Source organism: Choristoneura fumiferana, chromosome Z (genome assembly GCF_025370935.1).
Source record: "Choristoneura fumiferana chromosome Z, NRCan_CFum_1, whole genome shotgun sequence".
NCBI lineage: Eukaryota > Metazoa > Arthropoda > Insecta > Lepidoptera > Tortricidae > Choristoneura > Choristoneura fumiferana.
Window position 1 is genome coordinate 38,540,487 of NC_133472.1, and position 59,067 is coordinate 38,599,553.

Here is a 59,067-nt window from a genome sequence, read left to right on the forward strand (position 1 = left end):
CGCCGCCTGCAGGCACCTGCACTTCTCGGGAACTGTCAAGCCAATTTTAAACTAAAGTCGTCACTTGTTTTGCGTAGACAGCACGTCGGTAAATATCCAAACGTGTATTCATTTTTTCCTTTACATTCTTACTTTCTTACATAGGGGGGCGAGGGGGTCAAAACTGGCAAAATCGTCTTACGTAAAAATGAATGGCCCCTTAGCTTTAACCTACAATGTTTATTTGTATCTTGCAAGTCAAATATGGACAAATTCCATTAGTCAGAATGACTTAATTAGCACCTACGCCTGAGGGGTTGGAAAATTATTTCCCAAAATCGTTTTTTCTAGTAGCAAAATTTTCTATTTACTGAAGCTTATTTTCAAAGTGGCGTTTGTTCCAAATCAGAATCGGCACAGAAACATAGGCTTAAATGTTAAGTTTTGCATCGGCACAAAAGTAGGAGCTCCGCGTGAGCGGAGCTCCGTCGACACTGTGTCTGTGTCTACTGATTGGGAAAAACGCTAATGTAAAATAAACTTCTGTAAAAATATTATGAAAAAAGCATTTGGGCGATTAAACGCGAATGGAAATTTAGCTACTAGGAAAAAATAACTATTTTGGGGAAATGATCTAACCAGTCCGCCTGAGATTGGATGTAAAATGCAAGTGCTTACACCAAACAAATAGTAGTTAGCAGAAAATCTTTTATTGCAAATGATTAACAAAACTTATTTACAATCGTCCTCACATCTGCTCTTAGCGTCGTGCGAACATCTCGTTGGATAACCTCGTGACGTCACTGTCAGAAGCGGGAAACCCTAGCGATAATATGAGCTCTTAAATTCAAGTCGACAAGGTGTCGAGGCGCAGCAGCAGAGGTTCTTAACCTTTTTGGCTATTTTTACAGAAAAAGAAGGAAAAGCGTACCTACGTAAAACGTTACCCATATAGGTGTGTATAGTGTAGTTAAAGTGATTTGAAAGGACGATACAATATGAACTCCACTGTCCCTATTATGTTACATTACTTTGTTTCTCAATTTAACCACTTAAGTGCCAATTTGTAGATAGAGTTACCTTAGTTACTTCTGTACAAATAATTGGGTGAGATGCTAATCACTTTCAATTACAAGTGTTATCACATGTAGCTTCGCAAGCACACATGTAAGGATAAATAAACACACAAATTCTCGGTAAGCATAATGTTTATCACGGACGGCCGCAGCCGACGCGGGCGGCGAGTCAGTCGCGAACAAAGCGAGACGTCGGGACATCGTGTGTGAATCATTATTTACAATATAAAACCCTTGTGATGTGGTCTAAATCGGATGCTGAGGCCGATGGGCCGAGCAACGGAGGTGGTCGCTATGAGCGATATGATGCCACCGGAAGGCTTGACCCGCCCCTTGCAGCCTGTGTGGGCAACATTACCCAGTCGTCGAGGGGCACCGACACAAGTTCTACAAGATCACGCAGAATGTGGAAAACACGGAGATGGTCAAAGGTTAGTTCCATCTTCGTTAGTATTTTGTTAAAGCGTTAGTGCACGTTAAAGCTTCACTTAGTTGGTGGAATTAACATACGTGTTTCAATACATTGCTGGTTCGCGCGGCTATGAATTTATATGTGTTCCATCATCGACTGCGATGTACCACAAAACGCGCGATATTCCCTTTACCATCTATATGAGGATGAAGATCGTGGTCCCGGCGCGATAAATACCTATTGACAATGCATTTGGACTGCGTACGCCTTAGTTCCTTACTTCTAGGTGCGCTTGAATTAAAGCGGAGGATATATTTCGACCAAAGCACTTTAAAGTAACGTTACAATCACTTTACAAAGGGTGAGACGTGAATTTAGACTATGATTGGTTGGGTTTTTAACGTTTTGAAGCCCATCCTTATGGACATTATTGTCAAAAATGGATTTACATTATTATCTACGAGTCATTATCGACTGTCGCCTCTCACTGCTATTCCAAGGTGACGGGAAGGGTATAGAACTCTAGATTCACTAACTTCTAATAAAGCGGATTTAATGAATGCTTTTTTAGCTAGAAATTGTGTGCCCCTCAGATATTGTTCTTTGTTGCTTAGCGAATGAAATGTATATGTACTTATGTTGTACTTGTTTATTAAATACTATTCTGTTAAAATGAAGTGTATATCGAGTTGATTTCATGCACATCGTGTGTGCGAACGTCTTAAGGATAAGCGGGTGATGTTGTCATTTATTGTGTTTTATTTGCTTAACGGTTTATTGGCGTGACTGTCATTGCTAGAGCCAGCGTTTTAACTTAATCCTTCATTACTTCTTAACTAGAGTTCACGTATTTGGCGTTTTAATCTCACCTAATTGCGTTCTTAATCGTTGTCGAAATAAGCAACTTCTATATGGCCTACTATGAAGTGCAAAATTTAAACTTCGTATCTTGCCGTCCTGACGCTAATATTATTTAATACGAGAGTGAGATGATACGATACGAAGATTGATTTCCGAATTTTCTAGTAGCCCCTCTGACATGGCTAGTAACTATTTTTTTTAACTATTACAGGATTTATGATAAAAACTACTTTCCACTTCCGCTAGAACAGCTAGCACGCAAGCTGTTCCCTTTTAAGCTCAGTGTATCTTTCTCTTATTGTTTTATCTAGTCTAGAGAAGACTTAGCGACAAAATTAATCACCATCAGGCTCACAAACTTATACGTGTATCTTTTTAATTGGTATACATATTTACTTGTCATGGCGTCGATGCCGTATTATTTGTTTACAATGCACGTACCATCTTCTGGTCTTTGTGTACTCGCTTAAACGACTATCTATCACGCTATACAGTGTGTATACAATTGACATCCTTATCATTACTAATATTATAAATGCGAAAGTAACTTTGTCTGTCTTTCAGTTACCTCTTCACGGTTATCACCCTTAACCGACTTATATGAAACTTGGTTAAACATAATTTGAGACCCTGGAAACAAACATAGGAAAGTTTAAATCCCGGAAAATTGCATATTATCCGCGGGATCGATATTAAACGAACTCTACGCAGACGGAATCTAGGACAATATAGGTATAGTCATTCACGATGACGCGTGCCGTGGTTCTTATTACAATGTTATTAATTTCTAATTTTGTCAAAATCACGCGTCTTCGTGGATGGCACTAGGTATACCTAAGAAAACGCGTATGATACACTAGCTATATATAGCTAGTAATCAATATAGGAACTGTCTAAGTGCTCAATGCTTACAGTTATAAACATAGGTAGACCGTATTGCCAATTTCGTAAATGCACAGATATTTTTGACCCACTGAGAGCCTATGATTGCGATAGCGACTGTACCTACCTATTCGTTTTCTAAACCATCGTGCAATGTACCCCTGTTTCTAAACACACTAAAAGTAATTTTGAAAGAAAGAAAATATTTTGGCAAATAATCAAAGTAATAGATAATAAACTGAGTTACGGTCAAGGAAACTGAATCACTTACCAGGGTGGAACTCGTTGAGTTTCTTGCCGGATTCTTCTCAACAGAGGTTTTTCCGAACCGGTGGTAGATTTTTTTGACATTCATAAGTGCTTGTTTTAGCTTAAATTGAATAAAGATATTTTGACTTTGTGCTACTAATGTCATGTTGACACCCCAAATAATCTGCCAAAGAAATAATAGCGAAATTGGATACCCATGAAAGATTCCACCCTGGTACGTGATTCAATTTCCTTGACAGTAGGTACGGATTAACAGCGCTGATTTTCAGCTGCAGCCACTTCAAATGACACTTGAATTCTTCCGTCGTCTCATTTCGGATAAGTTTGTATAGTTAGAGCTAGTCAGGCTAGAGCGAATAAGCTATTACTAAACTAATGAACTTGCTGGATACAAGTCAAAGCAGCTTAATCACGTACCAGGGTAAAACTTTTCCTACTAAACTAATGGCATATTCCCATTCCATTACTCCTCAAGGAAACCATGGCGAAATTGATTATGAGACAGTCCAACCCTGGTTACGCGAGTCAGAGTCCTCGCGTATCTTCGGAATGTTTCATTTACTTCGTTTGTTCTCGGGTTTTGGACGTTTAATATGTATTTAAGTATATATTTATCTATGTATATAAGTATATTTATCCGTTTTGCCTATTATGTATAGTAAAAGCTTTGCTTAGTACGGTGGTGACATTTTTTCCATGTTCTTTTTATTATTTATGTATTATTAGGTACTATCAGATTAGGAAAGGCAAATCGGTGGTTAATTTTTGATCAAAAAAAGAAAACTTTCCAATTTTTTTCCAAGATTTTATTTACGTACATGTTTACAAAATAAAAAATAAATTAATTAATCAACTTTAAATGACGCGCCAAATTGCATTTAGATATTTTTTATGAGCGACTCGATGTTTGATTGTTTTGCGCCCGCACAAAACTACAAATTGTTATCTAAATTGAGTCAAAACGCTTGAGTCGCGAGCTGATAACCTATGTATAACATTGTGTTACAATAAATTAATATCACCGATACGATTCCATAAATATAAATCCTCATTTTTCTTTACTGAAAGTATTTGTGTACCTAGTAACTAGATTTGTAGGACCTAACCTTATTTACCTATGTATTTCTTTATCAGTTAGGTACAACCCCCACATTTGTAAAAAACAGCACAACTTAGACCTTACAACAATAACATGAGAATGTCTACATTTCCATGGAATGTCCCAAAAAACTATACCGTGGATTTCATTAAGAGAAATCTCTTCGTTCCATTCTCCATACAAATGTAATCCAGGTCTCACGATCACGGCAGTGGCCCGTTGTACAACGATTCCCACCGGGTTGCCTAAATTTTTGATGTGACTTCCCTAATGACAAATATGGCAAAGCTTAGGTATTTCATTAACTAACACTAGCGTTATAGGTATCCGAAAACATAATCTACAGTTAAAGTGAGAAAAGTTTTTCCACGTCAAAGCCTTTATGCCATTGACTTAACATTGATTTTTACTTGGGCTTTTTTCACTACATCTATAACTAATTCTTCTCACACTATCCAGGTTGTTTAATCAATATATCATTCCGCGCCATTGAACCACAGTGTAATTTTTGAGTATAGTCATGGTTTATTAAATAACTAATGGTAATGTCTGGTTCGTAGGTAAGTAATAGTATTTTATGCAACTGTATCGTAATATGGGTCCTTAAAACACGAGTGTGGGTTCATAATAGGGTGACATGAGTGTTTTAAGGCCTAATTACGTACAGTTTCATACAATATTTTATCTATATCCATTATATTAAATCCTCTATCATGTGTTCCGCGAACCATTGAGAATGACCTGCATTAACTCTAACTAGGTAGGTAGGTAGTATGTCTGCCCCACGAGCTGCGCCCGCTGCGCGACCTGCTGCTGCTGCACGTGGTCGTGCCCCCCCCCCCCCGTGCTGTAATGATGTATGTAATGACCATTACGATGCATAGAATAGTGTTCATAGAATCCAATGTCGTAATGCTGGTCATTACCTATGGTTTTTGAACGCATAATTGAGGATTTACTATATGGGTGTAGATAAAAACAATTAAATAGCACATTATTTTATAATTTAAGAGTTCGAGTGGCTCTTGTCCTGTTTGTTTTACCGCCAATAATAACATCGTGCGTTTTTGATAACATTACATCATGCACATGAATTATTAATTACTTACTTGTGTTATGAATTAAATATGAATTAGAATCTTAAAATTCTGCAGCCTACACTTTTGGGTCATATTCAAGTATTCAACCCCCTCATTTTCGCGGTCACATTTTTTTATTTATGAATTTGATGACAGTTCAGTTTTGCAGGTGGTAGGACCTTGTGCAAGGTCCGCCCGGATTGATATCACCATCTTGCTCGCTAATCCTGCGGTGAAGCAGCAGTGCTTGCACTGTTGTGTTTCGGCGTGGAGAGTAAGACAGCCGGTGAAGTAACTGGCACTTGAGGTATCCCATCTTAGGCCTCTAGGTTGGCAACGCATCTGCAATACCCCTGGTGTCGCAGACGTTTATGGGCGGTGGTGATCTCTTACCATCAGGAGACTTACTAGCTCGTTTGCCATCCAGTCGAATAAAATAAAGTAAAGTTCCGATTGTTTTTTAGACGTCCTGTACTTACTTCTACTGATAACCGTAACAGAATCTTCTTCTTTTATTACACTTTTAAGTTTATTCGAAGAAGCAATGTAAAGCAAAATGCTTGATGCTTGTAGCGTGACAGGCGACGTCAGTTGTGTTCTGGGATGGCATACATTGATAGCAGTATTTAATTTGTACGAAAAAAGGAAAATTCAAAGACTCCATTATTTTAAAAGTCGCTGAACTAATGTTGTCCAGTTTGAAGAGGACGATCTATGTTTGAATTTTTTGCTCGTATTACAGAATACACCCGGTATAGCACATAAATAAGTGGGTGCCATGGCGGGTGTTTATTTTTTAACCAACTTAAAAAAGGAGAAGGTTCTCAATTCGATTATATGTTTTTTTTTGTATATTTGTTACGCAAAAACTCCGCCAATTGTGAGCCAAATTTCAAAATCCTTTTTTAGTTCTTAACGACATATTTTCGAGGTGGTCCCATTGACACCAAGTCAGGATCTGATGATGGAATCTTAGAGAAATCGAGGGCAACCCTCAAATTTTTACAGCACACCTATAGCGATTTTGGCATTTGTAATATCAAGTATTTACATTCAGAAAGTATCATTTGGTGAACTGGACTCTGATAAAGAAGACCGTAGGGTACCGGTACTCTGTTATAGAATGATATAACTATGCTGTGTTTGAGCTTAATGGAATCGTTGTGAGATGCATTTTGGCAACAAATCACTAAAAACTATGAAAATGTTTTTTTACTAGTTTGAAGTCCATGCCTCAGCATGAGCCAGGAGGAGTGATTGAAGCCCAATATATATATAGTAGGTATGTATGAGGTAGACGACTATAGTTCCACTCCTGCTGGCTAGTGCTGAGGCACCGACTTCAAACTAGTAGAAAATTATTTTCACAGTTTTTGAAGTCGATTCCATTTTTTTTTTTTTTTGCGTTACAACATTCATGACAACTAATACCTATGTAATGACTGTACCTAAAGTCGAAGGAACTCAATCACGTACCAGGGTGGAACCTTTCCGTGATTTGTTCGTAAACACCTTCATATCTCACTCTTCAATATGACTAACGAAATATTTATGTGATACCTACCACTGGTAGGTCCTTCTTTCTTCAGAAACAAACAAGCAATTTTTTAAATACACCTATAGTATCTTGTGATATTACTTACAATACAAGCGAAGCATTAACGCGGTACAAATATATACTTAAGCACCTTTAAGCACTCTCCGCCGCCTACTTTAAATAAAGATCCACACAAAATACCAGTAAGGAAAACACAAGCGTGACATGGCGTAAGAGGAAAATCAATAAAATATAACCAGGTATGAATAGTGTAGCGATTCCATTGAAATTTGAATTATTTCCTGAACATAATAATCATGGCACGAGCTAATTAAAATGCGAAGATTATTAACAACATTTAACATAGATATTGGGGACAATGTTTTCTTGGGTGGTGGCCTCACACCGGAACACTTAGCGGCTAGGTCTTGACATAGTGGACTGGAGTGGAGTGGATGATTTGGTATGTATAATCACCAGCACCAATATCGAACCACAGAATAAGTAATAGTGCAAGTAATCGAACACAATAAAGCGTGCATAATAGGGATGGTAATCGATGGCGAAATAATCGATTAATTGATAATAGATTATTAATCGATTATTTTAACTGTATCGATTTCAATTAATCGATAAAGGGCGCTCATGGTATCGATTAGTCGATTAATCGAATCGATATCGAACATTCCTACGGTGTTGCCAGTTGTACCACTTTTCCGCGTTTTACACCGCCTTTTATAAGGAAGTACGGCACACTCTAAGTGCCGTAAAATACCGACCCGTTATTACGTGTACTCGCCCACACAAACTGGTGTCAAACTGACAAGAGTTTCTATGGACGTGTACACGAAATATCATGTCGGTATTTTACGGCCGGGAAATAGTGTCACCCATTTTATTTCACTAAAAAAATATATCGTAAAATATCGATTAACCGGTGTAAAATTATCGATTAGATCGATTATTATTTTTTTTCGGTTAATCGATTAACTTCTCGATAATTTTACGTGGATTAATCGATATCGAACATCCCTAGTGCATAAACGTCAGATACGACTTTATTTCTAGGGCCGGTAGGAGTTTCCATGTCCAGATATCATTACACGCTCCGCTGCGACACCCTTAAATTGATAGTGTTATGATTCAAAACTATCTTTTTGTATTTTTAATGTAGATTTTTTGGATATGGTAACAACGAGGCTTGAATCATGAACTTTTACAATTTTTTTATAAAATCTCCAATTACAATTGCTTGCATGTTTTGAACCACAAACATAGGTATTACCTACTTGAGCGCCTATAAATAGTTTTCTTTATCAATCTATCTAACATTGGCCATAAATGTCACAGCTCATTACAGCCACCCGGCACCCGACCAGCAGCGCCTTGCCTCGAGCGATTAGTATTCGTCACATGGATTTGTATAGGATGTGCTCACGAAATACATCAACTCCGGCGTAGCGTCACCGAATCGCCTCACTTGCAAGGTAGCAACGCGCGTACGGTGAGTGGACCACTCGGTGACAGCCCGCTGCTTGCCGCCATAGTGACTATACTAGGAAATTCGTGGACCATGCGAGGTCCACTCGTTGTCAATGCGGCGTCCACCCGTGGGCCATCTGTCGACAATGAGTGGACGCCGAAATCGAGGTGGTGCTGGTCGGTTGCCGGGTGGCTCTAATGAGATGTGACCTTTAGTTCTGTGATACTCGCAACGTTTTCTATCACCTTCTAAATGTATGTTTCCCCATGTTTCAGGCCATGTTCTGGGCCTAGAATTGATATCGCCCGCCAAAGCCAACAGACTGCGCTGTAGCGTCGCCGTGTTCGTGTGTTGGGCATTCCTAGTCGCCTTCGGGCTCGGCTTCTACCTCTTCCAAATCGTTATTCAACCAAGTCTAGAAGACATAGGTAAATAAACATCTTCAAAAACTAACCCTTACTTTATCATTACTGTATCACTAACTATGCACCCAAATATTTCAATCAAAAATGCTTATTCAAACTTCACCTCCGGCCTATACATAACGTCTAAAAATAACCCAACCAACTTAGAATAGTTGAAGAACCCACAACATTATCATTTCAAAATTCTATATCTCAAAAATGCCTGAACCGATTTTTTATCAAACAGCTAAGAACCAAAGCAAGGAAACTCGCTTTCACGTCAAAAAACCGTATTAAAATCTGTCCACTCCTGAGTTCAACGATGCTAAGATGGACAACATTGGTGTCAAACTTACAACATCCCTCTTTATGCGTCAGTGATTGATGAGAGGGGTTGGACTGTAGTTCCTCTCTCTCGGGTCTAATGCGGATTGTAAACTTTACATACAACCATTGAACTGCTCTGCGGTGTATAATATGCACTCCTCACGATGTTTTCCTGGGCCGAAAAGCTTGTGATACATTTCAAAAGTAATTTCACATTACCATAACTTGCCAGCACATAATTAATGTTTGTTTCTTTGGCTAGGTCTAAACGAGACGTGGTATTTCCACCGTGACGATTGGCAAGCGATGCCCATGTACGGCCAGGACTTTCTAAAGCTCCCTTTAAAGTACGTCGTCATCGGACACACGGGCTGGCAAGCTTGCGAGGAAAAATACTCCTGCATCGACAAAATGATGGAAACTCAGAGGGATAACCTAGGAAGAGGCTTTAAAGATATCGTTCCCAATTTCCTTGTCGGTGGCGACGGGTTGCTCTTCGAAGGCAGAGGGGCCAATGTCCAAGCAGCGATGGTCCGGTCCTGGAACGTCAAAAGCATAACCATAATGTTCATAGGAGACTTCAGAACTGACGAGCCGAACACGCTTCAGTTCGAGCACGTCAATATACTTCTGGAGCAACTGGTGAAGAAGGGAGTCCTCGAGCCAGATTTCGTTCTGTACGGCCAATGTCAACTGGCCCATAATACTATACCGCCTGGCCCCAAAATCATGGATCGGTTGAACGAGTTGTTACATTGGGATCCCAAAGATAAAAACAAATGTTTACACTGAGGCACCAACATTTATTTTCTGGTACTTATTTGATCTCCTTTTATGCCATGGCAATCGGAGCCTGCCAAGATTCACTCGATAAGTGTGCTTGTAAATATAACTTCTTTTGCATTAATTGACCTGAAATGTAAATATGGAAAATGTACTCTCACGTATAATCTGAAAGTAACCTGGGTAAATCCTATCAAATAATATTAAAATCTAAACCGGCTGTATGACGCAGTATTGAAAATATCAAGATATGAACCTCCCTTTGAAGTCTGTTAAATAAAAGGTTAGACATTCCTTTGCAAGCAAAATAAGCTGAGTGAATCAATGGAATATGTTTAATTAATGTTAATGATGTAAATATTAAATGGTGCTTCTCGTTCATAGATGCTAACATAGGGTAAAACCTCCAGTGAATGAACACTTAAGAAACTTTTCTACTTTGAAAAATCACTACTCTGTACTTATTAATAATTGTAATGGTTTTATGTAATTTAATCAATCGTTATTTAATAAACAAGAATTTAATTTCTGCGATTTTTTATTACGTGTATAGTTTTTGAGTTATGGAAGAATTTATAAAAAAGTACCCAAAAACCTAGTAAATGAACGAAAAAGTTAATGAATGAACAGAGTAAAACCCAGTGAATGAACATTATTTAGATAGTTTTAATCAACATTTAGAAAAGCATTTTTAACATAAAACGAAGTCTTCTTCTTCAGTTATTATTATATAAAATCTTGAGGTAGGTACAGCACCTTCAGTATTCCAATTATGTTTCTGTATTACAAAAATACATATATAATTCTATTAAAGTAGGTACAAATTAAGCACCTCAATATATTGATTAATTTACTTTTTTGAAAAACTCGTAGCTCAAAATAGATAATTTTTCCGAGTGAACTTTATAGACGTTATATCAAGGTTCAATTTTGTTGACATATTGATTTTAGATAAGTACGAGATTTTTTCAGTGACGATAATCCGAGCTTTATAATAAAACTTAATAAATAACAAACATTAAACTCTATTGATACTCGTATTCTAATCAGTCTGTAATCAGTCTCTAATTAGTTAAAAGTATCATCATTTGGGACAAAAAAATCTTAACAACCCATTTTTTAATTATAGATTGTGGCTAATAACAATAAGCAACTTACTACAAGCAAAATCTACATAATTTTTTAATCATTTTTAATTTATATAAAAATAAAAATCGATCAAAATAAATCAATAAAACAAAAAAAATATATAATTATATAGTATGACAAATAAAAGGTACACACTAACTGAACAATTGTTTTAACTGTTCCTATTTCCTTTCCTCGCAATCCCCATTTTCTCCTCGACGTGTCTATCCACCCTCGCTGTACCGGCCCGGGTGACTATATGAACGTCTTGGTAAAATGGCTTGTTTATGCTCTTGTTGTACAATCTAATATTATTAACAAGTCCAATTTAGGAAGTAAAACTATCGTGCATTTCGATCACGTCCATCGTTACCTACGTTGTTCATACATAGGGTTAATAGGTATCTAGTAAATGAACAAAGCCAAATTTCTATAGTCCATTTACTAGATTTTTCATTCCTATGAATGAACACGTAGTGTCCCAATACTAGTTCAAAGAAACAGAATCGTTTTCTATGCAGAATCTGAAAACATAACCTTAATACGATTACGTTAACATTTAATTTTAGGAAAAAAACTATATTGAGCCGACACCAGTAAATGAACAGACTGTTCATTTACTGGTTTTAGAACATTTGATAAGCCAGTAATAGAACACCTAAAAATATCAACTTAACCGCAAAATAAGCCACTAAAGAGTACAATTATAGAAGATTTAACTCTTAATCTAACCAATAGCTAAACTTTATAGTGGTATACATGAAATAAGCAGTTCAAATGTTACTCCAAACATGCACTGTTCTTATTTGGGATCTAATTTTTCCATACAAAACTTCAAAAGCAGAAATACGTGAACTTCAAACGCCTGCCATGTTGAAATTGGTCGAAAATAAATTTACCGATTGTTGCCATTGCATAGGAAATCGAGTTGCCGGTAAGAAAAAAAATACGACAGTTGGTGGAAATGGCTATATTGCTTATTTTATGCAAAAAACTTGATTTTGTTCATTCACTGGGGGGGGTTCATTCACTGGAGGGTTTACCCTACTTAACATCTTGAAAGTATTTACCCGACTGCCCAAAGAAGGGGTTATGTTTATCGAGCGTATGTATGTATGTATGTATATATGTATGAATGTATGTATGTATGTATGTATGTAGGTATGTATGTATGTATGTATACATGTATGTATGTGGGTATGTATGTCCATTTCTTTGGTCCTCACTGCAGCCTAAACGGTTAGACGGATTTTAACATATTAATGAGGTATCATTGGATTCGTAATAACTGTCGGAGAGACATAGGCTATATAATATTTCAATATGGCGTCTGCAAAAAAAATATGGCGGAGGAATGAAAAAAATATATTTTGTATTGTAACAATATGGGTATCAAATGAAAGCTAATAATTAGCCCATTCTAAATAAATATTACTATATAATAATACTAATACTTTTAATCTACCGTTTGCACATAAATATCAAAAAAGTGTAAAATAAAACATTAAATTTAAAAAATCAAAAAACCCGAATTAAACCCTATTTATGTTTTTACTGTGTTTTTGTTGTGATGTAGTGTGTTTTTCTTGTCAATAAATGTTGTGAGTTTGAGTTTGTAAATCGTGACGCTCAAAAACTCTTAGTAATGAGTCCCGACTGTTGAACTTTCTAGACCACTTGACTTATTTTCTTCCTTTTAGTTTTGGTAGTCGGGTTTTTAGTTTTTTTAATTGCTAGTATTATTGCATGTTTTGTTGTAAGTTATTTTTAAGTTAACTATAGGGTATTTGACAATATAACTAATTCCAAGAAAGAGCTCTAATAAATCTTCTAATTTGAAGATACATTAAATTTTCAATAAACAGTAATTTTATGCTTTTAGCAGGTTTTTAATACATAAATAGTTAGTCAATTGTTGGCTGACAAAGTGTCACCACAGTTCATTGTTACCAAGCTTAAAATCGATGGGGCAATATTGTTTTGTTTGACAGATTATTAAACTACTGCCATATGTTAAGTACCTACTAACCTACCTACAGTATATTTGTATGTAAAAGTGTCCGTAAAGTGTTAAATAAGCGGTGCTATAGTAGCAAGGGGTTATAAAACGAAGTTTTAATAACATAAACACAGTAAAGTCATTCAATAATGATTTTAAAAGATCACAAAAATTAAGTCACCGTCCCTGGTTACTTTAAAATAATATTAATTAGATTATTTCAATGAACTATTAAAAATTACTTAAAAACCAAAGTCGTCGCGGCGAGGCGGGTGGTCGCGGGTGAGCTAAGTAAATTGTTTATAGTTAATTGATAATATGGACCTCACAAAAAAAAATTTAGACACTTGCTCCTCTAGCACCAATCTGGAAGGATTTATAATTGTTATTTACCACTTATGCAACGATTTCTCTGTAAGAGAACAATCATCCTTCCTTCTACAATCCATACTTTATAATCTGTATGTATAATGTCAAATAGCCTTTTATAATCAATCACCCACAATGCACCAATGACAAGAGTTGGCAGAGAGTGCTTTTACCTCAAAAAATATGACAGGATGGCCACATTAGAGTGAGGAAACCTTTAGTTGTCTGTGTTTCGTATTGATGTGTGTGTTTTGTTTTGATATGACTTTGTAAAAAATGAATGTAGTACGAACGCTCGAGATACGTGTAGGTATATCTCTACTCATTCGTATGTGAGAACTAAAATAGACAAAAAAGGTAGTTTTAATAAGATCAATACCGTCATGAGTGCTTTGTAATAGGGAATATATACGTAAAAAACTGCAAAATTAAAATATTACGAATGACATAAAAATCATCAATTTTATAAGAAAGATACAAACGAATAAGGATTGCATTTCATATCTTCTAGAAAATGAAATTATGTAGCTACCTCTATGGACTTTCCAGTGTCATTGTGTCACGTCACATGGGCGACACTCTTTCCCGGCCCTGATAATACCGGGATGGAAATACCTGTTTTTCGTGTACACGCCCATAGAAACTCCTGTCAGTTTCAAGCAAGACATACCGGATGGATCTCGCTGTCTGTTTTTAAATAATTTAATTTATCCATGTCATTGTCTTTGCATTTTATATAACTATACCTCTATATAACTAAAGCTCAAATTAATTGAATAGTTGACACCATTAACCGACAATTCTGATAAATAATGAAATCACTGAATTTAAGTGTATTTTTTTATTTTCAATATTATTTTTACTGTAAAATTAGATTTTAATTGCTTCAAAATTAATAACTAGTTAGTCAAATAAATTAAATTAAAATTGGCAAATAAGTAACATATAGCCATGCAAAATCATTGAAGGAATTAGGAATAGATCGTAACAAATATATATATAATAACAAATAAATAAATATGTATGTGATGTCAAAAATGCCCTAGGTACATTTGAACTTGATAACTAGTTCAAATCATATCATAAATTAAATAAAGCCATCATATCATATCATATCATAAATTAAATAAAGCTGTATTTTTTCTACTCTAACCCTTTTTTTTTTCAAATTCGCTCAGTTTTTACTAAGCCATTGAAAATAACAAAGGTCTATAGTTCATAAATACAAACATATTTAACTCATTATCATAGTTACATACATATATTAATGATAGGTATGTGTACATTACATATCTACATTCAAAACTATCCCGGAAAATTAAAATCCCTCAATTTTGAAGCAGCATCTGTTCTGTTAACTTTTTGTCTAAATTATCTTCATTAAATATGAACGATTTAAGTATCTATAAATCTCATAAAACTTTCGGCCATATCGGCAGTAGGTACTGTTTAAAAAAATAGACCATTAAGTAGGTACTATCTCTTTAGCACTAGAATATAAAGCACTGGATCTTTAAAGTATATTTATAGGTGTTAGGTAGGTACCTGTAACATACTTTTCATCACACTTGCTCGTAAACAGTGTCGTAACATGCAGGCTACCTTGGTTGCAACCCCCCAAATAAAACCCTCGACCTTAATGTGCTTGTCATGAAACCCGTAGTCGGTAAATGAGTCATTGCCCGTACTAATTTTCATGTCATGAAGCCCAAGGTTGGTAAATGAGTTTGTTACTGCATGGTGTGCTGCTGCTCCGTGCGCGCGCTGCATACGCACGCCATGCACATGCTGCGGCGGGGAGCTGGCGCTGCCAAGAGCGTAGTCAGCGGTATCGGCAATTTGTGATAAAATATAAGTTTTTCTTTTACAAATATACAATTTTACTCGCAAATGTGATGAAAAACATTGTATGTCGCACGGGCGGTACTAGAATTACGAACATCGACTCATTAAAACCCTCAGTCTTCGACTTCGTTTCTAATAGACTCTCGTTCGTAATTTCTTATTTACCGCCCTTAAGACACAATGTACTATAAAACTCCTCCTTTTTTGAAAAGTAGGTACTATTTATGTAGGTACACTACACATTAGTGTTTCTATTGCATTATTTTGCAAATAAACCACACTGCGCTGTTATCTTGTTTTTTACAATTAATTAGATACTGCAATATATCGGCATTTCGCCTTTGTATATTAATAGATTGATTTAGATTAGATTGATAAGTCTTAATGTGTCTTAACTTGTACAATTTGATCTCCTAGTTGTTGTTTTTTATCTAAATACGTGAATCATTGCATGTTTAATGGGTGGATTAACTATTTCTTGTTGTTTTTCTGTCCCGTCAGCGAGGGGACAAAAGTCAGTACAGTTTAGTAGAAGAAATGTTGTGTCACATTATACTAACTTGCTTATTATAGATGACCAATTATGGCAGGAGCTTAAAATTACCACAAAATGCATGTTTTGCACATTTTTAAACTTACGGTCTAAAGAGTGACTCAGGAGACCGCAACTATAGCAATGAGCGGCAAGAAAAAGTAGATCGACCCCGATGCACCTGTTCCTTTTCTTAAAGGAAGAGTGGAACTAATTGACACATTTAATTAAAAAAGCGGCCTTGTGCGAACACTCGCACGCCGTAGTTTTCGTATAGTAAAAGGACAAATATGTATAGTAATTATGATTGGTGTTTTAGTCTTATTGTATTTTTTATTTCAACTCCAAATTTGTTAGTTTTACGGGTAGCCCGTGAAATTCGTGTCTAGATTGCTGTCCAGTGGTGGTGTAGGGTTTATAGCACGCAGCACGGATTGCTGAGGACCTGGGTTCGATTCCCAGCGCTGGTCTCTTTTTCTGGTTTTTCTGTGCATCCATGTCTTAGTTTGTATTTTCGACATATGTATAGCACGAAAAAAAACATACTTACCCGTTTAATTACATATAGATAGATACTACAGACAGATACTTGACAAAGTTTGTTTTTTTTTCCCAAGACCTACTCACGCTTGGTAGGGTTTTATTATTTGTTGATGGGCAGTATATTTATTTATCTCTATTATCATTCCGAATTCGAAGTTTGTGTGCTCACCTAGATAGATACATAGAGCGAAAACAAAAATGACACATTTGTTGTTGCAGCGGCAATAGAAATACATACACATTATGCCATCGCATGATGGAAACCCGATAGTAAAAATTAAAACTTCTTGCTTTACAATAAAGTTACAGGAGTCAAAAGTGTCGTGAATGAGACGCTTCGAGAAAAGGATGGTACGGGAAACCTTTTCTTATAATATAACACGTCACTCGAATAGACCATTTATGAAATAATTAAAAATTGTGCTGATATTCAAAACAAGTAAACTAGAAACTTAAAGTTCTAGTTCTAATTAATCTTGACAACTAGTCGCGAACTAAAATCGTATATTTTTGTAGTTACTTTACAGACATGATATAAACAACTTGTTTATATGAAGTCCGTGAGTTACCTACACGCAATTTTAACAAGCGAAGTATTGTTGAGTGATTTGAGTTAAAATATAACAATTCTCTGTATCTCTTATACAACTGACAAACAACAATTGTATGAGATAGATTGTTACTTGTTACACTTTTGCTTTTATTTTATATGAAATGCGTGATGTTTCGTTTGAATTCTTCAGTCAAAGCCGACCGACGCGTTCTAACTAAATAGTGTAATTAATTGTAAGAATAATGTTTTCTGAAACAATTGAATCTGGCAAACTATTAAGAGGAAAATGTCATGAAATAATGCATAATGATTTTGAGCATTTTATTTACTTTACTTTGCGTGAGTACCTATTGGGAACGTGCCCGCTCTAGTTGACCGACTTACTGTACTTAGATGATGGATTTTAAAAATCGGTCAAATGCGAGTGCGAGCGATTTGCGCATGAAGTGTTCCCCACCTCCGTACAATTTTTTAAAAACAAATAGTTCAGTAATAATTTTTTGTAAAAAATCTAAACAAGCTTTTTTGTTAGCGGTACTTTTTGCCCCTGGTTACCAAAGTAGGTAGTCGTCAAGACGAATCAAATGAGACCAAAATCGATGCGGTCGTGTCGTTTTATTACAGAGTATGGCCAACATCTAACTTCATCATCAGATCAGCTCTACGTCATAATAATATTGCATTGTCATCGGATTTATACATGCATGCAAAATTTCAGCTCAATCGGTTGAAGATATCCACTTCAAATTTAAGTTGAAATATTTAATATTTATTAACAAACATAATTAGTTACATTACATTACAAGTTAATAAAAACATATCACCAAAATGTAAGCACTATGTATAAAATTTTAAATTCTCATCCTCTTTGGCTGTCGCCCTGTTGGAGGCTGAATAGCGCTTTAGACTCTTGCCATGCGCCGAAAAAAAAAGTTGCTGAACGCGGGAATTCGGCCGAACGGCGCGTACTTATTATCATTATTATGAATTAGTGAATAAATCTTAACCTGATTTTCAATTTTGACCTTGTAAATAAATAGTGTTACTTAAGTGTATGAATTATAACGGACATTTTTAGTGTATAAAACATTAAATACAGCGGCTGTGAGTGCTTTATTGAAGTTGGCTTTTGTGAAGTGTGTGTATTGTGTGTCGGAGGTTTGTGGATCATAAATTGTTATTTAGTCTTAATGCTGCACGAAAAATAAACCACGGTCCTAAGACCTAAGACCGTCTCTTAAGACAATTATTATAATTATCGAAGGTTTTATAAAATAGCACTAAGAAAATCACAACATAGGGTCACGGGCGTTGCCCGTTGACGGCCGTCATCTTGGCAGCCTAGCAATCAAAAACCGCTGAATGAAACACGTTTCTTGTATGACGACTCCCTTTAATTTGTAATTTTATTTTATTTTTAGTATTTGTTGTTGTCGCGGCTACTGTAATACATAATCTGTGAAAATTTCAAGTCCCTAGCTATTGCGGCTCAAGAGATAGAGCCCTGTGACAGACGGACAGACAGACAGACAGCGGAGTCTCAGTAATAGGGTTCCGTTGGCACCCTTTGGGTACGAAACCCTAAAAAAGCTCTAACCTCAAATCAATATGTGTACGAAACGGAACCATGAAGCACATTTTGAGATACGAGCTTTTTTAAGAGTACTAACGAATTAATGATTATGTATATTTATATAATAAATTCACGGCTCTGGTGCAATACATACATAATATTATAATATTACGTAAGTTCTAATCATGGGTGTCTATTAGTGGGGTTCGAGCCCAAGACCTATATGTGCAGGATTCGCTAAAAATATCTCACTGTAGGTACATGATATGGCTATTTAAGGGTCATAATTAAATGTAGATGACATAAGTTACAAATACTTAAAGATATTTTTTAAGTATTTTATGTTTAATTTCCTTGATTCTAACCTGTCAAACTAATGGTAGACCTTTGGTTAAGTGTGTACTAAGCTAAAATCCGAAATAAACATACTAAATATACGGGGGTTATTGCGTTTTATGTCTGACTGTCCGTCAATAAAATTTTCGCTACGTTTTAATACCGTGCATAAGCACAAGCGACTAAGCGTGAAGCAAGACTAGAGCGAAAGCGCATAGGGGGAAAGATGCTGGCCCTATAGGTCTAAAGAGCCCCTCGATTTCCTTGGGATCCAATCATCAGATCCTGATTTGGTGCTTACGGGACCTAATTGACGGCATTCCTGGACGAACGAAAATAAATTTTTCAAATCGGTTCATAAATGACAAAGTTCTGAAGTTAAAAACATAAAAAAGTACAACCGAATTGATAACCTCCTTTTTTGAAGTCGGTTAAAAATGTGAAATGCCCAGGAACGGTCAATGTGTTGCTGATGTCAATTGTCAAATGTCAATTGCTGGAAAGAAAAATAGATTTAGTCATTCGCAGAACTGCTAGCGACGCCGAGACAGTATAAGAAGGAGACGGCGGGACGATTTGGACATGCACGAGTACGCAATCTTTATATATTTATTTATCCCCTCGCGTTTTTAATCCTCGTAACATATCTTTCCCTCTTATTAAGAGTTCTGTAGTAGTGATGTAACGAATGTAATTTTTTGAACATTCGCGAATGCGAATATTCAGTTTTTCGTTTTGGCGCCAAATTGTCTATGACATGTCGTTCGAACGAAGTGCGTTCCGTTTGTACTTTGATCCGAGAATTACCCAGATTATACGAACGCATCGCAAAGTTAATAAATAAATAATACCAAATGATTCAAGTGAAGACTGATAATGAGATTACGAGATTAAGTTATTTTTTTGTATAAAAAACACAAGAAAAGAATGTATTTTGACTTTATTAACCTATCTATTATCTAATAAATCTATTTTTTTCTGATATTCATATTCGCAAAACATTCGCAGAAAGTTTGCGAATGCGAATACGAATATGCAAAAATATGCGAATATTCGCGAATGCGAATATTCGTTACATCACTATTCTGTAGCAAGCACTTGGCTTAAAGAACTGCTTTAGAAAAAAAAATTGTTCGCAAATCAAGAGTCAAATCGGCAATACTTTTAAAAAAGCTCAAAATTTATTATTTTTCTGAGTGAATTTTACCTATGTTTATTATTTTAAGGGTCTATTTTGTTGACGTATTAATTTGAGATGTACGAGATATTTTCAAAGTAGTGTCGAAATGTACAGTCACTAGCACCAATATCTGACACAACAAATCGTGCATAAATATCTATACGACTCTATTTCTAGGGCCGGTAGGACGTATTAGATATTTTTGCACACTGCTGTGGCAGATATTAATGCTGGTGACTGTACTACCCAATCTACGTGAAGACGTCAAATGATAGTTACATTGTAATGTTTGTTCAATCAGTCGCATGATGCTCTTTATCCTAATCATCATTCCATTGAAAATCCTACTCCTACTAATATTATAAATGTGAAAGTTTGTGAGTGAGTGAGTGAGTATGTTTGTTACTTTTTCACGCTGAAAGGGCTGGACGGATTTGGATGAAATTTGGCGAAAAGTTAGTTTATAACCTGGATTAAAACATAGGATACTTACTTTTTATCCCGATATTCCCACGGGATAGGGATAAAATCTCGAAATAACAACCGCTGGGCTTAGAGTCATGAAATTTAGTATGTAGGTAGTTGGACGTCTGGAATAACACATAGGCGACTTTTTGACCCGATATTCCCACGGGATACCTAGGTATAAAATCTTGAAATAACAACCGCGCTTAGAGCCATGAAATTTAGTATGTAGGTAGCTGGACGTCTGGAATAACACATAGGCTACTTTTTATCCCGATATTCCCACGGGATAAAAAATAGCATGCAACTACCAGACCGAATAGTTTACGCGTGCGAAGCCGCGGGTAAAAGCTAGTATGTACATAATCGGTAAGAAAGCAGCTTAAAATAAAGTTACAATCTATACTAAATATTACAACACTTAAATAGTACATTGTGTCTTAAGGGCGGTAAATAGGGAATTACGAACGAGAGTCTATTAGAAGCCCGAAGTCGAAGACTGAGGGCTTTAATGAGTCGATGTTCGTAATTCTAGTACCACCCGTGCGACATACAATGTTTTTCATCACATTTGCGAGTAAAATTTTATATTTCTAAAAGAAAAAATATAATTGTTCCAAATATTGGCGATACCTTAGGCTGCGCTCTTGGCAGCGCCGCCCTCTACCTCCCCCTCCTGCAGCATGCGCCGCAACGTGCGTGTGCATGTGGTCCTGCAGCAGCGCGCGTAGAAGCATCAGTACGCACACTGACTCATTTACCGACCTTGGGCTTCATGACAAGAAAATTAGTACGCGCAATGACTCATTTACCGACCACGGGTTTCATGACAAGCATATTAAGGTCGAGGGTTTTAGTTGGGGGGTTGCAACCAAGGTAGCCTGCATGTTACGTACGACACTGTTTACGAGCAAGTGTGATGAAAACTAATTTGCTCAAAATCAAAAAAATCAAAAATCAAAATCATTTATTCAGTAAATAGGCCGCAATGGGCACTTTTACACGTCATTTTTTAAAACTACCAGCGCTTTCGGAAAGACCATCATTGCCAAGAAGAATGCGCCGCAAGAAACTTGGCAGAAAGTCATTTTTTCAACATAAAATAATTACAAATAAAATACTTAAAAACTACAGTATACAATGAAATAAAAGAAAATACAAAATAATAATAATAATAATACAGGGATGTATGGGGTCCCTTAGTTACAAAACTAAACTCTAACTATAATCTACGTTCAGTGGAAGTGTAGACTGCTTCCACCGTCATAAATTAAAAAAAAAAAAATTATAATAATAATAATTTAATTCTGAAATTTACATTTCAGGTCAAGTAACCATTAAACTTTTGGATTCCGAAGGCAAGCTCACGTCTGCCGCCCCCAAAGTTAGCTCACACGCACTCATGTCATGGTCTGAAAGCAGAGCGGTACCGAGTGCATGGTATTGCTTCCGTTCCCATAAGCTCTATGGGATCGTCTTGGGAGCTTCGACGTCGCGGGCCTGTGACTAGAAATTAAACTAAAAATATACACGTTTAAAATCCATAAGCTTAACAATATACAGCCTTAAATATAGCAAGGGGATGTATAAAGTCCCTGAGTTAATAATAAAATTACTATATAGCAAGGGGATGTAGAAAGTCCCTGAGTTAACAATAAATAAAATTCCTAATCTAAATAATTCAGAGATGTATATAGTCTCTGAATGTCAAAGTAAACTAATTTAATTAACCAAATTATACAATCTTCAGAGGTGTAAAAAGCCTCCAATGTCAAAAACTTAAAATAATTATTAAAATAAAGAAATGGAGATGTATAAGGTCTCCAAATGTCAAACCAATAAATATTTTTAAATTAAATTCTGCAACGTGGACAACGGCAACAGAACCAGAAACTAGACACGAAATGCGCCGGGACACTGCCAAGTCACACTTCACAACACTTATTTATACACCGACATAAAAACACACACATACACAAACACGAATACATCACATCACACATCAACATCCTAATTTTCATCGGCTTTCAGTTTAGGCCATGTCGCATCATCACATAAGTACTCCTCAACTTTATAGTAAGCTTTCTTCAGAAGTGCACTCTTTATGTATTCTTTAAAAGAGTTGTGTGGCAATTTCCATGCTTCTACAGGAACTTTATTGTAAAATCTCACACAGTTTCCCACAAAAGATTTGCTTACTTTCCGTAAACGGAATTTTGGAACGGCAAGCTTGTGCTTATTACGAGTATTGATATCATGTACGTCTGACACTTTTTAAAGGACTCGATATTCTTGTGTGTATACAATATCACATCATGTATATACTGTGAAGCTACTGTGAGGATGTTTATCTCCTTGAAGCGTTCTCTTAGTGAATCTCGGGAGCCAAGGTTGTAGATAGACCGGACTGCCCTCTTCTGTAGAATGAAGATAGTTTCTATGTCGGCTGCCTTGCCCCAAATCAGCATACCATAGGACATTATGCTGTGAAAATAACTGAAATAAACTAGCCGGGCAGTTTCAACGTTGGTAAATTGTCTGATTCTTCGTACAGCATAGGCGGCAGAGCTCAATCTACCAGCAAGACCAGAAATATGCGGGCTCCATTGTAAATTACGATCCAACGTAAGACCAAGAAAAACAGTCTCATGCACAAGTTTCAGATTCTCTCCGTTTAAGGAAATAGTTGTTTCAAACTGTCTCACATTAGGCAACGAAAATTTTATACACTTAGTTTTAGCTGCATTTAGTAATAAATTGTTAGCGGTGAACCAGTTTAGCGCCTCTGCTAAAGTCTCATTGATGTGGGTTGGATCTTCTTGTTGCCTGTTTACTTTGAATATCAAAGAAGTATCATCTGCAAACAATACTATGTTACATTTCTGTTCTAGCAAGTGGGGCAGGTCATTTATATATACTAGAAAGAGAAATGGACCCAAAATGGAGCCTTGTGGAACTCCAAGCTTCACCGCTGAGCCAGCTGACTGCGTTCTATTTATGTCCACTTTTTGAATTCTTTGGCTGAGATAAGACTTAACCAGGTTAAGTGCTTTAGCTGAAAGTCCATAGTGTTGAAGTTTGCGGATAAGCGTCTCATGCTCCACGCAATCGAAGGCCTTGGAGAGGTCGCAAAATATTCCTATTGCATCTTGCGAATTTTCCCATGCATCATAAATGTACTTCATGAGACTTGCGGCTGCATCTGTTGTCGAACGGCCTTTTGTGAAACCGAATTGCTGACTGTGTAGTAGGTTGTTTACATTGAAGTGACGAAGCAGCTGGTTAAGCATGATCTTTTCAAACACTTTACTCAGCACAGGCAGCACAGATATCGGACGAAAGTTGCCAGGATCAGATGAGCTCCCAGCTTTAAACAATGGAATCACTTTGCTATATTTCATTAAGTCCGGAAACACACCATCATCAATGCACTTATTAAATATGACGGCTAGGTACGGTGCCACAATATGGATGACAGATTGCATAACTCGAACAGAAATACCCCAAAGATCCTCCGTATTCTTCAGTTTTAAAGATTTAAAAGTCTTTATAATTTCTTCAGAGTTAGTATGTTGAAAATCAAAATTCAGACGTTTATCCTTCGCAATTTCATTTAGATAAGAACTAGCCAGCACAGTGGAAGACTTTAGATCGCGAGTCGTATTTACAGCAATATCTGAGAAAAAATTTTCAAAAGCACCCGCCACTTCTAAATCTGAAGTCAATATTCTATCATCCACTTTTAATTGGAATTGACAATTACGGGGCTTAGATTTACCTGTTTCTGAATTTATTACATTCCATACAGCTTTTACTTTATTTTCAGCGGATTTAACTTTATTACTAAGATAATCAGCCTTGGCAGCAATACATACTTTTTTAAATAATTTGGAATATTTTCTAACGTAGTCTATAAAGGAGGGGTCTTGACTGTGACTTTTCATTTCATAAAGTTCGTAAAGCCTATGTACGTACGTACTCTTATGTATTCCCACCGTGGCCCAGTCACTAAACTTTGCCTTGTTACCGTTTCTCATTTTAGTTCTTAATGTGAAAACTTTTTCGAACTCTCGATTAATTACTGTAGACAGGTTCTTATATAGGACGTTAGGATCACTTCCCTCCATGTAAGGCTCAGGAACGCTGTTGATAATATTTTCCTTGAATTTTTCTACACGGGCTTCTGTAACGGGTCTGTAGGTTATTACTCGATCATTTGTCTGTTTAAGTATTGTAAAACAGGCTTTTTGGCCGCTGTGATCGGAATTAAAACAGTTTATTATTTCCTTGTCCATAGCATCACACTTGCAGAAAATATTATCTAAACATGTAGCTGTGTTAGCCGTCACTCTCGTTGGTTCCTCAAAAAGATGAAACAAGTTAAATGATTTAAATAAATTCAAAAGTCTTCCAGAATATCTATTTGCCGAGTCTAGTAAATTCACATTAAAATCTCCACATACGATGACAGATTTACTACTAGCAAAAACTTGTTTCAAAGCATCTTCCATCACGGGTTCGAACTGACAAAAGTCTGAGGACGGCGGCCTATATACACATAATATGATGTGATTCTCTAATTCAACACACGAAATTTCAATAACTCGTTCAATGGACAGCTGAACTACATTTTTTAGTTCTTTGCTCTTGTAATCGTCCTTAACAATAATCATAGAGCCTCCATGTATAGCCGATTTTCTAGTAAAGGAGCTGGCGATTCTATAATTACAAATATTCAATAATAGTTCATGTTGTTTTAACCAGTGCTCAGTAATACACATTACTCCTACATTTAACGCATCTAGGAATAAACCGATTTCAGTTATTTTGCTGGAGAAGCCTTGTATATTTTGATGAATCAAAATAAAACTACGTTGCTCCTCCGCTGTCTCACGCGTTAGTTTAAAGACTGGCGGCCCGCGGGCGGCGCGCGCGCGGCGTGTCCGGCCCCGCTGCCGTCGTCCGCTACGTACCTAGGTTCGATATTAAATGCTAATAACTTTGCTGTGGCTACTTTACACTTTTTCGACAAAAACAATTTCAATTCATTTAATTTTTTTTTTTTTACAAATTTATTAGTGTCAAAGAATTGATATACATATATATAGAATTGATTATTGATATGATTCAAATACTCGAAACAAAAGATCGAAAGATTTTCTTTCTCATTTGAATATTCAAGAAAACTTGTGGTTGTACATACTGTCCCACGGCGAGATTACCTAATTACAGAAAATTTTCCGCACCAAAAGCGCGCATTGACAAACCGTGTCGTCTCTACCTAAAAAAATACGCCTTGTGCGTGCATGGCCCAGGACACCTTATATTGGATACTGATTATCTATACAGTATATACCTATAAGTAATAGTTATTATGAAGTATTTATATTACACTGGCTTTTGCCCGCAACTCGGAAGAATTTGTCTATCTTCATGCCACATGTCATCTAGATTGGTTCAGCGATTTAAGCGTGGAGATGACACAAAGGCAGAGTTCCTTTCGCATATTTTTTAAGAATAGTATTTTTCTGTGTATCGAATATGTGCATTGTGTTCTCTTTCTCAGTGGCTATATACATATTTATGTATATAGCCACTATAGCAAATCTGTTTTAAAAAAATATATATACCTCGTTGAGTTTCTTGCCGGATTCTTCTCAGCAGAGGCTTTTCCGAACCGGTGGTAGATTTTTTTTTTGACATTCATAAGTGCTTGTTATAGCCTAAATTGAATAAAGATATTTTGACTTTGACTTTGACTTATGTGTTTATAAGTATATTCACATAAACTGTGAGAAAACATTGAGAGGAGGGGACCGTGCACCCGGGGTTTTTTCAGCCATTGAGAATCTGGTACTGTCTGAGCCTCCATTTTCCGATGCCGCCAACAATCCATTTTCCCGACTGTATGCAACCCTTCTCAAACCATCATCTTCTCGGCCTGTATACGTCCCAATGCTGGGCACTGGCCTCCTCTAAGAATAAGGCGGCTAGGGCAGTAGTTTTCATGTACTTTACACCCCAATTAGTCCATACGCGAAATAAGCAATTGCTAAATGCATCATGTCTTGGGGGGCACCATAAACAGCATAAAAAAAAAATTGCTTGCACTTAGGTAAGGCTGGTTACAGCTGCTTGGGGGGTTGGTGCCATAGGCGTGGATTGCTAAGGGCGTCAATTAGTCTTAATCCGGCACTGCTTTACACACACACCAATTAATTGCTTCGCATGTACAGTCCTTGCTTGCTTGGTGGAACCTTTGAATACTTATATAATCAATTTCAGTATAGTTCCCTTGGCAAAAATATAGGATGCCAACATGACATTAGTAGCAAAAGGGTTCCACCTGTTACATGATTAGGATTCGACTGTTCGTGCAGGTATCCGCACGATGTCATCCTTCACCGTAGAACTCCTGTTAAATTTCAAATGTAATTTCACGCGTGAATTCTGAAAGAATCAGAGCGCGCAGGATTTTAATCTAAATCCTCTGGGTTAAGAAGCCAAGCCATAGTTCAGAACACTGGGCTACCAGCACGGCTTCCCTTCAACTTTTCTTTAATCCAAATTTTTATGTTATATCCTAACAAGCACTGGTTTAATTTCAGCCTACCCCCTCCCGAAGTACATATGGAACATTGCTAAGAATTCGACGCGAGCCGAGCGGCTCTCGTGCGCAGCTTCGGTAGTTGCGCTGCTGCTGTGCACGGCGCTCATAGTGTACTTTACCGTGCTGGCGAAGAAAAGCGACGTCAACGCTGTTGATCGAGGTAAGGGAAGTTACCTGGGTATCTTAGCCTTACATGTGCATTGGCACAAAGCACAACAAAAACATAACCGATTAAGCCTCCTTCGGGCAGTCGGGTAAAAAGTAAGCACTTTTATTCTGGAAGGAAATACAAACGTTATTTGTTTTATTAGATCTGTGATCCTAGTTTAAGATCAGTTTCCAAGAGCTTAAGTGTGTCAGCCTTTAAGTCAACTCGCGTTAGTGCTTTGTGGACGCCGGGCACAAGAATTAGTTATTTGTGCAACAAGAGAGCAAAGTCGTTTTTTGGTGCGAGTGTTGATTTTGAATCCCGAGTAAGCGAAGGATTCTACAATTTAATCTAGAGCGATAGCGAGTTGCCAATTGTATTTTGAACGGCAGCACGCGTTTGTACACTTAGGGGCTGTTTCACCATCCATTGATTAGGTTAAGTGTGATACCGTATCTATTTGTGTTGTTCGAATAGACGGCATCACTAATCAATGGATGGTGAAACAGCCCCTTTGTCACTAAAACGTTTTAATACTTTGTAGCATGCAGTTAACTAAACAACAATGCAGTCAACAGTCTGAAAGAATAAAGAGTCAGTGAAAGTCATACGTAAGCATTAAAATATTCGCCCGATTTTACTGTATCTACAGAAAATCAGAGTACCTAAACTTGAGATGCTGATAATCTGAGCATTCACTTGTAGCAGAGCATCGAGCATTCGCCGCTTTTGACACCTTCGAACTAGGGTTGTAACGGAACTTCGCCTCCGCCTCCGTTACTGCGGAAGTTCTGCAAGAAATCGTATCTTCGCCTCCGCAATTTTTTTTGCGGAGTTATAGCGGAGCTTTATTTCTCGTTTGACGATGATCAAGAACCAACGAGTGTGCGGTGCGCGGTGGGAACGCGATCGGGGTAGGGGCGAGCATATTATATGTCAAATAACACACGACAGGAATCAAACTGTCTAGTTGCTTGGACGTACGAAGTTGTAATGTAATTGTTTGATTGAACCGCGATTATTTTAAGTTATTTTGTACAAAGTAATTGTTTATTTAAGTGACATGCACGAGAGATTTGGCAGTTTTTTTTAGATTTTTTTTGAGATTTTTGTGTCCAATAAAACATGAACTGCTATTTTTTCCTCATCCACTTTCACCTTCGCATCCGCTTCCGTTAACCTCCGCATCCGCAGAGGCGAAACGCGTCGCCTTCGCATCCGCCTCCGCCTCCGCTAAGAAGGCCTCCGTTACAATCCTACTTCGAACTGAACAACGAACGGAGCCAAGCATAGAGCCAAACATCGCTACGAGCACATGCTCATTCTAGGGAAAGCTGCTGCTCGGCAAAAAGCTCGATGCAAATATACCGTCGTTTTGCTACATTTTTTTAACGTAACATTCGCTATGATGCTCATTTCAAGAGAATGCTCAAGTTTATCAGCGCCTTTACGTTGCCTGGCAACACTCTGCGAATGTACTTGCTTAGGCTTATATTCCGCTACAGCACAACTATGTTTGTATAATAATGTGTACCTATCACTGCTGCAAATTATCAGTTAAGTATCAGTACCGTGGGTTATCAGTGTACTTTGGATTTTCTCAGAAATAGGCGCAGCCTTTACCTCTGCCGACAGTTCTGAATTGCAATGCAATTTATGCAATATTAAAGATAGTCCTGTACTTATAGGTACGAGTAGAGTCATTCACGATGACGCGTGCCGTGGTTCTTATTACAATGTCATTAATGGCTTATTTTGATAAAATCACGCGTCTTCGTGGATGGCACTAGGTATACATACACGTTATCTTACAATAAGACGGTGACGTCTTTCCCGTTGCGGGGCGAGTTCACAATAGAGCTCTCTCGTCAGGTAGATGAAGCATAGATGTTACGCCTGGCGACCGAAGTCCGAGATCGAGATTTAGAAGTTAAGTAGTTAAGTATCTAGTAGTACTTCGATGATGCGATATAGAACCAGCCTACCTACGTGGTGGCTAGGCCTTCATTTCTTTATTTAAGCGTTTATTCTTCATTCTGCTTGTTGGCATGGCACCCGTCCAAGTTATAGAATCATGTAGGTAGGTTCTATTTAGCTAAAAACAAACATTACATTGATTTCATTTGATTTACACATAAATTATATTGTTAACTTAACTACATTATCTAGGTACAATGTTTAGGTAGCTTTTAGATGTTTTAGGTAGGTAGTATAGTTTTAATAGTGATATAAAAATTAAAGATAAAAAATATAAACTATAACGATTTTTGACATTCCGAGTATCTAATCTAATCATCCATGTATCTAAAGCAAAGCTAGCCAAACCCAGGTCCGCGGGCCAAAATTATCCCGCCAAGGCATTTGAATCAATTTTGGTCAAAATTGGATTGGCCAAAATTGCCCACCTAAAAGATCTATTGGCCCGCCTTTCTAAATCGAATTGTCTAAAGATACATTAAGCTAAGCTAACCATCTTTTCTAGCACCACACCCGTGGAACATAACGCGCGAGATGTGGCGTGCGCGCCCCTCGCCCAACAACGCAACCGTCGAGCGGTTCTCACCCGTCAAGCTAGTCATCATCCAACACTCAGTCAGCCCAGAGTGCCACCGGTTCACCATATGCGCAGCGGAGATACGCAACCTGCAGTCTTACTTCTTAGACTCGCCTGGACTTGGCTATGATTTGCCGTGAGTTCCTAAGTATCGTGATTAAGGTACAGTCGCCAATAAATATATCGTAGCGGCCAAGGTGTCCAAATATTTCTGAGCAAGACGAAATTTCAATAAATTCTGCACACTGTAAATACCTTTCAGGAATAATAGACGAAAAAAAAAACATGCTAAACAATTAATAGGAAAGAATGTCACTAGCACTCGATGATTCCATTTTCGTAAGTTTACATTCGCACTCTCAAAAAATGTCCACGAAAAATTCGCAAGGTTCCCGCCAATTTGTTTTTTTTTATTTCCTTACTTTTTTTGGCAGAATTAGTATATATAGCAGATATTTTTACCCGCGATCTGTCAAATTTCGGATGGGCGCTAGGTTGGCCAACCAAACACACAAAGTTTTTTTTTAAATATACGGCTACTACTATTTTTGGTAGGATTGGTTGCAACAATTTTTTGTACGCCATCTGTCCAATTTCATAAGACCGTCAGATTGACCAACCTAACACTAGATTTTTTTACACAATGCAGGCTAATTTTATAGCAAAAATACTCGTGTTACCTCTTTGGTCAATGTCATTAATGGCTATGGCAATATAAAAAAAATCTAAAACAATTCAATAAAGGATTTTGATACATTTTTTCTGCTCTAGAGCAGAAAAGTCCCGCTTTGTGCTGGGTATTTAGTGCGGTTATGATTAAAGCATAGTTGGAAGAAAATGGTATTTGCAGTGTGCAGGATTTATTGAAATTTAGTCTTGCTCAGTAATATTTGGACACCTTGGCCGCTCCGATATACCTATCTGATGGCGACTGTACCATGTTTTTCGTGGCGGCATGACTAAGAAATTATTATTCGTAGCGGCATGGCATGGTCACCTATAGTTAAAAGTACGTAAGATTTGTTCGTCATAATTTGTTAAATATTATAACTTCTTATAATAGCGACTGCCACTTCATTATTCGTTGTTTATGACCGCGCGCAGCGAGTTTCGTGGTACAGTCTATCTGATATTTCGGAGCGGCCAAGGTGGTCAAAAATATCGGCACATGCACTCTATTATTAAGGTATTAGAGTTTATGTTTCGATATATTTGATCACCTTGGCCGCTCCGAAATATCTGATGGTGACTGTACCTACGAGGCGCGCATTAATTGTCAAATACGCAGGGTGGGCGAGCGGGCGCAGCATATACATTGCCATTACATTCTGAAGTGCGCTTCGTGCATGTCGTTTGCTTGTTCGCGTATTTTTTTTCTATTTAACTACTTTTTGGATCGCCGCCCCGCTGGCATTCCAGCGCTTCTCTGCGGGTTGTCAACATAGCAAAACGTCCACATGAGGATACTGGGACCATTCGCGATGTCAACGTTTTGCTATATCGGTCATCTGATATTAGGGTGATCTGCTACCAGGACAATTTGAGATGTCGACGTTTTGCTACATCGCCGTTTTGCTAATCGGCCATCTGATATCATGGTGTTCTGCTACAAGACAAGGACGATTTGAGGATATCGACGTTTTGCTATGTTGACAACCCGCTAGAGAAGCATTCCAGCGACCTAACACCAATACCTACCTACCTCATCACCTCTTGAAAGTTAGTGACACTCAAAATGATGTTTTCAGTTACAACTTCGCGATCGGCAACGATGGACGCGTGTACCGCATCCGCGGCTGGAACAGGGAAGGAGCCCACACGGCTCCCTACAACCGGTGTTCTGTCGGAATCGGATTCATCGGTGAGCCAGTGCACCCCTGCCCCTTTTTTTCAATACAAATATGTAATCCACAGGGGCCGTTTCACTACCCATTGATTTATTTTATTTGACGGATAATAAATGTGATGCCGACTCCGTCTTCGTCGTCTTAGAACAAAATAAACAGAGACGGCATCACATTTATCCATCAAATAAATTTAATCAATGGATGGTGAACCAGGGGGTAGGTAATAAAGCCGTAAAGGTTCGATCGCTCATACAGTCAGAGTCACCGTCGCCCATACAAAAACTACGGAGTCTGATTTTTGAATTTTGTAATGTACCATCAGCCAAATAAGTGGTCTACCACCCTAAAGTTGATAATCGTTTGCATGTCATAAAACAATAATGCCAATAGACGTCTCGGTCAACTTGAAAGTTCGACTTTAGCGACATATTCATTTGATAGGAACTTGTTTAAAAATTGATATACCACTTATTTGGGTGATGTTACCATCCCACTCGCACTAACCGTTTTTAATAGGAAAATGAGAGAGAATGTACGATACTAATTTCGGAGTACAGATTTCTTTCCACTTGATTTGCTGATACCTGTATGTAGAAAAATGGAGATAAAAAGTAGCCTGTGTTGTTTCAGACACACAACTTCCGTATTTATAAGACTTGGTTACACACTCATTCTGGCTTCAGTTCGGTTCAGCATTCTAGTTTTCTGTCTGTCATTTACATTTTGACAAAAGCACGCGTCTTCGTGGATGGTACAGTCAAGGGCAAAGATATTGACACGACCAAAGTTACAAAAATATGTATACACGACTTTATGCACTTAACATTAAGGCCGTGCATGTTTTGCAACTTGGGCCGTGTCGATATCTTTGCCCTTGACTGTTCTAGGTATACACGGTAATTTTCTCGTGATTCTGACCAGAATGATGAACTGAACTGATACTAGAATGAGCATAGCATGTAACCAATGTCTATTATTATATTACATGGCAAGATAACTTCATTACTTTGAAAAAACCTGGTATCTCAAATAGATGATGCATTTTATATACCTCTTTGGGTATGACTGACGAGTCTGACGTTTCACATGTAATTTTGATTTCCATTCCATTGAAAAACATGATTTGATTCGAATCTAAACAATGTTTTTATGTATACAGTGTGGAAAAATAAGTCTGACCCTGGAGGAAAACTACCTTTAATCCTTAAGTTAGCTTATTTTACTTAAGAGCGACATTCCTTTATTTTTAAAAAGAAACAAAACGGCATTTAAGGATTTTCTAAAAGTCGCTCGCTTCGCCCGGGACTCGAACCTACTAAAATTTTTAAAAAAACACTATGTTATTATCCTAATCGATAGGATTATTATTCAGGATAAAATTTCTCTAACAAACAACTCTCGTCTGTCGTACAAAATATCCATGAAGAATACCTATTTAGTACAAAAGTTCTTTAATAAACATTATCCAGTACTTACTGTTCATTTCGAACAATTTATCAGATAAATAGTTAAATAAGTGTAACAAATTGATAAGAAAATAAAGTTAATGTTAGATTTTACGATCATTTTTATTTTTAAGACCAAATCACACCAAATGTTTGTTAGTGTTTTATCCTGTATAATAATCCTATCGATTAGTATAATAAAATAGTGCGTGTTTGTTTTTTTAATTTTAGTTGGTTCAAGTCCCGAGCGAGGCAAGCTAGTTTTAGAAAATCTTTGAATGTCGTTTTGTTTCTTATTAAAAATAAAGGAATGTCACCTTTAAGTAAAATAAGCCAACTTAAGGATTTAAGGTAAGTAGTTTCCCTCCAGGGCCCGACTTATTTTTCCACATTGTATATTACAGGATGATCTTTCAGAGTGAACTTAATGAACATTGTTTTAAAGCATTCACTGACACCGACGCAAATATGCGTTATCGGAACTTCGCCCAGTGCCGCTGTCCTAAATTTTTCATACATTTTGAACGCACACGTGCGTCGGGAGCACCAGTGGAAGTCAGGTGGCAGTGAATGCATTAAGAGACAATTTTGTTGACGTATTGATTTAGGATACGAGATTTTTTCAAAGTACCTGACGATATTATTTCGTGATTATGGAAAGTCGTCGTAGCTTTGTCTTGTGCTCACTTACTCATAGAACCGTACTTAACATATTCCAGGCGACTACCGCGAAGATTTGACCGTGCATAGTCGAGTGACCGACCTGCAGTTGAAGAGGCTCAATCTGATCATTCAAGAAGGCGTGGACCGGGGCTACTTGCGTCCAGACTACTCCATATTAGGCGCGAGAGACGTCATCAGCACCTACAGCCCCGGAGACAACCTCTACAAGGCCATACAGGCCTTAGACCATTACGACACTACAAACTACAGAGGCCTTACTTGTGAACAAATACAAGAAATGTCAGAAAAAGAAGATCCTTAAACTATAAAGCTACTATTTGTTTTTATTTTGTATTTTTATCAGGAACCAAATAGTAAAGTTCTTGTCGACTTCCATTTGTTATTTAGAGTTTCAATTATTTGACAGAATCCAATGGTAGTCACTCAATGGTAAGTAACTGCATTTAGGGATGTTGAAATTTGGCACATATGTAATAAAGACTGCCCACGATAAAACCCGGGCATGCCTGATCTGGTGTATCTTTGTAATGAATGCTAATTTTCAAGCAGCACTTTTTTTAAGTATGTCAAAGACAATATTTTACTTTTAATCTTCTAATTTCGACGTCATAGTAACACATTGTTATTTAAGTCACTTATTCTGTATATTTCTATCTTCAATATAGTATTTCAGTATAATTATTACAGTTTCATTTGATACAACTACATTTAAGATTCTATCGAACTTAAACATGGTGCCGAAACCGTACATTACGAACCAATAGTGTATTCAGTTATCAATATGTCTGAAGCCGAGCGTAAAAGATGGATCGCGGCTAGAGGCCAGTGCAAAGCTTCTATAACACGTCTTGAGAATTATTTGAATACTGACAAAATATTCACAATTGAAGACCTAGGCGCACGTAAACACAATTTAAAGGAAACGTACGCAAAATACCAAGAAATTTCAGTAAGCTTACAGCTTCTAAGCGACGAAAACGACTGCGACGAAGGAGAAATTGAAGAGAGATACCTTCAATTAATTGCCCTGATCGAGTTAAAGAAAAAATCTCTTGCTCAAGACCCCGGAGTCAGCATTCCAGTTACTCATCAAGCACATCTTCCGCTGCTGGATGTACCTGTTTTCGATGGCAAATGTATTTCTAGCTACAAGCCTTTCTACGAAATGTTTACCGCTGTGGTCCATAACAATCTAGGGTTAAGTAACATTCAAAGACTGTGTTACTTGAAAAAATTCTTAAAAGGAGAACCGTTGCAACTTATTGATAGTTTGCCAATAATTGGTGAGTCATACGCATCTGCTATCGATTTACTTCAAAAAAGATATAATAACCCACCATTATTAGTCAATAGTCATGTCACAAGTTTACTGGATTTGCCAGCAATACAACGAGGCACCGCCTCGGAATTAAGAAATTTTGTAGCCAGTGTAAGACAGCACATTACATCGCTTAAAAATTACAAACAACCTGTTGATGAGTGGAACTCATTGCTGACGTGCATTCTGTTACGAAAAGTAGACTCATTTACAGCAAGGTTGTTCCATTCTGACCGGGTTGCTACAGCCTTCGTAACCAATGATGAATTGTTAAGCTTTCTAGAGAAACGTGCTGCTGCTCTAGAAGCTAGTCCAATGAATAACAAGTTTGAAAATGGTGTTAAATTCGCTACAAACGTAAGTTTTTCATACAATGATTACAGTAAAAATGAATGTTCAATGTGTTCAAAGGAGCATAAATTATACAAATGTCCTCAATTTATTGCTTTAAGCGCAGAAAAAAGGAATATGTATATAACTAATAACAATATGTGTAAAGTATGTTTAAACTCTCATGCGCTGCCGTGTAGGTACGAATTTAAGTGTTTCATTTGCGGTTCCAGCGCTCATAATACAATGATACACGTGGGGGAATAAGCCCGACCTGACTGGATCTACAGCACCTGGACCAAAGGAAGGTGAACGTGAAAGCCAGGTAAAAAATCATCACACTATGCAAACTACAGGTGAGTGCATATTACTACCTACCGCAAAAGTAGTAGTAACCGATGCAAACAATAGAAAAAATTGTCGTGCGGGCGCTCTTGGACTGCGGAAGTCAAACGTCTTTTTGTACTAAATCTTTGGCGAGTCGATTAGGGTTGCCGCAATTCGACTTACCTAAAAATATAGGCACATTAGGCAATAATTGCAAAAATAGTACAAAAAAAGGAATTAATGTGACTTTACAATCTCTGATTCAAAATGATTTTAAATTAACAACTACTTGTTCTATAATAGACACAATTACATCCAAATTGACTATACGGGTCATGTCCTATATGTTACGTTTTATAAATAGAAGCAAAGGAAATGTAATTGAAAAGGGAGAAATTTCTTTAAAAGAATTTAAGACAGCATTTAATGCTATAGTAAAGGGTATCCAGTTCCATTATTTTTCAGAAGACTTAAAATTAATTAAAAAAAACAATACTTTGAAATCTTGCTTAAAATCTCTTCATCCATTTATTGATTCCATTGGTATCCTTCGTGTGGGTGGCAGATTAAGCAACGCTGATATAACTTTTTCTAAGAAATTTCCAATTATTTTACCAAAGCATTGCATATAACTACACTTGTCATTAAACAAGAACATTTGGCTTTAATGCATGCTGGTTTAAAAATGGTCTTAAGTAACTTACAGCAAAAAATATTATATTATAAATGCTGTCAGAGAGATCAAAACTGTGATACACAAATGTGTTGTTTGTTGTAGGCATAAGGCTGAAACCTCAAAACAACTTATGGGTTCTTTGCCTAGTGATCGTGTTAATCCTGCGCGTCCATTTGAAAGGACTGGCATTGACTATTGTGGTCCTTTCGATATCAAGCAATCTTCTAAACGGAATAGCGTTGTTACTAAGGGATATGTTTGCAATATTTGTTTGCTTTATTACTAAAGCTATCCATATAGAGGTTGTATCAGATTTGTCTACTGAATCATTTATAGCTGCATTCAAAAGATTCATATCTCGTAGAGGAATACCATCTCATATTTATTGCGATAATGCGTCAACGTTTAAAGGTGCTAATAATCAATTCAAAGAACTTTATAAATTACATAAATAGCAAAGATTTTCAAAATCTCGTCCACAACTTTATGATTCAAAGACAAATAAATTTTCATTTTATACCAGCATACAGTCCCAACCATGGTGGCCTCTGGGAAGCAGCTGTCAAATCAGCTAAATTTCATCTAAAAAGAATGACGACAGCAAAATTTTGACTTATGAGCAATTCAATAGCATAATGATTGAAATAGAAGGTATTTTAAATTCACGCCCATTGCTTTCAATTTCTAATCAAGATATTACGAACTTTTCGTGTCTAACTCCAGGACATTTTCTTATAGGCTGTCCTTTGACTTCAATTCCCAATCTGATTTGACTGAAATCCAGCTAATAGACTACGTCTTTGGAGATATTGTGAGCAAACTAGGCAACATTTCTGGAAAGCGTGGTCTAGAGACTATCTTTCATCGCTTAATCAACGTACCAAATGGCAAAAAATATTGCCCAATCTCAAGGAAGGTTTATTAGTACTCTTAGTTAATTCTAACACCCCTCCTCTTCACTGGCCCATGGGTAGAATAGTAAAAATCCATAGCGGCAATGACGATATTGTGAGGGTAGTTGAGGTGCAGACTTCCGATGGCAAACTGCATTCTCGTGCAGTATCTAAAATTGTTATTTTACCAATAGAATAAGGTTTTTTTAGTTTGTTATGTATGTTCCCACTAGCTTCATGCGGTTTTATATACATTATGTTTAATTTAGTAAAGGTGTAGTTGGCTATAGTTAAGTTAAATGTGAATGGGTTTTTACATTTGGGCCCCGGAATATGTCAAAGACAATATTTTACTTTTAATCTTCTAATTTCGACGTCATAGTAACACATTGTTATTTAAGTCACTTATTCTGTATATTTCTATCTTCAATATAGTATTTCAGTATAATTATTACAGTTTCATTTGATACAACTACATTTAAGATTCTATCGAACTTAAACAAAGTAATTAATGGTTATGAAACTACATAATAAAAATATAATCATAATAAAATGTTATGGCTTCTGTGAGTTTTAGCTGTTAGCTCCGATGTTAATTTGGAAAGGTTTTGTAGCGAAATAGTTTCATTCCCCAAGAGTTTTTTTTTCCAGTATTTTATTATAAACATTATTTACAATGATCCGTTGTTGACTATGAATCGTTTTGGGCATTTTTTGTCATTGTTCAAAGAAACCACCACAATGACACTGACAATCATTAAAATTATTGCCAGTGTAAGAAATTAGTTCCAATGAAATTCCGGAACATGGCGAATAGTCATATATTTTTGGTCAGGCTTTAAATACGAACTTTTCCGACAAAATACATTATTCATTACTTCTGTACAAAAACAGTGATAATAAAAAACCACAAAAGGTTTACGAACACTGTTTCTTATGCATATCTACAAATCTGCAACTGGAGTGCCGAAAACGCCGATGGGCGTCTAATTTAGCTTTCCCTGGATGCTGCTGACGCCGATGAGCGTCTGTTCTGCAGAAGCGTCGGCATCGCAGCAAAGTACGTAATCTGCACGGCTACTACGAAACTCGAAGTTCGTACCGTACCGTCCCTCTCGCTCTCGTATTAAATAGTATAAGTGTTAGAAGGACCACACGACACGAACTTCGAGTTCGAGTTTCGTAGTAGTAGCCCTGCTGGCGCGCGGCAATGAATGGGTTAAAGAGCTTTACAGACTGCAATGCAGGATAATGAATATTTCTTTTTCCCTGAATGGCAACACTGGCATAGATAATTCATCGCTCGTTTTTGGCTCGAAATTCGAACTTGTGATTTTATTTTGCTTAATATACAAAATGTACACACGCAATATCATATTTTCTCAAGTTTTTCGTGATTCCCAAGATCAAAGAATCGAATTGCTTTAAAATTTCAGAAAAATAATGCGTTGTTAGGGAGAAACGTGTCAAAATGGTACTGTAGAGCGCCATCCTGCTCTGTCCCGTTTTTTTGTCCCGTTCTGGCGGTTGTCCTTTATATTATAGATATTGGTGCGACTCTACCTTATTACAGTAACCTCAAGTGGTCTTAACCTTAAATACAGAGCCGACGATTTCAATGAAGCGGTTGAAAACAAAACGGCCGTTTTTATCAGTTTAAACGGAACAAAGAAAATAATTTTACACTACAAGAAGTTTAAACATAATTAATTATTGAAATATTAATCATCATTAGCAAATTTATTCAACACTATTTATAGTGTTTAATAAAATTAAATGGGGGAAAGTATAGTACGTCAGTTGTTGATTCATACTATGCGTTAATAAGTTGAGGGAATATACTTAGTTAGTTACGTTCTAATTGAGTAAATAGAAAATAAATCAAATAAGAAAGTAACTGATTGGACAGTCGATATTTTTCATGTTTCGATATTTTTGATCACCATCTATTTTTGATCGCCGCTCCGAAACATCTGACGGCGACTGGACAAGTCACTAGCAGAATGTCTAGATTGCAAAATGATCACACCGCGTAACAAAACTTGTTATAACTGCGTTAATTACGACGATGAGCAAAGCGAGAAGAGGAGTGGATAGGAAGACTTGTGATCCTCCGACGCGTGAGCCGAGCGAGCGAAGTGAGCGTGTCACGGCAGCGGCCAGCGAAGCGCCAGAACCGTACGTTATGAGATATGGACTTGATGAGACATTTTGCGATCAGAATTAAGAGCCGTGATCATATTGCGATGTCATCATTCTATTAGTGACGATCCCACCTTATTTTAGCTTGACGGTCGAATTTAAACCGTTGTTTACTAACAAGTTGTTAACGGCTCCTTTAGGTAAACGACGATAGTCAATCGCAGTATTAAATTGATGTTCTTGACCATGCGTTCAACACAGATACACTGAAAATTACTTCTTAGCACAGCTTCAGTCAGCCAAAGGCAGTAGTCGTACACCTGCTCCGGATTAATAAATAATAGAATTGTAATGGCATAATCACATCGTTTATTGGTATATGTATGTACCTATTCGCATGATTCGTATAAGCTATAAACATGGTGTCCGGCCTCGGGCCTCCCACAGGAACCGGCCGACGGCAAACAATCACAAGAATTTTAGAATATGAATTCATTTCCTTATATAACGTATACAGACATTACTAATAAACGTTGATGGAGCGCCGAGCTAAGCATTGTCTCCTCAATTGGTTGCGAATATCGTACTCTTTCAAGGACGCATTGTTCAGGAATGAGTATCAGTATGTGGACATGTTGCAACTGCCTGATTGCTCATTGGGCCGACCAATGTTTATTGAGTATTTGGTGGAAACCGTTGCTAGCGCGGCGCTTGAACGGCTGTGCGATATTATCCATACAGAATTCAATCCAATGTCGATGTCGCAGACAGTGTGTACATCGCAACAACGACATCGGATTTCATGTGAAGATGCTCTTACAGACCAAGATTTCGATTTCAAAGTTGCATTACTCCGATAAGTCAGTGTAGATCAACCAATTTAGTTTGTTCGCTCTATGTAAATCTCGCAGGTCTCGAGCGGTATGAACAAAAGATAGTTCGAGCCAGCGAGCGCCGCAGCGAACAGTCAAATTTGAACACGTTATCAAGTAAAGTAGCCAGTTCCTCAACAACTCCTATAAAGGCATCACATATATAAAACTTATCACGTTAATATTAAAATTCGAAAAGTTGTACAATGTTTGTCGCTTCTCTACAAGAAAAGGCTGTTTCAAAATATATTTGATGGCTAAAGCAAACGAGGTCTGCATGAGATGAGTACTAGGCAGTGGGCGGCGGGTGGCGGACGACGGCGCCGGCGCACCCGCCGGTCGCGGGACAAAGCCGTTAGCGCGTTGCACATTCAACTTACTCACACTTCAAAACTGTACAGGGTGTATAAACATTTGGCATAGATAACTCTACTAACGAATACATTCGAAAAAAAATAAAAATAAACTCTTATTGTTATTTTAAAAGTTTGTAATTCTGAAAGGCTTATATAATTTTTTATAACATTCATTTGACATTTTCTGTTCTAGAGGTTCTTTTAGGCACTGACAATTTGTTGTAAATAATTTACATGTGGTTCGTCCAATTCATTGTTGAGTTGAATATTCAGCGTGTCACGGAACAGTCGTGTCGCGTCGTCAGATCTCAGAGGTCGCAGTTAGAGAACTCGGCTACAACACACTACCGTCTATAGTCTGCGGCGTAAACGTTAAAGACTAGTATAATAACAATACCTACACCCGAACAGATCCGGGGCTTACGTTCGTACACTACAACATCGAATATCCTGATTATTATATCAATACCGCTATTATTATATTATGGTTACATGAGCATACATAACATGACACAGCAAAACAAAACTGTTGTTCGAAGCACAAAGCATTTTAAACGTTTGTCCAAAATTCCTTTTTTTGGGCATTTTTTACATTTTTTTTATTTGTAATGTGTATGTTTTGACTTATAATTCATTTTACTACTTGTTAAGTGATATAATTATAATAAACAATGAACATAGTGCAGGTAATTTAGGCACTAGCTAGGTAATTCATAGTAACAATAAGTAGGGTCGGAGGCGAAACGCGCTGGGCGCACTCACCAGAGATATGCATCTTAACACTTTAACATCTATACCGTCGCCTGAAACCCAACATGAACACATTTCCATATTGCTTAATACATTTTCAGTCTAGGAAACTGATAGGTCGACACTGAAATTATAACTAGTAAAATACACAAATTGATTTTAATGCTTTCTAAGCTACTTTTAAATAACGGATCAGCGTGTTCAACATTCCCTCGTTAAGACACCGTCATGCATCAAAAAAAACAATGTTGGGAGAAATAATAGAAACGCTATGACCACAAAGAATAGTGTATGTTAATAACATACCGCCGTTCATTAAAATAATCTAACATCAATATTATTATTGTAATAAATATTTTTTTCAGTCTTTGGTTCCATTCCAGTACATTGCATACTTCTATAAATGCTTTTTTATCCGATTAATTTGATTTTTTGTTCATTTAGGTTTTAAGTAGTAGATATAAGTAGAGTAAGGTTAGCCATCGACAAGGGGTATAAAGCTGGCGGCACATACCGGACGAAGAGCGGCCGCGGAGCGGAGTCGGCCGCGCGCCGTCGGCCGAACACCCTACAAGCGTAACGGAAATATATCGCACTCATTCAAACTCCACACACTTCATTTCATGTTACTCGACATCACGCGACGTTATTACAATCGTCTACATACTAACAAAGAAGCTTATAATTTTTCTATGTTTTTTTGAAACGAGAACGAGTTTTGATTACTTCAAGATCCTTTTAGTCCTTTGGTACATATTGATTTGGTATAAAATATGAGCCTAATACCCCAGCACCCACCCCGATCGTATCACATTTTTCATTTACCAATATCACTGGTGGCTATTGCCAAGACTTTCCCGCCCGCTAGAATAACGAACAGCATTAACGTGTATGAACATCTCTTGTATCGGTAGAGTACGATTAACTTATTCTGGCACGGAACCGTCGCCGACGGGCGGACCCGAGCCGCGCGACCTGGCCCCGGCCCGGCGTCGCACCGCAACTAATCAACTTTGTTTTTAACAAATTTATTGCACAGCGAAATTTACAAAATCACAGAACACACTACATAGACAGAGACCTATTTGCAATAAGTTACAATAAAGTGAGATCTATGAACCCTCATTTGTTGTTGTCCCTTCAAACACAGACGTCCGAACGGCGCCCCGGTACGGAACACAAACAATACGGTATTTGACTTTTTTATATGTTTTATAAATTAAAACTTCAGAATGCTTGTTATCGAATAGAGAAACAATTTTTAAGCTACCTTTTAAAATTAAAAAGTTATAAAGGTTTTAAATTCAAAATTACACAGAGAAAGACATACTTGCATGTGACGTCACACGCAAGTACCGCCATACTTGCTGCATAGAGAAAAGCGTTTGAGAAAAAAGACAGGTATATAGATATTTCAAAAAATCATTAATAATTCAATTTTCAACCGATTTAAGTTTTCTCTTCGCTAAACACTGTCTGTATGTATATCTATATTTTCATAATAAATATAAGACATGGCAAATTCAGGATTTGTCAAATATCGTATTTACCTACAGATTTGTTCTTCAGATCGAGATGGAAGCCGGCCCATTGTCTCTTCGCACTACTTTATACAAGGTAATATGATCAGGCATAAGAAAATAGCTCACGAAATACATTATTGTTAGAGAGTTCCATACCACAGGCCCTGGACTTGGCAAACAATATTAACAGCTAGGAATGGGTGGAACGGAATTTTGAACAACGTATCCATGCGAAAAAGAACCTCTTTTAAACACAGTAAAGAAATTTGAAAGAAGCAAATTATAGACAGTTCCGGTTGATATGTTCATTGCTCATTAGTCACAAGCCGTAATATGGGTGTAGACTTCAGTGTAGCTGCCAATTTTTTACAAGTGATGTTTTCTCCTACAGTTAGTAAAAATCACAAAACAAATTTCTAAATGCTGCCAAAGAAAAGAGAATCAGTCAGTCTCTCGTGAATACAATGAAACAATTTGTATTGAAAATCAAACCATTAGGTTTTACCTACATACATAGCTGTAGTGTGTTCAGGCCTTGGTGCGTTAACCGCTGTTGCTTTTCACTCGGCTAACAGTTCTGGAAACAACAAACAATACCTCATTATGATGATTCATTGGCGCAATTATCTTCACTGTCTTAAGAGAAGTCTCTTCGTTCGATTCTCCATACAAACGTAGTCCCGGTCTCATTTGAAAACTAGGCAACAGAAATAGATGAAATTTTGTAAGTATGGACTATGCCTGTGGTTTTTCAGATTTTCATATAAATGTGTAATATCAGAATTACAGGAGCTCAAAAGTCAACAAAAAAAAGATGTCAACTTTGCACAAGAATTACAGACTAATAAAGCATTTTTACAAAAATCGAAAAACCACAGGAATAGAAAATATTATAATGAATATGTTAATTGTAAAATATCATTGATTTCTGTGCTATACATTTCGTATAATAAGAGGACACCGAAACCCAAAATTCAACCGCCCAAATCTTGAAAAGCCTACAGCTATCTCGATATAATTTACTGGCACGTGAGGTATCCCATCTTAGGCCTCTAGGTTGGCAACGCGTCTGCAATACCCCTGGTGTTGCAGATGTTTATGGGCGGTGGTGATCTCTTACCATCAGGAGACCCACTTGCTCGTTTGCCATCCAGTCGTATAAAAAAAAAAAAATAAGGCATGGGGGGGGGGCTGCGAGCGCTTATGTCATGAGCGATAAGGACAGAAATATCCCAAACGAATACCTAACGCGGCCGCGCGGCCGGCAGGGAAACTTCTCTTAAGCCCCATTTATTTAAACCATTCAAGAATTTGCAGACAAGTTGCATTACATCGCAGATTATTCAGGGGCAATGAATACAGTTGATCATATCGAAAATACAAACTGAGACATGGATGCACAGAAAAACCAGAAAAAGAGACCAGCGCTGGGAATCGAACCCAGGTCCTCAGCAATCCGTGCTGCGTGCTATAACCCTACACCACCGCTGGACAGGAATCTAGACACGAATTTTTCCTATGCATACATATCTTAAAATTTGAATAGTAAATTGATCGACTACAGTATGAGTGACTATTGTTTGTTATTTTGGGTGAAAAGGACTTTAGAGGGTCTCAAAAATTATAATGAATTGGTACAGTATATAAGAAATGTTGTTCAAAATTGTATCAATACCAACATAAATATGTACTCCGATATTTAACTGTGGCTACTATGCCAATCTGTATAATAGGAGAATTGAACTGTTTAATTCATTATTACACATGGATAACTCAAAGTACAATTATGCCTACTTGTTTGACTGTAACAAAAATCTTACCTATGATTTTGACATGTTTTATAAGCAAACTGGAACTGTAAATAATAAAGGTATAAGTATAATATTTAATGACATATGTAAAATGTTGGTGCTTATTGAGAAATCTAATTCTGACAATATTTATGTAAATGACTCCCAAGATAGCTTAGAATTTTTTCGTTAACAAACGAGCAAATAATTGCAAGGATGTAATCGAGGATAAATTTATAATAATGCATCAAAATATTGGAGGATTGTTAAATAAGCTTGACTTATTAGAGGTTACACTGAATGAGCTACATACTGATAAACATCTAAATATTGATGTGATTTGCTTTAGTGAGACTTTCGTTAAGCGTGGCTCGGAAAACAACATTAAACTTGGTAATTTTAAGTTAGCAACTTCATTTTGTAGAGATAAAAGCAGGGGTGGTACTGCTATACTTGTTAGAAGGACATTAGAAACAAAACCTATAACATTTGTATCGGGCCAAGCTTCTCAATTTTATTTTGAATGTTGCGGTACTGAAATTTTGGGTGCTGATATTGTCATCATAGCTATTTATAGAGTACCTCTTCAGACCCAGTCTCATGTGGGTCTGTTTTTGCACAAACTAGACAATTTGCTACATTATCTCACATCGAAGTATAAAAATAAAAAAATTGTTTTATGTGGCGACTGGAACATCGACATTATGAAAGACGGTTCAGCTTCCAGAAGTCTTAGTAGCACTTTAATAAACCACAATTTTACAATGCATATACAGTCACCTACAAGGAAAAATGCGTGCTTAGACCAAATTGCAAGCAATTTTAGGAACGTTGAATCGGGACTTCTGAAACTTGGTCTATCTGACCACGAAAAGGCACAATTACTTACATTTTCAATGAAAAAAAGCAAAACAATAACAACTTGGTTTGAATTTAAACGGGACTATAGTTGCGATAATCAGCGTAAGTTCCGTGAGTGTCTGTCAGCATTGTCATTCACTGAAATCTTGAATTCAAACAATTTTAAACAGGCTTTTGATGAATTCTATGATTTGTTATGTCTGTTCTATAATTTATGCTTCCCTGTTATTCTAGTTAAGAGAAGTAGTTACCAGAGGGAAACCAGGTGGCTTACAAAAGGCATACGAAAATCATGTAGAGTTAAACGCATGTTGTATATGAAAGCTATTAATTCCAGTAAACACAAAAAGACAAATAATTATAATCTAAAGAAATATAGTAAAATTCTCAAAAAATGCATTCATAAATCACAGATGAATAGTAATAACAAGTATATCATAGAAAATAAAAATAATGTAAGGCGACTTGGAATATTATATCTGAAAAAACTTCTAATTATGCAGATAAAAATGACATTCATACAATTAAAGTAAATGGCGTGACTTATGATAAACCGCAAGACATTTGTAATGAGTTTAATAACTATTTCATTGACATGATTAGGCGACTGCTTCCAGTGGAGTACCACTAAAAAGGGGGATAGACCTCAACCCATATACCATATTTCTGACTCAGTAGAGGACAAAGAAGTATTTAAGTTGATTATGTCACTAAATAATAGTAATACTTGCGGCATTGATGACATATCAACAAAAATATTAAAAGCAAATGTATCATGTCTGTGCCGCCCTTTTGCGCACTTGATAAATCTTTCTTTTAGTGAGGGTATTTTTCCAGAACAACTAAAATTGTCTATCGTTAAGCCTCTGTACAAGAAAGGTGACCGTATGGAACCTAGTAGCCATAGACCCATAACAATTGTTCCTATCCCATCTAAGATTTTTGAGAAGGCAATGTGCGCTAGGTTAGATGCTTTCCTAAAAAAGCACAGCATACTGGGTCCGAAACAGTATGGTTTCCGTAAGGTCGTTCTACGGAGCTGGCCTGCTTTGAGTTTGTCAAGTTTGTATCAGAGTCTATTAATATTAAAACACCTGTTATGTCCATGTTCCTAGACATGAGTAAGGCGTTCGACTACGTTGACCATGCAATTTTGGTATCAAAATTGGAATCCTATGGGATTAGGGGGCGTGCCATGGAGTGGTTAATGAGCTATTTACAGGACAGAAGGCAATGTACAGAAATCACACATAATGTTGATAAAGACAACAAAGTGTATAAAAAAGTTTATAGATCCGAGTTTCGGCAAAAAAAGTCTGGGGTGCCTCAGGGAAGCAACCTAGGACCCCTGTTATTCCTGCTTTATGTCAATGATCTGTCACGTGCTACTACACAAAAATGCGTACTCTTTGCAGATGACACCACCATTCTAGTTAAGGGTGATGAACGTAGCATGTATGAAACTAATATAAATCTAAGTCTAGCTAACTTAAATAGTTGGATAATTGATAATGGACTTGATATTAATTTGTCAAAGACAAAGTACATGCAATTTCATTCATACAGGACAGATCCGGTAACGCTAAATGTTAACTATAACGGAAACTCTTTGGAACAGACTTGTTGCACAACATTCTTAGGCTTAAATATTGACCAGCATTTGAACTGGAAAGACCATGTTCACTCTGTATGCTGCAGATTGGACAGATTTGTTTTTGCCTTAAGAAAGCTCAAAAGAACAGTCTCTACCGAGGCAGCATTAACCGCTTATCATGGACATGTATCGTCTGTACTCAATTATGGATTGATACTGTGGGGAAATTCTGTCGACGTTGAAAGAGTTTTCAAAGTACAGAAAAAATGTGTGCGGGCAATGCTAGCTGCTTATCGTACTGACAGCTGCAAGCCTCTTTTTAAGAAACTTAAAATATTACCACTGGCATGCATGTATATACTTAAGGTTTGTCTTTTTGTTAAGTGTCATCCGGAGTATTTTGAAAAGAGATCGAACGTATTCCCTAGACAGCAGAGAACACAATATAAAACCTGATATACCAGCCTCGTTGTCGTTCAGATATTTATAAACGTAACGCTTATAACATGTCAATAAAGCTGTTTAACAGTCTTCCAGACGAATTAAAGGTTTTGAATGGACAAGTGTTCAAAACCAAATTGAAGAAATGGCTTTTGACTAACTGTTTTTATACAGTTAAAGAATATCTGGAATATAAATTAACTAATCAGTTGAGTACTGACATTTATGGTTATTAATGTATGGTTTTGAAATTTTGACATTGTAGCGTATATGATTTTTTTTTTATTTTTTTTATTTTTTGTTGAGTGATTGTGATTTAACTTTATTGTATTATTTTTTTGACTAGCTAATGTATTTTAATTGATTATGTTTTGTTTATTTTTATTTTTAACTTCATTTAATGTATTCTATTTAATGTAATTTCATTGATTTGATTTTTAATTTTGTTCAATTTTATTTTTTTATATTGTACACCAAGAAAATGGTAGATCATAAAGGGACACACCAAAACATGAGGATCTTATTTATATACCTGTGGTCATGCAATAAACGATTTCATTTCATTTTTCATTTCATTTCATTTCATTTCATTTCATTCTCAGGTTGCTTATTTCTACTACGCTACTTATGCAGCAGCACTAGCGACATCTATGTTCCGCTCTCATCGAGAGACGTCACACTCTTTCGGAACCAACCGCTCACCCAGACAAGAGATGTCGCTAGTGCTGCTGCATAAGTAGCGTAGTAGAAATAAGCAACCTGAGATATGTATGCATAGGAAAAATTCGTGTCTAGATTCCTGTCCAGCGGTGGTGTAGGGGTTATAGCACGCAGCACGGATTGCTGAGGACCTGGGTTCGATTCCCAGCGCTGGTCTCTTTTTCTGGTTTTTTCTGTGCATCCATGTCTCAGTTGTATTTACGATATGGTTTCACGGGATACCCGTAAAAGTAACAAATTTGGAGTTGAAATAAAAAATACAAAAAGACTCCAAAAAACCAATCATAATACAGTTGATCAACCAAATATCGCAATGTAGTGAAACTTGCATGGAAGTTCTCGCATATATGGTACTATTCAATGGAAAAATCAATTGTGTAAAACAAATGTGGTGACTGACATTGACACTTGACTGACGACTGGCTGACTGACTGACTGACGTTGGCTCTAGTGATGTGAAAGCTCTTTAAGATACTTCAATCAGCAGTAAATAATTATTTTGAATTTACTCATATTTCATTATTAATGTTTCCCTAAGTTTAATTTCTAAATGAATACTTTTGAAAAAATATTAGAATTCATGTAAAAATAATAAATAATATATTATAATTATATTTAGGTAATAAATTGTACGTCCGAAATGGGCAAACTGTTGAAACTTCTCATGCTTAAATGTTAACATAATTTGTACACGGTTATGAACAATAAACGTTTCTTATTCTTATTCTTATTCTTAAAAATGCCGAATCACGTATTCTCTTAGTCCTGTTCAAGAGTCATTCACAATGTTTCCATGTCCCTTTTAACTTAAAATGTTTAATAGCATTTTCACGAAGTTTTAGAATTAGGTATATCTTCAAATATATATACCTAACGTTTTTTCCATACAAACTTACACTCCTCTTTATACCCCTTTAAGGGTAGAATTTTTAAAATGGTGAAACATGTATATCCACTTATATTTTTTGACATATATTTTCCCCAAGGTTTATGATGGAGTATTTTAGAATTGAAAGGGTCAGTTAAAATATGGATTAATTTAGAATTTTTTGCTGCTTAAGTAGCGTAGTAGAAAAAGGCAACCTGAGATATGTGTGCATAGGAGAAATTTGTATCTTGACTCCTGTCCAACGGTGGTGTAGGGGTTATAGTACGCAGTACGGATTGCTGAGGACCTAGGTTCGATTCCCAGCGCGGGTCTCTTTTTCTGGTTTTTCTGTGCATTCATGTCTCAGTTTTTAAATTTACATAAGACAGGGAAATGAGAGTAGACACAGGGAAGTGATTCAAAATGATTTTTTGGTCCAACAATGGACTCCACAGTAAATATGATACTAGTAAATAGAAATCTACATAATTTCTACTATAATACTCTTTTATCGTCCAACTAGTGTTTACCCACGGCTTCGCACACGTAAATCATTAGGTCCAGCAGCTGAAATACCGGGATTTTTAAAAATTGCCGTGGGAATTCCCGAAAATTAAATCGTGTTTTCATTGACATTACATTAAAAACCATCATTGGTAAAATTTCATGACTCTAAGCCCAGCGGTTATTAGTTCGAAATTTTATCCCTATCTCGTGGGAATATCGAAATAAAAAGTAGGCTATGTTTTATTCCAGATGTCAAACTATCTACATACCAATTTTCATGACAAAGCTGAGCGGTTGTTATTTCAAGATTTTATCCCTATCCTATGGGAATATCGGGATAAAAAGTATCCTATGTTGTAATCCAGGTTATCTAACTTTTCGCCAAATTTCATCCAAATCCGTCCAGCCGTTTCAGCGTGAAGAAGTAACAAACATATTCACTCACTCACTCACAAACTTTCACATTTATAATATTAGTAGGATTAGTAGGATAGTAGGATAGGATTAGAAATCTTTATAAACCTTCATTAAATAGTGTAACTTAACACAAATAATTAATATCTACGAATAAATAAATTTGCAGAGCCAGCCATAATTATCGGTAGGTAAGGTTGGTTCAGTCAAATAATTAATTTTGTTGGTACAGCACTAAATTTCCAGAGACTAGACCGACCATAGACAACTTCGGTGAGGAAAAAATTATCATGTCAATTTGACAAATATAACGGATTTTCGTCTTCCAATTAATTCTATAAAATAAACATATTTACACGATTATTTAATGATAAAATGATTGTTAAAAACAGTGGTGAGCTCATTGAGATGTGAATATGATCGGGATTGGCGTTCAAACGTAAGTAACTACGGAGTAATCGTGAAAAAATGCTTTGTTTACACAATTGATTTTTTCCATTGAATAGTACTTTACCTATTGATTTCGATCCAATTTATGAAAAGTGTAACAAAGACGCCGTTTATCGACCACAAACGTTCAATGATGTGAAAACCTAGAACCTATTGCAAAATAATTAATCTGTTCAGTAAATCGATTAATTATTAATTGATTAGATCAAAGTATTTTTGTCTATTTTATTATTTACAATACTTGATTTCATTCCAAAGACTGTTTATTCTGGCTCGCAAAACCGAACTTAGATAAAAGCATTGGCACAAAACAACAAAGCAACAAGATAACATAGTAACACAGTAACTTAGGGATCTTTAAAAAACGATCCTATTAATCTCTCAAAAAGCCGGCAACACACCATGGGCGGCGGTGATTGCTTCCCATCAGGTAACCAGCTCGCCAGCCCCCACTTACATAATAAAAACATAGTAACACAAGTAACAAGGTAGAGTGTTGCGGATAGTTACCGGCGAGCGGGGCGGCGTGGCCGGAAGCCGCGGCTGCCGTCGGGGCCGCGCGGGCCGCGCACCACCACGACGCGCGGCGCACCCGCCTCCTCCAGCGACGCGGTGCGCAGCCGCGCCAGCAGCCGCTCCGGACGCTCGCTGCGGGCCTCACCGCGCTCTTGTTGCTGCAACGACACAACGTACCATCAGCAAATAAATAGACTATCAATTTTTAAACAAGTTCCTATCAAATGAATATGTCGCTTAAGTCGAACTTTCAAGTTGACAGACACGTTATTGGCATTATTGTTTATGAAATGCAAACGATTATCAACTTAAGAGTGGTAAGGACTGTTCAATTTACTAAGCGGACATGCTTAAACCTACTTATACTTTGACTTTTACACTATTTCTATAAACAGTTGATAGTTATGATTTTACCAATATTCTTCGGTCAATAGTTTGTTATTTCCGTTAACTACAAAATATATTTCACAATGGAGAGAATTGACAAGATTTCATATTTCTAAGACTATAATTTGATTCGTTCTCTGTATTCTGTTTGGAAAGAGAAAAACGCTGATATTTTAAAATTTCGCTACAACAAATAGTAGATTATTGTCGTGGCCTGGAAGTAGGCAATTGCTGGCTGAGTATGAGTATTAAACGGACGAGCTTGCGAGTCCGTTTAACTAATACGAAGCCAGCAATTGCTGTTCCAGCCGAGACTAATATAAGCTTTTCTCAAAAATGGTGATAATTCTGAAATAGAATAAACTTTTTCTCAAAATATATTGTAAAAATTTAATTTTATTCCAATATTTTTCTTATGCTTTCCCGCCTTTTTCATTAAAAAATAAACTGCAGGTGTATTTTTCCACCGAAAACCACAAGCTATTTCAGACCCAATAGAAAAAGTCCGGAGTTCCAACAAAATATCTGATACCGGCCATTAGACTTGGCTGTATGTATACGACTTGTGCCAATATTGCCATGGCCTTTTTAACTTTAAAAAAATGTGACTGATTGCAGGCGCGCTAATTCATTATTGTCGAGCTAGCGCGCCTGCAATCGTTTTAACTTTTTAATTTTTCGCTGACCATAAACTATGCACTTCACCTTCTGATATGTAAAGAATAATGTCAACTTTTACGGTCATTTTTGAGAAATTAATTTATTTCAATCTTTTTAAGATGTGCTTATTCTAAAAGGGCATAACTCCAAAACTACGACACAATAGATCCATTACTTTTGTCTAGTCTCTAAAAAAAAGATCACGTAAATCTGACGTAGACGTTGCATAGAGACAATATCAAAATTATGACAGCTCCTTTTTCTGGTGATGAAGTTGGCAAATTCAGACATATTTTTTAAATTTTTTGTATTTTTTTAATATGGAGAAATCTATTATAATAAATATTTTCCCATGTTCAGGAGGCAAAACTCTTTCGATTCCTGTAGTAATTAAAAGATGTTAAAAAAATGAAATCTTGTCAATTAAAATGGCAAATCGCAAATTTATTCCGCAAAAATTGTGCACAGACCAATATTCACCACGGAAAATTGCAAAAATGTTTAAATGTTCCAAGTCAGCTGTATACCAAATCATATAAACGCTTGAAGATTACCAAAATCACGGCACAGATGCGGCTCAGCAAATCCAAAAGTCGAAGAAAATGTGCTGAGGCTGCTAACATCGAAAAAATACATGTCTGTTCGCGATATTGCTAAGAAAGAGCGAGTTAGCATCGGCACAGTACAAAATATCAAGAAGAAAAATAATATGCGAACCTACAAGAAGCAAAAAATGCCAAAAAGAAGCGCCGAGCAGCAAATACGGTTCAAAAAAAGGTGTCACAACTTGTACAGCATTTTGCTGCAGGACAAATCCCGATGCATATTAATGGACGAAACGTATGAAAAATTTGATAGGAATACGTTACCAGGGCATCAGTATTACAATGCCGTCATAGGTGAAAATTTACCCAATGAGGGAAACTCAAAAATGGTCAAATTTGGAAAGAAAGTCCTTGTGTGGCATAAATAAATGTTTTAATTTGGTGTTTCATTTCTCAGTAGCATTTTATAGTGATAATTTTTAAAAAAAGAGTAGAGCTGTTTTTTTACTGTCCGCTTAGTAAATTGAACAGTCCTTAGACCATATATTTTGCTGATGGTACACACCCTGTTAGTTTTGACTAGACTTTACGCACGCGGAAGTCGAATTATAACCTAACTAACAAAAAGTTGGAAAACTCCCTAATTTGTCACTTCAAAGTTCAAAATCACAAAAACGGCTGAACCGATTTTGATGAAACATGTCTAAGAGAGAGAGAGAGAGAGAGAGAGAGAGAGAGAGAGAGAAGGGCCGCTCAGCAAGTGTTTTGAGGATTCGAGTTTACTCCAACACTGGGCTTTGTACTGACCCGACTTTGACGACGTTGCACGCGGAGGACTTGCCGTTGCGCGGGTTGGTCAGCATGACGAATTCCACCGTATCCCCGGGCTGCAGCTCCGCGGGGTTGCCCCGCACCTCCGACATGTGGAAGAAGAGGCGACGGTTCTCTTCAGTCTCCATCGCCAGGGAGAGGAAACCGAAGCCGCCTGGGAAGGAACGATACGCGATTAATAGGGTAATTGACAACTCCTGAATTTGTATCTGTATTATTATTATGACAATTTTATGTATTAATAGTGATTTTTTGAAATATCTATATATCCGTCTCTTTCGAAAACGCTTCTGTCTATACAGTCGGTATACTATTGGCGTGTGACGTCACATGCTAATAAGTCATTCTCGGTCTAATTTATTTTTATGTAAAGTTAGCTCCAAAATTGTTTTTTCTTTCGATAACACGCATCATGCTTTGATTTATAACATAAAATAAATAAAAATAGTCGAGTACTGAATTGGGTAATTGACATACTTTTTATCTATTGAAACGCGACTGCCCATACATTTTGAATGGCAATAACGAGTTGAGACGTCACTTATTAACTTACTTTGTTAACTCAAGCGGCATTTACACGTCTTCGGCCAACGAACGTCACCTTCACATTAGTCTGTCCTACTGCGGTGGTTTAAACGGACCTCGTGATACGCCATCTAGTGACATATCACGAAACTCATTGCCGTGCTAACCTTTGATGGCGTCGACGGTGGCGCGCCGCTTCTTGCGCACAGGCACGATGTTAGTGGCTCGCCCCTCCGCGTCCGCCTGGAACGTGACGGGGTCGCCGACCTGAAGTATCTCGCGTTTGCACGCCAGCCCCATTATGCCGAACTCGTACGAAGTGCCGCCCTCCATTTGGATGAGGCCTGGGAACAAATAGGTTACGATTCAATGGTCAAATTCTGTACCGGTCAGACAAATACAGATATAGCGAATAATTTTTTTCCATTGAGAAAATCGCATCTCATTCTGAATAACGACGGCACCAGAAGTGTTAATTAATGAGGGCTAAAAGACAGGAGAAATATCGCTAGATGGCGTTAGTATCGTGAGGTTTTTTTGACTTTACGGTCTTGCTTGCAATTGGCTAATAACTAGCGATATTGCGCCTGTCTTTTAGCCCTTATTATAGCACTAAATGAGTAACATTCTCATATTAATTAATATGGAACTTTATTATTTAGTGTCAAATGTCAAAACGGCTTCACGATGGGTACTAAAGGTAATAGGGATGACGACTGGGTTAAAAATATATCATTCTATTTAGTCCGACAGTTAGATTACGGAAAAATATGGGACACGTATTTTTTCGTTTATCAAATAATTAAAAATCGACAAAGGTATAGATCATCGAACTTCCGGAGTGGGGGCTTGTGACGTCACTATTAGGTTAAAATCGTACCATATAGTGACTTCACTCGAAACTTCTAAGCACTGTATCCTCGTCATTTTTTGTTTGTCAAACAAAAGAAAAAATACGTGTACAATATTTTTTAATTATGTAGCTGACGGACTAAACAGTTTTTTTTAGTCGTCTAGCCTATTAGCAAGAGCACGATAAATACGAACTTTTTCGATAAAACACGATGGAAAACCATTATGGTGTATCTCTAAGAGGACTATAAATTTTTAAACGACTTCCTGTCAAATGAATATGTCGCTAAAGTCGAACTATCAAGTTGACAGACACGTCTTATCGTCATTATTGTTTTATGAAATACAAACTATAGTCAACTTCACGGTGGTAGACCACATAAAATGGTTGATGGCACCTGTGATTTTGTTTCATCAAATGTGACGTATCAGTACTTTACATAAAGTTACACATAGCAAAGCTAGAAAAACTGTGTGTGTTTATCATCCAGCCCAATCCTCCCGACACCACTCACCGCAATATTTGGCTTGGTCGGGGTTGAGCGCGCGCAGGGTCCTCGTGACGGTGCCGTTGAGCGTAGCGTCGAGCGGCTTGGCCAGCGGCACGGTGCCGCGCGGCAGCACGCGCACGAACTCGGCGCTGGCGCAGCCGCCGCCCGAGCCGCTCACGCGACCCAGCGAGTACTCCACCTCGGTGCCCAGCTCGAGACCGTCCGGGTTGCCTTCGAGATTGCTGCGAGAGAAACGTTGGAAAGTTAGCGGCAAAAAATCTGGCACTCAAATGACATTTTGTACATAGAGTGGGCCCGAATTTTGTGCCGCTGAGCATATGATCCTTGATAATTATAACAATAAAATATTTTTTAATAATCGACGTCACGTACAGTAAAGTGTAAACGTAAACTTATTCAAAGTTTCAAAAATAAGTACCACAGACTCTTATTCCGACGCAACAGAGCCGTAGTAACGTATTTTTGAGTGGTTCGAATAGATACTTATTTTTGCACTTGACTGTACGCGCGTTAGGGTATGTTCACACCCGGTTCAGACGGAGCGTTTTGCGTGCGAGGGCACTCGCGCGTAGACACTCGCGCGTTGTCAAGGTACTAGAGCTACATGCACCCCGTCCAGATGCTCTCGCTATGAAGCACTCCACCTGGACCAGGTCTTAGATGACAAGCGCTTAATGCGCGTTTTGACAACGCGCGTTTATAATTACATACAATTTATTCAGGCCGTACACATGCTAACGTTATTAAAACGCTCGTTAGCATGTGTATGTAGTTGTGAACGCGTGTTAAGCATTTATTATTTGAACTTAGCCTTAGGTACAACACTATAGACTTTTCGCATAACATCTTACGTAGGTATAGACTACATAAAACCGCTTTTATTAAAACGATTATCATTTTGTTAGAGCGATTTTATTAAAACTTGTAAATATTTAAGAAACAAGGTTTGTTAGTGTCCTCTGTTTTTTTTTTTACAAATTACGTATAAAGCTTTATCATAAAAAGTCCAAGACCCAAGGTCAAGCCGCGGCGCCCCGTGGATTTTTTTAACCCACGCCGCCGCCGTGAATTGGCCCACAACGCTCATATCTAGTATCTATATAAAGACACCATACAACATCTAATTTATAAATTTAATGTGACAGAAAAATGTGATTCCGTCTTTGTATAATTTTTTTTTTAATAAACAGTGACGGAATCACGTTTACTGTCACATAAAATTTATCAATGAGTAGTGAAACAGACGCTAAATTTCAAAGACCCAACAATCGAACACTACTAAAAACTTTCGCAAGCAAATTAAAAACAGATATATGTATATTTTTATGTATAAAACCAATGTATCTTGAGTTTATATCAAATATTTCAAATTGATAAATGGTAATCTTAAATGAACAACTAGCATTCAATATTTCAGTATTTACACCACAAAAAGGTTAGTAGCCAGTTCAAAAAAGACAAAAAAAGTGTTTATTATTTAAAGAAAATATAAAAATGGTGGTTCGCGATCCCGCACCGGGCCACAACAACAAACACCGGCTCGCAGCGTTGTCTTTTTGCTTACAATCAACCATACTCGTTCATCATGAAAGATATTGTGTTACGTTTTTGTTAACGCAAGCAAACGCTGGCTCTATGTAAGTTATGTCACATATTTATGTGGACAATTGGACATTAATTTTATTTCTCCCTGTTTCAGAAAGGTTAACAAATTCTTTGTAGGTCGCTTTTGGGAATCCGGGCCAGAGCATAATAAAGCTTGGGTAACGCTGGTCTAAAAATAAAGTCAAGTCAAATTTCGCAAAGCAACACATAAATGTTACAAGCATTCGCTATACCGTTTCTAATAGCTTATCTGAAAGAGTAATAAACATACAGAAATTTCCGAATTTATTATTTAGTGAAATTGGATAGTTTTTTTTCTTTTCAGGATGAAAAGTAGTCAATAGATATGTTTACAGACGTGTCCAGACTGACCAACTTCGTTAAAAATTCTATGTTTTCCAAAAGTTACTAAAATTGTGTTGTTTAACCCCTTCCAGTCCCCGTTAATTTAGATACGCTACCTACCACAAATGAATCATGATAGTTTTGTATTGTTTGCCTAAAAGGAATTAAATTAACAACTAATAATATTTTTGACGACTTCAATTGATTTGTATGTACATATCAGCAAGATCTTATATTTGTGTACATTATGTGGTCACTATTATTTTGCACTGTGCCTGAAGAGTTAATTGACAGAACGAATAATACGTTCCCAATGTTTTCTGAAAAACTAACCGATCGACTTTAGAAACTTTTAAGAATTTTTTTATTCGACTTATTGGCAAACGAGCAAGTGGGTCTCCTGATGGTAAGAGATCACCACCGCCCATAAACATCTGCAATACCTGGTTTGCCAACCTGCAGCAGGCCTAAGATGGGATACCTCAAGTGCCAGTAAATTCTCCGGCTGTCTTACTCTCCACGCCGAAACACCACAGCGCTACACGCACTGCACGCTACCACCACATACTATTAGGCTGTAGCCCGTAGATGGGGGTTAAAAAATTTTTCGCTTATATCACGCACTCACCTAAAATGAAAGAACACCTCTTTGGAATGGTCCGCGGTTTCTATGAACCCGAAGCCGTCCTTGAGCGCCGCTATGAAGCCCTGCATGACAGCGCGCGCGCGCAGTGCTGCCGTTGCTACGCTGCCGTTGGTGAGGCTATGCTGGACGCGCAACTGCCATCGCCACCAGCTCCTTGGTCGCTTCAACTGGAAATGGAGCAATTTAAATGCATGTCTGGTTAACACGTTCGGCCCGACAACGATCCACTAAGCTCTTATGCCAGGTTACATTATTCCAGTAAAATCGTACCAGTAGCGATACTTTGCGGGCTTTGTCGATCGAGCACCGCAGTATCATGCTACTGAACGATTTTACGCGGAATAATGTGAACGGGCGGACATACGCCTATGCCTACGCCTATCACACGTAATACGTGTCTTCTGTGTTTTTTTAGTTCTTACTTCCTATGCAAGTGACGTCACCGAATCGCCTCGCTCGTAAAGCTCCCACGCGCGGACGGCGAGTGGACCACTCGGTGATAGCTCGCTGCCCCCACGCTTGCGATGCGGCGCTTCTCCACCCACCCTTCATAGTAGACTACTACTGGGAAATTCGTGACCACGCGAGGTCCACTCGTCAAAGCAGCGTCCACCCGTGGACAACTATAGACAGTGGGACGCCGAACGAACGAAGCGATACTGGTCGGGTGCCGGGTGGCTCCTTAATTATCAATGACATGAAAAAACATTTAGTGGCGTAAATTCTCGTTTTAAAAATCTAAAGCGTAATCGCACCTGATAGATATCGAATGTGACCTTATCGCCTACGCGTGGGCAGCATTTTGGAC

The 59,067-nt window shown here is 37.3% G+C and overlaps 3 protein-coding genes across 3 annotated transcripts; 2 read left to right on the top strand and 1 right to left on the bottom strand.

The window, feature by feature from the left end:
* The first annotated feature begins 1,436 nt into the window (after positions 1 to 1,436).
* LOC141436424 (peptidoglycan recognition protein-like) lies at positions 1,437 to 34,385 on the top strand. Its single transcript, XM_074099414.1, has 5 exons — positions 1,437 to 1,486; positions 27,324 to 27,485; positions 29,956 to 30,163; positions 31,776 to 31,888; positions 34,039 to 34,385. Exons 1-5 carry the CDS (start codon positions 1,477 to 1,479, stop codon positions 34,302 to 34,304), a joined length of 759 nt encoding a protein of 252 aa, XP_073955515.1. The 5' UTR covers positions 1,437 to 1,476; the 3' UTR covers positions 34,305 to 34,385.
* Positions 34,386 to 34,490: 105 nt separating this feature from the next.
* On the top strand, positions 34,491 to 35,911 carry LOC141436415 (uncharacterized). The gene is made up of 2 exons (XM_074099402.1): positions 34,491 to 35,678; positions 35,885 to 35,911. The coding sequence occupies exons 1-2, from the start codon at positions 34,785 to 34,787 to the stop codon at positions 35,891 to 35,893; spliced, it is 903 nt and encodes a 300-aa protein (XP_073955503.1). The 5' UTR covers positions 34,491 to 34,784; the 3' UTR covers positions 35,894 to 35,911.
* A 7,839-nt stretch (positions 35,912 to 43,750) lies between these two features.
* LOC141428516 (RNA-binding protein Unr-like) lies at positions 43,751 to 58,577 on the bottom strand. Its single transcript, XM_074088544.1, has 7 exons — positions 58,530 to 58,577; positions 58,242 to 58,426; positions 55,667 to 55,884; positions 54,467 to 54,643; positions 53,751 to 53,928; positions 51,346 to 51,509; positions 43,751 to 43,767 (listed from the first exon to the last, which is right to left on the bottom strand). The coding sequence occupies exons 1-7, from the start codon at positions 58,575 to 58,577 to the stop codon at positions 43,751 to 43,753; spliced, it is 987 nt and encodes a 328-aa protein (XP_073944645.1).
* Positions 58,578 to 59,067: the final 490 nt, after the last annotated feature.

What these genes read in the sequence shown, in the direction of transcription:
- LOC141436424 (XM_074099414.1), top strand. An exon ending in CGTCAACGCTGTTGATCGAG is followed by an intron (nt 27,486 to 29,955) that starts GTAAGGGAAGTT and finishes CATCTTTTCTAG; the next exon opens with CACCACACCCGTGGAACATA. An exon ending in GGACTTGGCTATGATTTGCC is followed by an intron (nt 30,164 to 31,775) that starts GTGAGTTCCTAA and finishes TGATGTTTTCAG; the next exon opens with TTACAACTTCGCGATCGGCA.
- LOC141436415 (XM_074099402.1), top strand. Translation starts at nt 34,785, where the DNA reads ATGTCTGAAGCCGAGCGTAAAAGATGGATCGCGGCTAGAGGCCAGTGC.
- LOC141428516 (XM_074088544.1), bottom strand. Translation starts at nt 58,577, where the DNA reads ATGATACTGCGGTGCTCGATCGACAAAGCCCGCAAAGTATCGCTACTG. An exon ending in GAGGTGTTCTTTCATTTTAG is followed by an intron (nt 55,885 to 58,241) that starts GTGAGTGCGTGA and finishes TTTCTCTCGCAG; the next exon opens with CAATCTCGAAGGCAACCCGG. An exon ending in TGCAACGTCGTCAAAGTCGG is followed by an intron (nt 51,510 to 53,750) that starts GTCAGTACAAAG and finishes GTGTCGTTGCAG; the next exon opens with CAACAAGAGCGCGGTGAGGC.